Raw genomic sequence first — 72089 nt, forward strand, 5'->3', positions numbered from 1 at the left:
ATGACTGATCTTAGTAGATTTTAGTCTAATCGTGATAGTTTAACTGAATACATTACGATTACCTTTTATAAGAATATTGAACTGATCTTCAACATTTCAAACTCAAAACAGGACCGACTCGCTGCTGCAGAAGTAACACAGGACATAAATTATATGATCAAAACGTTATTGTTCCGACTTTCGATACGAAAGTAACGGAATATTTGTGCTCGGGGTGGTTTTTTTTTCTTCAGACAAATTTCGACTTTTTAACCAGCCATTTTTGACGGAATTTTTTAATATCATTCGAAAAGTATTGTTGTCCTGAGCTCAAATTTGAAAAGATATTTTACCTGTGATCTTTTTTCGTAAAGTTACGGGGTTTAAAGATTGCAATTTTGGCCAATTTGGGACAATTAACGCGCAATATTTCGCGCTATTAACGCGTAAGCGGAGAGTTAATCCGTCTTAGAAATCGTTCCAAATTGGTTAAAAGAAGCTTATTTGCCATAATTGGTTTGTTACAAGGAGCGAAGATTATCCTTTTGTACTTTATATGGCGTATGGGGGATGATTTTCACAAAAAATCTCAAATGTTAGAAAATAAATTCTTTTTATTTCATTACATTTAATTTTTTAAATGTTATTATTGCTCCATAAAAGTTAAAAGGCAGTCGGAAGATTCAGAGCATCACCCTGATACGAGCAGTCTTGTCCTTGACTTCAGACATAAGTTCTATAACGAAGCGCATCAGATGTACAAAATTTTTGGTGCTGAGATGGTCATTCAAACTGCTGTTGTTCTGAAAGAATGGTCCGATTGCTGCAATTTTGAGGACGCAATTGATAAACTACAAGAAGCCAAATAAATAATGGAAGACAGCTACATGACTGATCATAGCTATCATCGTGAAATCTGCACACGTATCAAAGACTGGCTGGAAGTAGAGGAAAAAGAACAAAATTTCTGATTGAAACCGTACATTTTGACCAATTTGGGACAATTAACTCGAGATATTTTTCGCGCTATTAACGCGTAAGCGGAGATTTAATCCATCTTAGAAATCATTCCATATTGGTTGAAAGAAGCTTATTTGTCATAATAGATTTGTTACCAGGAGAGAAAGTTATCCTTTTGCACTGCACTTTGTTTGGCGTGTGCGGGTATGAATTTCACAAACAAATCTCAAATTTTAGATGAAAAAAAAAATTTTTTATTATATTTGTAGTTCTTTTATGTTATTACTGCTCCATAAGCCTTAAAAGGCAGTCGGAACACTCAGAGTTTTGCCCTGAATGTTTATATGGCGTGTGGGTGGATGATTTTATATGGCGTATGGGGGGATGATTTTCGGGGCAATATTTCGCGCTATTAACGCGTAAGCGGAGAGTTAATCCGTCTTAGAAATCGTTCCAAATTGGTTAAAAGAAGCTTATTTGCCATAATTGGTTTGTTACAAGGAGCGAAGATTATCCTTTTGTACTTTATATGGCGTATGGGGGATGATTTTCACAAAAAATCTCAAATGTTAGAAAATAAATTCTTTTTATTTCATTACATTAAATTTTTTAAATGTTATTATTGCTCCATAAAAGTTAAAAGGCAGTCGGAAGATTCAGGGCATCACCCTGATACGAGCAGTCTTGTCCTTGACTTCAGACATGAGTGAAAACAAGTTTTTTTGTAAGGTTGAACTAAGCAATTGTCAAAGGCGCTCAACCATTTTTTCTCGCAAACTTCTTCTAAAAAATCCATTATGGCAAATTGTAACAAATCAATTATGGCGAATAAGCTTCTTTCAACCAATTTGTAACGATTTCTAAGACGGATTAAATCTACGCTTACGTGTTAATCGCGCGAAATATATCGCGGGTTAATTGTCCCAAATCGGCCAAAATGGCTTCCTTTAAACCCCCATAACTTTACGAAAAATGATCACAGGTAAAATAACTTTTAAAATTTAAGCTCAGGACAACAATACCTTTTGAATGATAAAAAAATCCGTCAAAAATGGCTAGTTAAAAAGTCTAAATTTGTCTGAAGAAAAAACCCACCCGAACACAAATTTTCCGTTACTTTCGCTACGAAAGTCGAAACAATAACTATCACGCAAAGTGAACCTTTTCACGGGCTGTATGTAATTCCAAAAAACTTCCACGAGAACCGAGCTTGTATATAAAGCGCATCACTCGTAATTTCATTCCAAAAAGATAGGGCATCTCACTGTCAGACTTTAGAGAAAACAAGACTGCTCGTATATCAGGGTGAAGCTTTAAATGTTCCGACTGCCCCTTAATCCATTTAGTCCCCATCGAATATTTTTTGTGAAAAAAAAATATAGAACTAAAAATTTTGGGCAATATCAAGTGTGAAAATTTGAATAGTACGAAAATAATACGACCGACTATCTTGCCTTTTTTCCTTTTTAAAATGACCGACTATCTTGAACTTGCACATGTTCAAATTTTGCTTTAGCCAATTTGCTTGAAAAATTTTTAAGTTCGGTTCCAATTCACTCGCTGAACAAAACATGGCGAGAATGGATCGAATGGAATTTATAATGATACTTGTCTAACTGATGCGGTGTCGATCGTGCAGTTGAAATGTGTTTATTGATCAGTCGGTCAAGCCTTACGAGTAGAAAAAAACGATTGGACTGCTAGGCAAAAGATCCAAATAATATTAGAACCAAATAAAAATAAGCACCAAAAAAATATTAGGGACCAAATAAGACCAAATATCGAAAGGACAGAATTGCGGAAATATCTAAGTACGACACAAAATCATTATGCCCAATTTGCTCCCGAAACAACTGAAATAAATTAGTCAATGTCTCTAAAAATCTCAAGATATTTTTAGCAACGGTAATGAAACCGTCAAATTATTTAGATTTATTTAAGAGCTTGCACGTGAAAATGCGACACGTGTTTTAAATATTTTCTTAACTAATTAAGTTTCAAAAAATCATTTTGAGCATTTGGTGAAGAAACAACCTGTGTTTGTGAATATAATCGTCTAGAGTTGGAATCAGTCGGTACCTATGATTTTATTTGAAAAGTGGGCATTTTACCAGATTATTATCTGTCTGCGTACTTTGTCGGCGGTGATTTTTGAGGATCACGTTTTTTTTTCGAAGCTGATTGCTAAAATTCCTATCAAAGAAACCAAACTTTAAAGGCTCAGTAATTCTCGCAAATGTTTTGTTGTTCTTGCTCTTCGTCAGAGAACAGGTCTTGAAAACGTGGAGAAATCAAGAGAGATAATAAATGAAGCCCAGCAATTAATTCTCGTGTTCTGGAAAGCACCGAATCTGATCAGCCAAACAAAGATTTGGCCTTGGGCTATTTAGGTTTCTCACCCGCGCGCTGTATTGTTTATATACAGTGTGGAAAACTAAACAATAGAGTGCCGATGCTTTACGAGTGGGAGAAGTCCTGTTCAGCTGGTTTGTTCGAAAAGGCGTTCAAAAAGTACGAAGAAGTTGAATCTTCCTGTGGAAATTGGAAATTACATTTTAGTTCAGTCGTTATGTGAGGAAAGGCTAATCTTAGAATAGATCTATCGCGAAGAAATATAGAATCCCCTGGAGCTGCCAATTCGTCGCATAATTGGAAGAAAATTATTGCCGAAATCTAGAGGAGCCGTGATCGCTGCCTTCAAGAAACGCCAGGAGATCACGAAGAAGTTGCGTTCATAAGTTGCAAAATAGCCGATCTCGCCAAGTTTTGTACAATTAAGACAAAAGAAAATTCAAAGATGAGCTAAATCAGAGGATATTGAGTTTAAGGGTACACCGTCTGTTCGTCACGCTATCTAATTTTCGGCCGGATAGATTCGTGCAGCTTCTTAGTCTAATACCAATCCTAATCTTACTCTTATATTTCCTAGTCTCAATAGATCTAGTATAAACTGGTATTGTTGCGAGGTTCGAGGAGGGGAATAGCAACTGCTTTCTAAGCTAAATTTATTCTATTCTGGCTGAAATTAGAAATAGTTTCAGCCTTGCAAATTATTGTAAGTTTTAGTCATGGATCATGATTGGTTTGTTTTTTGTTCTAAGTATTTTACAATGATAGTTATCAAGAATATAATTGGATATGTAAAATAATTGTTTTTAACTGGTCCCAATATTCAAAACAATTGAGGCTCAGAAGAGAACAAAAACAACAAGCGGAACAGCTGAATCGGATTATGTGAATAGACAGAAGGCCCACCTAGCATGTAGCTATCGTGATAGTTTAACTGAATACATTACGATTACCTTTTATAAGAATACTGAACTGATCTTCAACATTTCAAACTCAAAACAGGGCCGACTGGCAGCTGCAGAAGTAACACAGGACATAAATTATATGATCAAAACGTTATTGTTCCGACTTTCGATACGAAAGTAACGGAATATTTGTGCTCGGGGTGGGTTTTTTTTCTTCAGACAAATTTCGACTTTTTAACTAGCCATTTTTGACGGAATTTTTTAATATCATTCGAAAGGTATTGTTGTCCTGAGCTCAAATTTGAAAAGATATTTTACCTGTGATCTTTTTTCGTAAAGTTACGGGGTTTAAAGATTGCAATTTTGGCCAATTTGGGACAATTAACGCGCAATATTTCGCGCTATTAACGCGTAAGCGGAGAGTTAATCCGTCTTAGAAATCGTTCCAAATTGGTTAAAAGAAGCTTATTTGCCATAATTGGTTTGTTACAAGGAGCGAAGATTATCCTTTTGTACTTTATATGGCGTATGGGGGATGATTTTCACAAAAAATCTCAAATGTTAGAAAATAAATTCTTTTTATTTCATTACATTAAATTTTTTAAATGTTATTATTGCTCCATAAAAGTTAAAAGGCAGTCGGAAGATTCAGGGCATCACCCTGATACGAGCAGTCTTGTCCTTGACTTCAGACATGAGTGAAAACAAGTTTTTTGTAAGGTTGAACTAAGCAATTGTCAATGGCGCTCAACCATTTTTTCTCGCAAACTTCTTCTAAAAAATCCATTATGGCAAATTGTAACAAATCAATTATGGCGAATAAGCTTCTTTCAACCAATTTGTAACGATTTCTAAGATGGATTAAATCTACGCTTACGTGTTAATCGCGCGAAATATATCGCGGGTTAATTGTCCCAAATCGGCCAAAATGGCTTCCTTTAAACCCCCATAACTTTACGAAAAATGATCACAGGTAAAATAACTTTTAAAATTTAAGCTCAGGACAACAATACCTTTTGAATGATAAAAAAATCCGTCAAAAATGGCTAGTTAAAAAGTCTAAATTTGTCTGAAGAAAAAACCCACCCGAACACAAATTTTCCGTTACTTTCGCTACGAAAGTCGAAACAATAACTATCACGCAAAGTGAACCTTTTCACGGGCTGTATGTAATTCCAAAAAACTTCCACGAGAACCGAGCTTGTATATAAAGCGCATCACTCGTAATTTCATTCCAAAAAGATAGGGCATCTCACTGTCAGACTTTAGAGAAAACAAGACTGCTCGTATATCAGGGTGAAGCTTTAAATGTTCCGACTGCCCCTTAATCCATTTAGTCCCCATCGAATATTTTTTGTGAAAAAAAAATATAGAACTAAAAATTTTGGGCAATATCAAAGATCAAGTGTGAAAATTTGAATAGTACGAAAATAATACGACCGACTATCTTGCCTTTTTTCCTTTTTAAAATGACCGACTATCTTGAACTTGCACATGTTCAAATTTTGCTTTAGCCAATTTGCTTGAAAATTTTTTAAGTTCGGTTCCAATTCACTCGCTGAACAAAACATATGGCGGGAATGGATCGAATGGAATTTATAATGATACTTGTCTAACTGATGCGGTGTCGATCGTGCAGTTGAAATGTGTTTATTGATCAGTCGGTCAAGCCTTACGAGTAGAAAAAAACGATTGGACTGCTAGGCAAAAGATCCAAATAATATTAGAACCAAATAAAAATAAGCACCAAAAAATATTAGGGACCAAATAAGACCAAATATCGAAAGGACAGAATTGCGGAAATATCTAAGTACGACACAAAATCATTATGCCCAATTTGCTCCCGAAACAACTGAAATAAATTAGTCAATGTCTCTAAAAATCTCAAGATATTTTTAGCAACGGTAATGAAACCGTCAAATTATTTAGATTTATTTAAGAGCTTGCACGTGAAAATGCGACACGTGTTTTAAATATTTTCTTAACTAATTAAGTTTCAAAAAATCATTTTGAGCAGTTGGTGAAGAAACAACCTGTGTTTGTGAATATAATCGTCTAGAGTTGGAATCAGTCGGTACCTATGATTTTATTTGAAAAGTGGGCATTTTACCAGATTATTATCTGTCTGCGTACTTTGTCGGCATAATTGCCGCAGCGCGGTGATTTTTGAGGATCACGTTTTTTTTTCGAAGCTGATTGCTAAAATTCCTATCAAAGAAACCAAACTTTAAAGGCTCAGTAATTCTCTGCAAATGTTTTGTTGTTCTTGCTCTTCGTTAGAGAACAGGTCTTGAAAACGTGGAGAAATCAAGAGAGATAATAAATGAAGCCCAGCAATTAATTCTCGTGTTCTGGAAAGCACCGAATCTGATCAGCCAAACAAAGATTTGGCCTTGGGCTATTTAGGTTTCTCACCCGCGCGCTGTATTGTTTATATACATTGTGGAAAACTAAACAATAGAGTGCCGATGCTTTACGAGTGGGAGAGTTCCTGTTCAGCTGGTTTGTTCGAAAAGGCGTTCAAAAAGTACGAAGAAGTTGAATCTTCCTGTGGAAATTGGAAATTACAATTTAGTTCAGTCGTTATGTGAGGAAAGGCTAATCTTAGAATAGATCTATCGCGAAGAAATATAGAATCCCCTGGAGCTGCCAATTCGTCGCATAATTGGAAGAAAATTATTGCCGAAATCTAGAGGAGCCGTGATCGCTGCCTTCAAGAAACGCCAGGAGATCACGAAGAAGTTGCGTTCATAAGTTGCAAAATAGCCGATCTCGCCAAGTTTTGTACAATTAAGACAAAAGAAAATTCAAAGATGAGCTAAATCAGAAGATATTGAGTTTAAGGGTACACCGTCTGTTCGTCACGCTATCTAATTTTCGGCCGGATAGATTCGTGCAGCTTCTTAGTCTAATACCAATCCTAATCTTACTCTTATATTTCCTAGTCTCAATAGATCTAGTATAAACTGATATTGTTGTGAGGTTCGAGGAGGGGAATAGCAACTGCTTTCTAAGCTAAATTTATTCTAGTCTGGCTGAAATTAGAAACAGTTTCAGCCTTGCAAATTATTGTAAGTTTTAGTCATGGATCATGATTGGTTTGTTTTTTGTTCTAAGTATTTTACAATGATAGTTATCAAGAACATAATTGGATATGTAAAATAATTGTTTTTAACTGGTCCCAATATTCAAAAAAATTGAGGCTCAGAAGAGAACAAAAACAACAGGCGGAACAGCTGAATCGGATTATGTGAATAGACAGAAGGCCCACCTAGCATGTAACTATCGTGATAGTTTAACTGAATACATTACGATTACCTTTTATAAGAATATTGAACTGATCTTCAACATTTCAAACTCAAAACAGGGCCGACTGGCAGCTGCAGAAGTAACACAGGACATAAATTATATGATCAAAACGTTATTGTTCCGACTTTCGATACGAAAGTAACGGAATATTTGTGCTCGGGGTGGGTTTTTTTTCTTCAGACAAATTTCGACTTTTTAACTAGCCATTTTTGACGGAATTTTTTAGTATCATTCGAAAGGTATTGTTGTCTTGAGCTCAAATTTGAAAACATATTTTACCTGTGATCTTTTTTCGTAAAGTTAAGGGGGTTTAAAGATTGCAATTTTGGCCAATTTGGGACAATTAACGCGCGATATTTCGCGCTATTAATGCGTAAGCGGAGAGTTAATCCGTCTTAGAAATCGTTCCAAATTGGTTAAAAGAAGCTTATTTGCCATAATTGGTTTGTTACAAGGAGCGAAATCTATCCTTTTGTACTTTATATGGCGTGTGGGGGGATGACTTTCATAAAAAATTTCAAATTTTAGAAAAAAAAATTTCATTTTTTTTTATTTCATTGAATTTTTTAATGTTATTACTGCTCCATAAACCTTAAAAGGCAGTCGGAACATTCAGGGCTTCGCCCTTTTACGAGCAGTCTTGTTCTTTCTCAAACTGGTTTGTTACATGTTGAGAGTCAACATTAGGAGTCTTTAAACTTCTCTGAAACTTTCTAATTTAAGAAAAATTAGTTGGTACCTTCAGCCAATGAAATCGATCACGTTATTTGATTGGATTTGATGACGTGAATTGATTGATTTTAATCCCACGTTGGATTTGATAACTAAACTGAAAACTGATTTGGTAAACTGAAATATTTGGTAAACTGATAAAATGTACTTTTAAAGGGAAGTGACTCAAAATTAAAGGGGGCTTTCATATGTAGGCGCTCCAATAAGTGACCGCGTTCAAATCAAACCTCATGCGATGTCATTTTAAATTTTCATTTAAAATTTTTTTTAGTTCCTCAAAGGTCTATTGAGTAGTGTTCACCTCAAGAAAGTTAATGAAATTATCAAAAACAAAAAAATTATAATTTTTCTTGTGATTTTTAGAAAATCATCTCTCACATACTATTTAAAGTATAAAGTGATAAATTTGCTTGAGGCAAAGTATTAAGTAGACCAACTAGCATGATCCAATTCAAATTGAAACGATTTCTCAGAAAACTTAATTTAATTCCGCTTACGCGTTAATAGCACGAAGTGAACCCCAGTTTATTATCCCAAATCAGCCAAATTTGCAATCTTTAACCACCCTTAATTTAAGAAAATTGTAATTGAACAACTTTTTCCTATTTGAGCTCAAATAAATGCTTTTGAATGAAAAAAAAATTCTTAAAAAACTGTTGTTTACAAAGCCGAAATTTGTCTTGAGAAAAAAAACCACTCCGAGCACGAATATTCCGTCACTTTTTGATAATCACAACAATTAGTATATGGTATGACGACTGTGGTATATTTTAGCAAAAAATACTTCCCTCATTTTTTTCGTGATACATGAAATTTGGAAAAAACAAAAAGCGATGTAGCCGGGGAAGCTGTGGAAACCAAAAAAAAAAAAATTGACAGCAGGAGCACCTAAAATATGTTCATAGAGCGTAAAAACAACGCAAAATTCATTTCACAGCGTTTGCTTAGTTTTAAGGCCAAAAAATTTTAAATAGCCAAGATTAATCAGCATCAGTTTGTTGGAAAAAATTGAACTGGTGCAACCAAAGGTGACAAAATTTTTGTTCTTCAAAAACAAAAAAAAAATTAAAGAGCTGAGTTATCACGTCCTTTTTAGCAGGAAAATTTATGTTTCAGTCGAGATACTTCATCTTCTGGTGCAACTTGTTTAGAATTTGATTAGAAAAAAATATATTTGCTGTATTTGTTGATTTTGATACGCATAAACGAAAGATTTAATTAGAATCTACGAATAGAAACTATTCGTCACGTAGACGCCTTCTTATGTGATTACTCAAAATATGAAAAAAAAATTACTAATGTAAAAAAATGGTTATGGCGGCTGCGACGTTTTGGGACCAAAGTTTGTCCTAATTTGTTTTAGATCTGTCGGTAAATTGAATTAAACTCAGTTATCTTCTTTGCGGAAAATTACTTCAATATTTTTGACACTTGCCTTGACATATACTTTAGGAAAAAAAACAAAAAACAATGAAGCAAAAATTTTTGTGTTTATTGCAAAATGATCACAAAAAAAAAATTTTAGTTTCAAAATCTTGAAAATCGCAAAAGCAAACTCATACGTTTGTCTTCGAAAACTTTTTAAAGATCCATTCAAGATCTCATTAATTCTTACTGCTTAGATCTCTTTTATTTTCTGGTGCAATCATCAATTTCGACTGCTCAAATCCTTTTGGTTTTCGAGATATGGTGTTTTATCATTTTTTTTTTCAAAAAAAAAATAGATAAAAAACTAGCCGATCTTAATTTTTGCAACCCTATAGTGAGTTGCTTTCAGAGTACATTAAGGTGTTGGTTGGTCTGTTATCTAAATTGATTTGGTAACACCGGAGGTGCGATTGACACGCTAGCTTTTGTAGAAAAATTTGCCTTTAATTTCAAAATTTTACAAAAAATTTCGAATCCAAATGAATTTTTATATTTGATTTAATTGGCACTTTTAAAATTAAATCAAGTTTTTAAATCAGTTTGGAAATGGAAAACCTTGAATTACAAATAAGCAAAAAGGCAGTTTTCAATATGCCGTCCCTTTAATATAGAAGAACAAGACTGCTCGTATCAGAGTGAAGCCTTGAATGTTACGACTTCTTTTTAAGTTCCATAGGGCAATAATCACACGAAAAAAATTAAATGAAAAAAGAAAATAAAATGATTTTTTAAATCTCAGATTTTTGTAAAAATCATCACCCCACACGTCAATTAAAGTGCAAAAGGATAGATTTTGCTCCTTGCAACAAATCAATTATGGCAAATAAGCTTCTTTCAACTAATTTGGAACGATTTCTAAGACGGATTAACTCTCCGCTTATGCGTTAATAGCGCGAATTATATCGCGCGTTAATTGTCCCAAAATGGCCAAAATGGCAATATTTGAATTAGTATATGGTATGACGACTGTGGTATATTTTAGCAAAAAATACTTCCCTCAATTTTTTCGTGATACATGAAATTTTGAAAAAACAAAAAGCGATGTAGCCGGGGAAGCTGTGGAAACAACAAAAAAATGTGACAGCAGGAGCACCTAAAATATGTTCACAGAGCGTAAAAACAACGCAAAATTCATTTCACAGCATTTTTTTAGTTTTAAAGCCAAAAAATTTTAAATAGCCAAGATTAATCAGCACCAGTATGTTGAACAAAATTGAACTGGTGCAACCAAATGTGACAAAATTTTTGTTCTTCAAAAAACAAAAAAATTTAAAGAGCTGAGTTATCACGTCCTTTTTAGCCGGAAAATTTATGTGTCTGTCGAGATACTTCATCTTCTGGTGCAACTTGTTTAGAATTTGATTAGAAAAAAATATATTTGCTGTATGTTGATTTTGATACGCATAAACGAAAGATTTAATTGGAATCTACGAATAGAAACTATTCGTCACGTAGACGCCTTATTATGTGATTACTCAAAATATGAAAAAAAAATTACTAATGTAAAAAAATGGTTATGGCGGCTGCGACGTTTTGGGACCAAATTTTGTCCTAATTTGTTTGAGATCTGTCGGTAAATTGAATTAAACTCAGTTATCTTCTTTGCGTAAAATTACTTCAATATTTTTGACACTTGCCTTGACATATACCTTAGGAAAAAAAAACAATAAGGCAAAAATTTTTTGTGTTTATTGCAAAATGATCACAAAAAAATTTTAGTTTCAAAGTCTTGAAAATTGCAAAAATAAACTCATACGTTTGTCTTCGAAAATTTTTTAAATATCCAGTCAAGATCTCATTAATTCTTACTGCTTAGATCTCTTCAATTTTCTGGTGCGAACATTTTTTTCTTACTCAAAAATTGGAAATGTTTGTGAGCTGAAAAATCCCGTTTTGTTTTACCTTAATATTAAGTTGATCTCATGTCGATACCCTAATTTAGATTATTTAAAAATACTCAGAGTATGTCTGCTACAAACTACTAAACTGGATGGTGTGTATGGGTGGTGACTTGTATGGTGTTCCTCGACAGATGATTTTGAGACCAATTCTTCTCTTAGTTCCTAGTTGAGATCTATCGCTAAAATGTAAGGAACTCAGACAACTGTTGAAAAAAGTCAGAAGCTTTTTGACGCTTGCCAGTCCTTTTAAGTAGATATGCAAGTTTTTTTGACAACGGAAAATAGCTGGCAACAAATCATTTATCTGATCACAAATTAGAAGCGTTCAGAGCCTTGAAAAATGGCGATTTAGCCAAATATTTACAAAACAATAAACGGCAGGCTTAGTAGTGGTCATCTTAGTCCAATGTTAGTTAGTTCTTCAATTTAGTTAAAGAAATAGTTTTTAAATTGAGAATAACTCAAGGAAGATTTTCCCAAATTTTATGTTGCCGAAAAAGTTTGAAAGTTTTCGAATCCAGGTCACGCATCGGTAATAAGGCGTTACTAATATGAAATATTTTGATGAATTTATTTTTTTCTACCATAAGCTTAGACCAAATTGAAAAAATTACTGTGTTCTCAACAGTATAGCAAAAATGAGAATAACTAGAACAAATTTGCTAACATTGAACAATCTTTTTTAAACAAATCTACTAGACCGTTGAAAGTCGAATGTTTACAAATGCCAGTATCACATTTTAGAAACTGAACAACTCTTTCTGGAGCTCTTGGCGAGGATAGGGATCAAATGATAGGGATAAATTTTTAAGTTTTTCCTTTTATTTGTACATATTTTCAAATTGGCGTATAAAACTTATATTTAAAAAAAAAAATGTGCCGAAAATGGCAAAAATGAGGTAAAAAGTTGCTGGAAATTTTCAACTGCAATAATGCTTCTAACTGCAAGAACTTATGCCCACCATAAGGATAGTTTTCAGTTTTCTTGTAAAATATTGTTTTGAATGAGTCTTTTTCATAATTAAAACTAAGAAGCTTTAAGCAAAGTAGACCCCTAACTAAAAAACTACAATATGACTTTTAAATTGAAACTTGATACCAAAGTTTGAAATCAAAATTTACGGAAATTTGATTGGAAATTTGAATGGAAATTTGGCTAATTATGTGATAAATGACCGAGGTTTATTAGTGTACACAACAGGGGCGTATTTGGGATTTTCAAAAAAATGTCGAAAATTTTGTCGACCTTTTTTTTAGATTGATCAAATTGATTTTCCGAGCTCTGCCAAAGCACTAAAGAGACCCTGTTTTGGGCAAATTTTTTGCGCTGCAGGCAAAATTTTGAAAAAACTGGTCAAAAAAGCCGTTTTTGGGCACTTTTTGGAAAAATTTGACAAAAAAACGCGTTTTTTTTGGCGCGCGCTCCCCCTCAAAATTAGTATATATTGGCGCCAAAGGCGCCTTTAGAAAAATCTTAGGGTCGGTCGGCCAACAATGGATTTCTGAAAAAGTATCAAAGGGGGGACCCTTTGGGTCGGCAGGGGGTCGAATCCCTGAGGAGGGGGGGGGGGTTTCTTTGATAGAAGTTTTAGCAATCAGCTTCGGAAAAAAAAACGGGATTCTCAAAAATCACCGCGCTGCGGCAAGTATGCCCGCAAAATACGCAGACAGATAATAATCTGATAAAATGAACACTTTTCAAATAAAATCATAGGTACCGACTGATTCCGACTATGACCTTCAGAATCTTTCCGGCCGAAAATAAGATGTGCGACGAGCAGTGTTCTCACTTTCAGAATTAGTATATATTGGCGCCCAAGGCGCCCTTTGAAAAATTTTTAGGGTCCGTCAGCCAAAAATGGATATCTCAAAATAGTACAAAGGGGGAACCTTTGGGTCGACAGGTTGTCGAACACATGAGGAGGGAACGTCAACCCCCGCCCCCCCTAAATTCGCCCCTGGTACACAAACACCAGCTATTGAAGATTCTCTTATTCAATTTTTTTAGTTTTCGTTCTGATACGATTTGTAAAGTAATTCCTCTATGTACAATTCTTTCAAAAGAAATATTCCAAGATTCCAAGATAGCAATTTTTTTCGCACGAAAAACAATGAAATTTGAACAAAAATTTTAAAGCGGGGCATAAAAACATTTTTTTCAGTTAAGACAAAAAACACAAATAGATATCAGAAACTAGTAAAGAATTAAATGGGGTATTGAGAAACTCACTAAAAGTAGACGTTTGCCGCTGTCGCAACATTTGCTGATTGTTCTTTTTTGTTAAAAATGAAGACTACATTAACTTAATTGATTTTGCGTCTTTTGCTGTTCAGCAAGTAATTTTTTGACAAAAAGTACCTAAATGTTTATAATCAGTTACTGCAATGAAGGCTTGTGCGTGAATTTTTCCAAATAATTTTAATGTTAATTATTTGAAAAAAGAAACAAGAAGTTTGAAATTATATTAAAACTCATTCGAATTCAGTTTTTTTTATTTTAGGGAATATAACTAACTGCTTAAGATCAACGTCTTAAGCGTTTTATTTATTCGAAAACGTTGGTACTAAAGTTTTCAATTTGACCAACAATTTAACTAGGGCCATTTCATTTTGCTGATTATAATAATCAATTCTTTATAGTGATTCAATAAGTAGATAACAATCATTTCTATTTGGCTACGTTCAAATTTAGAAAAAATTTTGAAATGGACCCGAGCAGTAGCGGAATTAGGGGTTGGCCGCCAAAAAAAACACAGCCATAAATGATCTTTGGATTGAAAAAAAAAAACGTTTCAGAGATTTAAGCGGGATTGGACACAATTGAGTTGTATTCTTAGGTCTAACTCATAGAGTAATTTCAATTAGGGTACACCGTCTGCTCGTCACTGCTCGTCGCACATCTTATTTTCGGCCGGAAAGATTCGTCAACTTCTTAGTCTAATACCGATCTTAATCTTACTCTTATATCTGCTAGTCTCAATTAGTCTCAATAGATCTAGAGTATACTGGTTAATTGCGAGTAGGTCGTAGGTCTCTAGGAGAGGCAACTAAGTTCTAAGTTAAATTCAAAGCTCTCTGTTGCTGAATTTACAAGTAATTTCAGCACTTACAAATAAGTGGGTTGTTAGTTCGATGGAGTATGGTTGGTTAGTATTAAATATTTTATAGTGATAAAAAATCTAATTTATAACCAATAATAAAATCATAGTTTAGATCTGGTTCCACAATGGACAGTTTTTGGGACTCTGCAGCACGTCTCTATACAAAACTAGTGGTATCCATTTGTAGAGTTTTTGCAAAGCGAATGACCTTTTGTACCATCCAAATCAGTAAAGGGTCGCGAGAGGACCGACTGGCACATCTGCTTAAATTCGAAAGCTGCGTCCTTTTTCATTTCAGTTTATCAATTAATTTATAAATTTATAATTACGGAAATCATAAATTGTTTACAAAAGAGCCTAAGACACCATAATGAACTTAACACTGAAAAAAGAAGAAGAACTGGAGTCGCCAGAAAACGCAATTTTCATTCTAAAACTTTTTAAAAGCACACAAAAACGCTTTTTTTGTCAAATCGTCCAAAAACGCTGAAAATTTGAATGTCACCCTTGCCCAAAAAGTTGGCAGAGGGCAGATTTTTTTTGTTCAATACGTGGCATTATAGGGCCTCAATAAACTTCAAACGCTAGAAGTGCTAAGAATACGAAAAAAAACTCGATAATGCTGCGCATAACAAATGCAGTGCATTGCAACGCATATGCCTCTTATGCAAACGGAAACAAAATATATTATGCGTCTATAGTCTAAATGATAAAAAAAAACATTTGCTTCAATCTTTTTTCTGCGTTCACACAATAGCTGTCTGCTTATACCATAGCTTTTGGTGCGGTGTATGAGACGGTAACGTAACTGAATTAATAAAACGTGCTTTTTTCTCAGCTTAATGTGCAAAAAAAATAATATCTTCATTTACAATAGTAGTCACAGAATAAGTCCAATAGGATTTGATGAAACCATCTACAAAACGAATCTGAAAAATTGTGTGCTTACTTTATTTTGTACGGTTTTAAAAACTGGAGGAGGTGATTCATTGTGCATCTGACGAAAATAGATTCCCGTTATAACCAAACACGCAATGGAGCTGAAAGATGGCGACGAGCGTATGATGCGACTTCTGTATCTTACGTGTCGAGCATGCAACGACTTTGCAGTTTCCTTGACTAACCATGTATTACAAAGCAAACATAATACCGATTGGGAAAAATGGACCAACGATTCTTGTCGAAAGAACGGTTTAATTCAAGAGTTTTTCAATAAGTTTGAAAAATCAGTTACAGACAAATTGATCCCCGATATAGAAGAATGCGATACAACATTGCTCACAAATTTACTGTCTAGGCGTCTGGCAAAGGTTAAGCGGCTAAACACCTAAATCAGAAGTTGATGGTTGCCTCGAAAGAACTCTGAACAAACTGACAACAGTTAGTACTTTTTCATTGACACGGGTCGCGGGATGTTTCCGAACTTTGAGCGTCATTTCACTGATTCGTTACAATCTTGTAGCACTGGTTTCTAATAGTTTTTTACCTGGTCACGAAAAGTTTTTAGCTAATGAATTTCTGACAGACTATCAATTATAAATTGATAATGTCAAATATTAAGTGTTAAAATTTGAGTCGTGCACGGAATCGATAAGTTCAATTCGCTTGCCTTAAGTGTCGATACGAAATTATTGGAATATTTGTGCTCGGCGTGGGTTTTTTTTCTTCAGACAAACTTCGACCTTTTAACTAGCCATTTTTGGCGGCATTTAAAATATCATTCAAAACGTATTTGTGTCTTGAGCTCAAATTTGAAAAGATATTTTACTGATCATTTTTCGTTAAGTTACGGGGGTTTAAAGATTGCCATTTTGGCCAATTTGGGACAATTAATGCGCGATATATTTCGCGCTATTAACGCGTAAGCGGGGAGTTAATCCGTCTTAGAAATTGTTCCAAATTGGTTGAAAGAAGCTTGTTTGCCATAATTGATTTGTTACAAGGAGAGAAATCTATTCTTTTGTACTTTATTAGGCGTGTGGAGGGAGTAGTAGATGTTGGAAGTTAAGTGGGGGGAGGTCCCTGCTGACCCCCATGTATTAGGATAAAGAATAGAACATCTGGTCTGCAAGCTATATATTAAGGTAATAAATAGAACCTACAATGTATTCAGATAGGGAGTAGAATTGGTAAGGTTTCATGGTTTGTGTGATGGTAAGAGAATGGTAAGAAAAACTACTTTTTTTGGAATTTGTGTTGAATTGTCTAGTTTTTTTGCGAAAGTTTTGGCGCGTGATATCTAATTCGTAAATATCAATGATTGATTACATGTGGAGTGTAGAATGAAGGTCATGTATTTAGTTTGTTAGTTCATGTTAAATCAGTGGTAAAAGTTTCTGGGCAAAATTTAGATTTTTTATCAGAAAAATTGAAAGTTTTCAAAAAAACTTTCAAAATTGATAAGATTTGTTATAATTCGACCTACTAACTAGTTTTTAGATATTTTTACTTTTTGAAACAGTGCTCCATATACCCGAAACTATGCTGAAACCTACTGAAACTTCGTATATTAAATTTACTACCATAATTTCCACTTACAAATATAAAACTACATATTTACACAAAATTACATTTAAAATTCAAAACATGCAAAATCTGAATAAAATTCAACTTTGTCTGGTAGAACTTAACAAGAAGAAATGCTCAATAATTTGCGTAAAATCTACACATATTATCAGTTTCTTGTAGTTTTCGGGGAACCATTTGCCAATACTTTATTGTTAGAAAAAATTTTACTTTTTCTACCCAAAGAATTGGCAAAGTAGTAAGTTTTCTCCAGTCGAGCAATCATGATCCAGTGTTCTCCTTTATCTTTGCTCGGAGCTGAATCGATTATTGCAAAATGTATTTCTTTAGCTGAGTTACTTTGTAAGTGGATTAAGATCGCAGATACTTGAACCTGATTTCAAGAACTTTTCCATAATTTGCAGAAGGAAAAAATTGTCCATCTTTGCAATTGTTAGCTAATTTACATCTAAAATAAAGCAAAAGATAGTTGGATAGTGTAATTTAGGATAAAAAAAACAAAGATTTATGACTTACACGCATTTAGGTATGAATCAGGTAGTGTACTGAACAAAGACTGTTGAATACTGCTTTACAGTGTATGTTGTGGTAGTTTCTCGGGTTTTCAATTGAACATCTTTCATTCTCCGTTTTTCTGGAGTTTTAGCTCCGAAGATAAACAAAATAGACATTACAGAGACAATAACGATTGAAAGTCCCAAAAAAATTACAATAATTTTAAAGGAACCTGAAAACTCAAAAAAGTTGAACATTTTTAGCGACTGTTCCGAATATGCCAAATTGAACGTTTGATAGTCTTTCTCCCAAGACTATAACTTCAGTTATAACTTCAGAATAACTGAAAAAAAAAACTTTTCTAATCTCAAGCTTTCTCCATCAATATCTGGATAATGTAATTGTGCAGCTGCATCCTGCAGTGAAGTTGAATCAAAAGCAAGAATTTGGTGATTTTGAAAATCTTCCATAGGAACAGCTGGGAACAGCTGGGAAACCTCCGTTAAACTGCATTGCTTTCTTTAGTGTGTAACATAAGGGTGACAAGGAGAAATTGTATCTAAAATAAAAAACAATTGCTCTTCAACGCCAAAAAACTCAAAGCTCTCTCAAATGAAATTATTGATGGTTGAAAGGGTTTCCATGAAAAGATCCCACAACAGCAGAATTAGTATTCATTGCAACAGCTATTCTACTTTCTGGAGCATTATTGAAAACTTTTGTTTGTATGATTTGGCTTTGACGAGATGCAATGATAAAAGTTCTTGCTATAGTTTCCATGTAATTGTATTGAGCAGACTTAATTTCCAGATTGCATTTCTTGTTTTGATTATCAGTTTCAGCAAACAAAAATCTGTTTTTAAACAGCGAACAATCAACAGTTTTCAGAGTGATATTCGAATTATAAGACAGCAAGTAAAAATTAAGTGTAGCTCGAATAGTTTAGCTCAAATTTTGGTATTTGGTAGTAACAGCTTTTCGCAACTAAACAAATCTTTGGCTAGCCTCCCATAGAGCAAAACATTTATCCCTGTTCTTAAGGAATTTGCTCTAGCAGTGAATGTATGCATATCAAAGGCATCAGGAAATTCTTCAAAACTGTATTCAAGGCAAGCAAGTTTTTCTTTATTACTCACTGCCGATGAGTTGATTTCGTTCGGTATTTGTGCCTTATGAGGATATAATCAATCAGTATTGTAACCATTACGTTTGAAAAAAAAGTAACAATTGGAGAATAGTGAACCTAGAAGATTGTTTCCAAAAGCTAAGTAAAGTTTTCGTTCCTCATCTGAATCCTCCTCGTATATTGCTTTATGTTCTGCTCTTTCTCTCTTGAAAGCATCAAACAACCTTCCCTTGAATACTTGAAGCTTTACACTAAGATGGTTATCAAGCATATCAAAGTAAAGATTACGATCCGTTTCAATTTCAAACTCAATACTGCTTTCAACTGTAGAAGTATTGGGGATTACTTTTTGAGTGTAACATGACATAATTGTTTCAAAACTGAGACTTTATCAAAAACTGCCAACGAAGATTTTGCAAAACCTCCGTACTGAAAATGACCACTTGTTTTATACTCATTTTATTTCGACAAAAATGTCGTTACAAAAGCTACTGTATTTCGATCTACGTTTTTGAGAAATGTATCTGGTTCCACCAGTTCTACGCTTGAATTTTTTTTCCAACTCCCAATTGTTTCTGAACTATTTTTGTTCTCACCTCTTTGCAAAAATTTTAAATTTTTTGCACCCACTAACAACTCCCCAATCTCTGGAGCAGTGATTTCAAATATATCTACTCCAATTGTTTTTGCAGCAGGGACTTTATATTTTTTAAAAAGGGGATTGCAGTTCTCGCAAGAGTTTGCGCAAGAGTTCCTCTTCCACGTTGTTTTGCATGTCCTCGAAAAATGGGGAAATCAATTGAATTTTGAGCAACCATCTCGTATGATGACTAAATCAAAAGTGATTATTCGAAATCTTGCGATACAGGAAAACGACTCTTGTAGTTCCTACGGACACAAAAGGAACTTTTACACATGTAATATTTCTTAGATCTTGATACTCTGGAAAGAGTTTTCTAACATTTTTTTAACTATAAATTTGTAAAGGACTGATAGTTATTGTACTGTCTTTTAGAAATTTCATCTCCAACTTTTTACTTAGGAGATGAATAGACTACAACGCAATAAAGGAGTTTTTGTATCACCGACTATATTATATTCTATAATAACGGTATATATCATCAATAAGGTATTCTTATAATTTCGTAAAAACTCTGAGGATAATGCGGTCTTTTTCCACTCATTATCGCCGTTGTTTGACTTTGTTCTAAGTCAAGACCAAAAACGTTACTCAAATAAGAATTTTTGATAATAAACACTGACTGATTCTCAGGTTAATGATCGGCTATATTTTGTGCAGTTTTATCCACTGATACATATATTCCGTTATATTCAAATGCTTGAACACCCAAACGTTCTCGAATTTTGTGGTTCATGGCTACAACAAATTATACAAATCTTGGATACAAAACTGGTTTGATATGCATCGGTTCAATCTGTCTTTTCTCCGCAGCTTTTTCTCCACCATCTACGAATGTAAACTTTCCCTCATTTTGGTTCGGAGACGGATATGATGTTTCTTAAATAGCAACCTTCCATTCTTCTTTCAAATGTTTTTCTTCGGGTAGAAAATTTGTTAAAAAAAATTAGACTATGATTCGGATAACAATTAAAACAAGCGTTAGAAACTAGCTCAATAAAAAAGAATTCATGACAACTGATCGATTGAAAATTAGTTTAGAAAATGATTTATCATTAATCTGAACATTTTGCCATCCCTTTTTTATAAATTTTTCTAGATTTTCTTCTTTGTCGAGATCTTTGATGATGTATGTAGGAGGTTTTTTTGTAGATATAACCTTCTCTGACATTCGCACTCTATCTCCAACTTTATGGTTTGGTTTCCTATACTTTGTTAGAGGTTTAATGTACAAAATTGAGAGTAAGTTAGAAATCGTGACATCTCTAGGTGATTTCCCAAAAGATCTACTGACGCAACAATTCCTTGTAGACACAAACTGAGGTAACCTGTGAATGAGTTCTTCCCCATGATCTTCTATGTAACGGTAAATGATTTAATTTAATGATTGAATGGCTCTCTCTGCAAGAGTTTTTTCGAGAAATCAATTTTGTGAAAGATTGTAAAGTGTCTTTGGCATATTTTGTTTTTAATGTTTGAACTCTGACAAATCGCAAAAAAAAACATCAACGGCAACCAATAAATATTTATCTCCATTGTTTTGACTCGCTAGTTTGTCCACAAAATCAAGTTCAAACACAAAAATTCTTTGATATATGTTGAAATAATTTAAAGTCTTCGGAAACGTCTGATTTGAGGACCAAATTTTGTATACGATGTCTTGATTTGTAAATTTTGTTCAAACTCTTGTTTTGACAAAACGCTTGCTTTACTCAAGTGTCGAACAGAACCGTACGCAGCTCTACTACTAGAATATAAACATGTTCAGACCTACCTCTTGACGTTTTTAAGGGGATCCATGTTCCTCTATCTTTTGCCTTGGCATTGTTGTTTATAGCAAGTTTCGGTAGAATTTGAGTTGCTTCGAAAATGGTTAACTTAATCGGTAAAGTCGGCATGTTTTTGCTTTAATCCACACACAAAGCCTACAATAGATCCTTTGTGACTCAATTATCTAACATGATATTTCCTGACTGACTTAGTTTACTTCAAAACAGGAGAAGTCAAAACTAAATCAATAAGATGCTTATTGTTACTCGTTTCAAACCTCGCATTTACAGAACTGTAAATAGAATCAAATTTTATTCGTACAATCTCCTCTTTTTCTTGCTTTTGTTCCACGTTTTTTGGAAGCGTACTTCGTAATTGATAAATTGAGTAATGAATAAGAACAAACTGATCCACGCTATGTCAATCGCTTAAGGACAAGAGGAGTGATAAGAGATATCAGTTGTGAGCCTTTCGTCGAGCTTAAAATAATTATCCTTTTTGAAGTGAAGTTTTTCTTCGTGTGAAAACTGATATTTTTTTCGATGTTTTTTTACCTCTACTTTTCGCAGATCCTGTATCGCGCCTCGTAGCAAGTTTACTCAATATTCTCTGAGGAACTGAATGAACCTTTTTGGACAATGGAGGATGAATTGTTCTTGAAGTCTTTGGGAAAATGTTTGAAATATTGTAAGTATAGAGACGTATTGTACGCTCATCGTCCAAAACTTTGTTTCTGTTCCGGTAAAAAAATGTAATGGAACTGAATCGCTTTTTGTGCAATATTTTTATCGAATCAACTGTTTTTGGAGTAAATTCAATGAGTGAATGACTATAAGGAATAGATGTTGCATCTTGATACCACTCTTTCAATTGTGATCCTAGACCTATTTGTTGACTTAATGTTTTGATTTGTAAAACAACTCTCGGTGACTTGAGCAAGACATTATGTGTTTTTTGCAGCTCAAAATCTTTTCCCAAATTGCTTTGCTGAATCAAGTTATGCTCAATATTTATTGTATTCAGTCCCCTGTGTCTTCCAGCAGTAGCAATTGGTACGAACTGCTTAGAATTTTAAATTTCCTCCTCAAAGTCATCAAATAATAAAATGTATTTTAATCCATTTTTGTGAAGGTTTTCAGTCAGTTCTCCCACGTAAGTTTAAGGTTTTTTCTTTGCATTTGTCCATAAAGAGGTTGATATTATTGATTGAAATAAAATTTTTTTCAAAATTGGGTCAAAATGCACCAATTTTTAACCAATCAAAATTAACATGCGGTTTTTCAGATCTAATCGGTCTACCTAGGGAAATAAGTTGAAACGTTGTTCATTAGTTGAATTTTTTTATTTCTTGCTTTGGAGAAGGTACAATATAACCGACTGTACTTGATAAAACTGCTACCTAAACTGTTGTTTCTTCACATGAATTGGATAACATTATTCGAACAATTGCGCATGCTAGTATTGAGATTATGACAAAAAACTGGCTCAGAAAAACTATAAGAGATCTATTACACGTACGTCGAAACGATTTCCTTATATTTCGTTCCTTATTCTCCTCCACAAAAACAAAACTTCCTAAATTTAGTTCTTCTCACATTCATTACCCATCTCAACTTTGGAGTGAAAAAATGGATAATGATTATTTTTAAATTTTTAAAAACATAAGGTTGACAAAATGATTTATATGATTTAAAATTTAATAAAAAACATCCAGTCCATGTTCTATATGCAGATGCTTTTCTGTCTGCACAGTGAAGAGTTTTTGCATGACGAAATGAGAAGTTGCCTGACCTCCAAACATAATCTTCATCATTGAAAATCAAACTCTGAATGTTTGGGCATGCGTTATTGTTCAAGGTTTTCACCTTTGTTTTGAAAATTTTTGAGAGAATTTCACATTTTTAAAATTTTTTTTGCAAAACACTTCTTTTCTGGGGCTTTAAATTTTTTCAAAATTTTTTCAAGCTCAGTTTATTTTCATAGCTAATGCTCTAATTGACTTCCTGAAGATGCTTCGTACAACAAGCAGATTGAGATGCTGCTTTAAACATTTTAGGAGGAACAAAGGAAAATCACGTAGTTTGTCCGTTTTTATAACTTCCTTACTCTTTCACTATTTTGTTTTCAATACACTCAATGTCCAAAACAACCAGACTCATGATGATAACTGCTTTCGATAAATTTTATACTTAAAATGACCAGCAATGGAACAACGCAGATGATGTTGAACGAAAAATTCAATATATAATCAGAAAAACAGTCCAGTCATGTGACCAAGAAAAGAAGAACTAAGAAACCTAGGTAACTTATAACAAAAACCAGGTCATTTATGCATACTAGACTTCACAGGTCCAGCTGCGTCATGTAGATATGCATGAAGTCTGAAAAGTTATGAACTTGCAAAAAAAAATCCATACAAGAATTTCCGTATCGAATTAGACCCCAATAGAAAATTTTCGGTTCGTTTCTTTCAATTTATGTTTGGACCCAAAAAAAATACAGGTACACAGTAAAAAAACTTTTACTTTTTGTTTTTGATGGAAAGTCATGTTCAATCAAATCAAAATCTGTGAGAATTTTATTCAATTTCTGAATGTTCATTTTCTACAGTGTACTCGTCAATAATTACACAATTTGTTTTGACTGTTTCAAGATAAGACAAAACCGAGGGGATAAAATCACCAAACTTATCACACTCCTCTTTTTCTAGCGGAAGAATTTGATTGTTTTTCTTACTGTTTTTTTTTTCTACAATAATCTATAAGATCTAGTTTTTTTATTATCTGAGCGATAATTTAGAAAAATTTCACAAATTCCATAATGCGAGGTCCACTCAAACTGAAAAAATATGTAACTCTATTTGATTATTTTTAAGACTCCAAAACTATTAGCTAAATTTTCTGGGACGTCTTTTTCACTTTTTCAGACGTTATGTGAAATTCTATTTGAAGCTTTGCAACAAGATTTCTGGTAAAACCAATGTTCAACTCATACTGCTCAAACAAACAACTTTTTAAAATGATTCAAGAAGATGAATATTTGATTGAATTATTTGATTATAATATCATCACACAACAAAAATATTGAACATTGCAGGTCTCAACAAACGAAAAGTCTTCCAAGTTTTGGGCGAGTTCTTTGAATTCGTTCAAACTATAATTGACACAGGCAACTTGATTCAAGACTTCGTTCTTTTTGGCAGTGAAGTGCCATCTGAATATAGGGCGACGTTTTCACACTGTTAATCATGATTGTGACACACACCTTTCTCTTCTTGTATGTTGCTATGTCATACACCGCATGAAAAATTGCATGTTCCTGCTCCAGGGTTGAGTCTTTATCAGAATAGGGTTCCAATAGAGGATTGAGTCCAAGGTTTTCAGCATCATGATTAACAGTATTGCATATTGCTGATATCCTTTCCTCTTTTTTTCGCCAGTATAGACTTGCTGAGATTTTTCGATTTGTCCCAATTCATTTGTTTTAGCAAGTGGAAGCAAGGCCCAAAAAAAGTTTCCATTGTACGGTTTTTAGGACCAAAAAAATCTCCCTACTTATTTTTGATTTTTGGCAAATTCAATACAAATGGGAAGGATACTTTTTCTTGAATACTTTTTAACTTGAGATTCAGAACCAACTGATCAGTAGTAGATGGATGAAAATACTCTTTTTTGCAAAATAACTTTTGGAGTTTTTGCAAAACACTCCTTTACAGGAGCTTTAAAAGTTTTCAATACTTTTTCAAGCTCAGTTTATTTTTATAGCTAATGCTCTAATTGACTCCATGAACATGCTTCGTACACCAAGCAGGTTGAGATGCTGCTTTGAATTTTTTGAGAGGAAGAAAGGAAAATCCCACAGTTTGTCCGTTTTTATAAACTCCTAACTCTTTCACTATTTTCTTTTCAATACCCAGTAAAACAACCAGAATCATCATGATAACTGTTTTCGTGGACCCAATGTAGGGGCTACAACTACTATATAAGCAATGCATTGTAGATAAAAATCCTTTTCAATAAAAAATCGATGATGGCAGCTGCTATGTGTCAGGCATAACTCACTTTTTTCGCATTCTCTTTTCATATTTTTTTACAAAAACCGATTTTTTTCAAACAATATTTCATGAAAACTCAGGTTTTCATTCAATTGAATCGTGCAGTCGAACACAAGTTGAAATGTAGAACATCGAAAAATTGCCCAGTGTTGCAAAGAAACGCATGTTGCAAAAAAAATTTAAAAGACATCATCTCAGTTCTGCTCAGAAGCTTGCGTGTACCCAGACTCTTGGATCAGCTTTTTTAAAAAAAGTATTCAAAAATTTAAAACTCAAAGTATGAGTCTGATTTGTTAAAAATTGTTGATTGTTTTACTGATGAGTATGGTTCTGTAAATAGTGAGCGTTTCAATTTTTCTATTAATGACTGAATATTTGTTTCAAAAAATCTTGTCAAAACTAATTTTATTTCAAATTAAAAACTTGTAATTTTCAACACGTGTGCAAAAATAAAATCAAAATATTTTCGCAAGATGCAAAATTTGATTTGATTTTTATGAAGTTTTTGTGTAAATGGCTAAATTTTTTTGTGGTTATTAGAAAACAAATGCAAAAGCCTAACTTGTTTTTTCTTATGCATATGCAAAAAAAGAAAAAATTTGTTGTAAAATTTTTTTAAAATAAATGCTGATAATTTTTCATTATTGATAACTTTGAGTGCTTTTTTCTATTTTAAATCATTGTTTTTCTGATTTTTTGAACAAAAATTTCATAATTTTGTAATTTCAAAAGTGCAAAAAAAAATGTTACAATTTTCTTTAAATTGCAAAAAAATTCAATGAAATTTTTCTTAAAATGCGGAGATTTTTGTTTTTTGGTTTTTTTGAACATATGCGCTAAAAAATGGGTAAAATTTTCGCAGGAAGCGAAAATTATGGCAAAGTTTTTAACATGTGTGCAAAATTTCTAATGGTTTTTTGTCTTGTGCGCAAAAATTTTGTGAAATTTTTTTACAAATTGTTAAAAATGTTTTATTTTTTTTAAAATCATTTTTGCGGTAAAGTTTTGTAAAAAAAAAATTCCAAATGCAAAGTGTCTGATTTTAAATCCGTGTGCGAAGTTTTTTAACAACTTTTCTTTGACTTCTTACCTTATCTCTATGTTCTTATCTCTCAAAAGAAAATTATTAGATACAAATACAAAGAAAATAAATCACAAAACACAATACAACAACCAAACTATTTACAAATCAAAGAGCTGTCGAGCAGCTGAGTTCTCAAAACTTTGCAAGTTCTCAATGGAGCGCAAATCTGGTCTTCTCTCCGTCGCCGGTGGTTGTCTTGGTGGTTCGCTGACTGGAATTCTTGGCTCAGAGAACCCCTCATCCGCTTCGATGGTAACTGGGTTCTCCACAGACCCCTGTTCCCAAGGTAAGAGGAAGTCGTCGACTAATTGAGCCACATATCTACATCTAGAATCAGGAGTGTCATAATAAATCACTCACACATGCTCAGTCACTTCCTCCATCATTTCAAGTTCTCCAAGTTTGTCTCTGTCATGGTACTTGAGTCATATGATGTTCGTTAAAATCCCTTCGCTTCACCTCTACCATGTGCCAGACTTGAACTTGGAAGTCCGTTTGAGTCAGAAAAACTACAGACACTGTTTCTCGCACTTTGATTTGTACTAGATTTGTAGGCGAAAACTCTACAGAGTACATGAGGTTGCTGTTTTGCACTTAGAAAATTTGTTTGAACAATAAATAATTAAAAATATAGAGAGTAAAAAGAACGGTTGTTTTACAGTTGAGAAGGAGATAGAACCGCCTGGAAAAGATATAAAAGCAAGAAAAAATGGAAAATTGGGCTGCAACTACAGAGCAATCCAATTTCACTCAAACATTAAAAAAGACAAAGCAGTTCTGCAAATATATTTATATTTCTCACTAAATTTCTTAATTTTTTTTTGGTTTCGTAACCGAACACAAATGACATAAACCTTGGTTACTCAAGAAAGTTTTTCTTTTTTATATATTACGATACACCGAATTTTTTGCCAAAACAAGAGAAAAATTTTTCGAATATTCGACGACACCATTTTAGCAAAATGTATGAAATTTGTATGATTAGTATTTTTTCATGGACTTAGTTTATGGAATTGTATGATTAGCATTTTTGGTCTATGGAGGTCTACCCGGGTAATCAGTTTTAAATAAATTTTATCAATTCGTTTAGAATTTTATAACGACTAATCATGAAAAACCGATACCAGCAATATTTTCTGTGAAAAGCCAGAGCAAGATCGCTATATATTTGTGAAATCACTTTGTGATTTTTACTATTATGATGATAGAGTGAAACTTATTTGCTGTGTAATTGAAAACCAAATATCTTTTCTTTGTCTGTTTTATGTATTTTGTTTTGCAGGAGCTTTTGGTAGGCTACTGTGAATATACTGTTTAACAAAATCTAACAAGACTGCCCATATCAGGCTTACGCCTTGAATGTTTTGATTGCTTTTTTCCGTCTTTTGAGAAATGTTCAAAAAATATGATGAAAGCTTCAAAAAAAGAAAATAGATTTTTTCATTGGTTAAATCGACCACTACTCTGTAAAAAATGAGGCGTGTCAAAATATCCAGGGTGTCTACCTGATTCCAGCCATCTTGTTGACTTTTAATAAACTTTATATGCTTTACAAATCAGGGAACCCCTTGAAAACAATATACAAGCAAGACTAAGAAAAAAAAGGGCTGGAACTATAGAACAATCCAATTTCACTCAAACAGAAAAAAAAACACAACGCGATTCTGCTAATAAATAGAAATCCAGCGCTAAAAATTCACTGAAACAATTGATTTTCTGGGTTTTCATGTTAAGTTACTATATAATCATATAATTCTAAAAATGGGCAAAAATGGATAATAATGAGCTAAGAACGGATTATAATCTTATTTTTTTTTGTCAGATCATCAAAAATCATTTCATTGACTTGAAGAAATTTAATGATATATTAACTAAAATCCAATTTTTCAGAAAAAAAAATGAAAGTTTCACAAACGGTATGGCCTAGTCACAACCAGACAGCTGCTTTGCGCTTAACACCCGTTGGGATAGATGAAGTGAGATTTATTTTGAATTTGGAATTTTTTTCTTGTTTTCAATTTTTCATCTCTGCTTTTTTATACGTTTTTTAGTTCTTCAGGTTTGCTGATCTCTACTTACGTTACCTAATCCTAATTGCATCCCTTTTGCCCCTCCGCATATGTCACCCCTCGATTGTTCTCAGATTTTACTTCTCCACATTTACCCACACCCCCGTAATTTGCACCGTATTTTGTAAACAAGTATAACAGCAGGGAGAGAGGTGTAGGTTAACGGGGAGATAATTTAGGGCAAGTAGAGCGTTATATGAGAAGTTTCAGATTTCGAGAAGGAATGATTTGAAAAAAAAAAACCGTTTATAATGCATTTTAACGAGTTACCAATTAAAGTGATTGTTAAATGAATTGTGTTTTTACGGAGATAATAAAAAATAATGATTACTGAATCAATTTCATGATAAAATTGCAGCAACACTGGATTTTAGTCGATTTTTGTATAATTGATTTTTTTCCCATTAATATCCGTTAAAGATTGACTTAAAGCTAATGAAACGCTCAGTTTCAAAAAAATCTACCCATCTCAACAAGGGTTGAGTTTGCATTTAAAATCTTAATTAAAATTTTAAATTTATTCTCCTTGTCTAATAAATAAAGCAACAAAAAAATTTCAAAAGTAAACAAAATCAAAAAATTAACTTTAAATCAGAAAGTAAGTGCTAACAACACTGCTCAAATCCGCCTGCAGTTTAATTGGTCTACAATAGTTTAGCAGGCGATAAGCAAATTAGAGGGAGGCGCTAAAACGAAAATTAGACAATTCTGCAAAACTACAATTGTGAGAAAATAGACGAAAGTGAGATTTAAATTGTTAGCAGACAAATTGCGTGAGAAAAATTAAACTATGTGCAGACAGCAGTTGAAATTCAACGGCCCAAAGTTTCACATGTCAATTATGCATAACTCAATCAATTCAAAACTCTTCTGTAATATTCGGGTTTGACATTTTAAGCCTTGAGTTTTTCGACTGCCTTTTAAGGTCTTTTAAGGTCAATATAAGTCAAAGTGATATGTTTTGCTTCTATTAACAAATCAATTATGGCATATAAGCTTCCTTGAACCAACTTGGAACAATTTCGTAGACGAATTATTACTCGCTTTCGCGTTAATAGCGCGAAATATATCGCGCGTTAATTGTCCCAAATTGGCCAAAATGGCAATATTTAAGCCCCCATAACCTTACAAAAAATAATCACTGGTAATTTTTGTTCCAAATTTAAGCTCAGAACAAGAATAGCTTTCGAATGTTATTAAAGAAGTTCTGTCAAAAGTGGCTAGTTAAAAAGTCGAAATTTGTCTGAAGAAAAAAACTCCACCAAGAGCACAAATGTTCCTTTACTTTCGTTACGAAAGTTGGAACAATTAGGAGTTGCAACAAACTGTGCTGAAATCAATTATTGTCACAAAGTTTCCTTTCGTATACAATAAAATTGGTATTTTCCTTGTAAATTCAAGTGCAATGATATAAATTTTTTTCAAAATCTGCAAAAGCTCATACAAAAAAGAAAGCTGAATCATCTTTTTACATATGTTTCCATGGCGTCATATTTCCGCGGTGCCTTTATTTTTTCTTTTTTGAATTGGAAGAGCGATAGATTAGATAAATGATAACGTCCTCATAGTTTTTTCATACTTTTTGGTCGACACTTAAGCGGAATTTTTTATTGTGCAAATTGCTACCGCAGTTCATGAACGCTACGCCGAAATAAATATATGGGCAAGGTTTCAATAGTGACTATTTGTGAAACGTCAACCGACCAAACTGCCTAAGTGACAAAACAGAACTTAAAAGAAATTGATTGATCACAACTATGTTGCTTAGTTCCAAAAAATATTTCAATGTCAGTAATTTTTCAATACTAGCAAGCGAGAAAATCACAGTTCATGCGGACGCAAAACAGCACAGTCGACAGGTACCAAATTTGACAATAATTGATTAAGAAAAATTCATAAACTATAACTAATATACACTCAACAAAATCACCTTTATTGTAACAAGCATTAATATCAATTACATAGAGGTACAGAGCGTCAGGTAAAACTTCTCACTGCTAAAAATGTTGCGAAGAAAACAGAGGTCCAGTCGAATTCTTTAAAATTGGCAGCGTCTACTTTACATGTAAATAGCTCAATGGCCAATTCGATCAATCTACCTCCTCTCTGGTTTATTACCGGTGCATAGTTTTAGAAAAAAAAAGCCCCATTGCATCTTTCTCATTGTCGACCGACCATCCACACTGGTTGGCTTGACCAGAGGATCTCAAATGACGATTCTAGCCACTACCTATACATTTGGAATGTTCTATAGAGTTCATTCTCTATGCAATTTCTTTCTTTCCTCTTCAATTTCTTCCTTTCTCGAACAGGTTATAGGTTCATCTATAGGTCATAGATTTTTTTGAAACTGATAGTTGCAGCATAAATCATTTCATCTGATTAAGAGAATCCTTTTGAGCATTTTGATCATTGCTTTGTTGTCAGTTTTAACCACATCATTTTAAAACTTGTTCTGTAATAAACAATTTCTATGGTCCATAATTCTTCATTTTTACAGAAACAGATATAAATTAGTTTTTTTGTTCCGACTTCTAAAGTAAAGATGATAGATTTGAGATGGATGTGTTCTCTTCCGATCTATTCCGATTTTTTAACTAGCCACTTTACGAGCCAAACTGTGCACTGGATACTACTACTACTACTACTAAAAGAATTTATTCCCTTTAAAATATAAAGGCATCAAACAAAAGAAATGGTATGATTATGTACACAAGACATCACGAACGGCAATTTATGCAATGGCAACAAAGTAGCATTGAACAAGAGTTGTTTAAGTTGAACATATCAATTCTATTTTTCAGATAGATTTTCAATTTTGCTTTGAAAATTTCAGGCGATGAGAAAATGTCGGCTATGTTGTTTGCTGAAATCATGTTGGCATACCGACAGACGCGATAGAAGAAAAATTGCTCTGTAAAGAAGAGTCGACAATTCTGGGTTGTTGAAAGCTTAGGGCGTGAGCTATTGCGAAGGTCTTTGGCTGCAAAGGTAAAATTTATGTATCTGTAAAGGTTGAAATCAAATTGATCAGTCAGGACTCGATTAAGAAAACACATATCATGTAAAGCTATAGTGAAGGAAATTGGCAAGGAATTCGTTTTTCTAAGTTGTTCTGTATAGTCGTTGTGTCTGTATGTTCCTGGATTCCAGAGGCAAGTCTTCAAACATGTGAAAATCTGTCGGAACGAATAAAGGAAAGTAAAGAACAAAAGAAAAAGAAAGGGAGCTTTCTTGTTGCGGAATCCGCTAACAATGCACAAAATGCACAGTTTGGCCTCGTAATGCATACTTGAACGAAAAGTTTTGTATAATCTATTTTATCTCTGATCATTTTTCTTATGAATGCTTGAAAATTGCCAGGTTGCTAATTTGGAGACCATTAACGTGCTTTAAGAAAGTTGTGTAGTAAACATCGATGCTGGATCCTACACGATGTGATTATTAAATTGCTTTATGCACGTAAGCTGCTCGTTTAATAAGTCGTATAAGTTATCAATGATGCAGAGAACGTAACAGGATATACTATCCCGCATACAAAATTGCTCCAAGTTGAAATTAGGCAAATAAACTGTTATTGATGTTTCTTTACACAACTAATATTAATTTATTATTTATAATTGACTTGCAAAACCAGTTGTTACTCAAAAATTTTGTATAGAAAAACGGGGCCTAGGGAATTGAACGATAAGCAAATTAGACGGATGCTGCAAAAACGAAATTAGACAATTTTTTTTACAGATCTGGCATTTTAGACAAAAAACTTATGAAAAGGAAAAAGCCAGTAAAAATTTTTCTTACGAGTCAAGTTTCACTTATACAAAAAGAACATGAAATGACAATTCCTATCAAAACAATTATTTTAAATGAACATGAAATGTCAAGCCCGAATTTTACAGAAGAGTTTTGAATTGAATGAGTTATGCATTGTTGACATGTAAAACTTTTGGCCACTGAAATTTAACTGTTGTCTGCGAACAATTTTTTTCTCACGCAATTTGTCTGCTAACAAATTAAATCTCACTTTCGTCTTTTTTCTCACAACTGTAGTTTTGCAGAATTGTCTAATTTCCTTTTAAGCGCCTCCCTCTAATTTGCTTATCGACTGCTAAACTATTGGAGACCAATTAAACTGCAGGCAGATTTGAGCAGTCTTGTTAGCACTTACTTTCTGATTTAAAGTTAATTTTTTTATTTTGTTTACTTATGAAATTTTTTTGTTGCTTTATTTACTAGACAAAGAGAATAAATTTAAAATTTTAATTCAGATTTAAAATGCAAACTCAACCCTTGTTGAGGTGGGTAGATTTTTTGAAACTGAGCGTTTTTTGAAACCGATCTTTAACGGATATTAATGGGAAAAAAATCAATTATAAAGAAAATCGACTAAAATCCAGTGTTGCTGCAATTTTATCATGAAATTAATTCGGTAAACTTTATTTTTTTATTATATCCGTAAAAACACAATTCATTTAACAATCATTTTATTTGGTAACTCGTTAAAATGCATTATAAATAGCTTTTTTTCAAAAATTTTCCTTCTCGAAATCTGAAACTATTAGGATTAGGTAATGTAAATAAAATTCAACAAACCTGAAGAACTAAAAACTGTGTAAAAAAGTGGAGATGAAAAAAAAATTGAAAACAAGTGTCGGCCAAAAAGCATGAAAAAACTATGAGGACGTTATCATTTATCTAATCTATCGCTCTTCCAATTCAAAAAAAAAAAATAAAGGCACCGCGGAAATATGACGCCATGGAAACCTATGTAAAAAGATGATTCAGCTTTTTTTTTGCATGAGCTCTTGCAGATTTTAGATTTTGAAAAAAAATTTATATCATTGCACTTGAATTTACAAGGAAAATACCAAATATATTGTATACGAAAGGAAACTTTGTGACAATAATTGATTTCAGCGCAGTTTGTTGCAACTCCTTATTGTTCCAACTTTCGTAACGAAAGTAAAGGAACATTTGTGCTCTTGGTGGATTTTTTTTCTTCAGACAAATTTCGACTTTTTAACTAGCCACTTTTGACAGATTTTCTTTAATATTATTCGAAAGCTACTCTTGTTCTGAGCTTAATTTTGGAACAAAAATTACCAGTAATTTTTTTTGTAAGGTTATGGGGGCTCAAATATTGCCATTTTGACCAATTTGGGTCAATTAACGCGCGATATATTTCGCGCTATTAACGCAAAAGCGAGTATTAATTCGTCTACGAAATTGTTCCAAATTGGTTCAAGGAAGCTTATATGCCATAATTGATTTGTTAATAGAAGCAAAACATAACACTTTGACTTATATTGACGTGTGGGGAATGTTTTCACAAAAAATCTATTTTAAAAAAATATATTTTTCATTTTTCTCTTTAAATTTAATTTTTTGATGTTATTAGTTCTCCAGAGATCTTAAAAGGCAGTCGAAAAACTCAAGGCTTAAAGTGTCAAACCCGAATGTTACAGAAGAGTTTTGAATTGATTGAGTTATGCATAATTGACATGTGAAACTTTGGGCCGTTGAATTTTAACTGTTGTCTGCACACAGTTTATTTTTTCTCACGCAATTTGTCTGCAAACAATTTAAATCTCACTTTCGTCTTTTTTCTCACAACTGTAATTTTGCAGAATCGTCTAATTTTTTTTCAAGCGCCTCCCTCTAATTTGCTTATCGACTGCTAAACTATTGGAGACCAATTAAACTGCAGGCGGATTTGAGCAGTCTTGTTAGCACTTACTTTCTGATTTAAAGTTAATTTTTTTATTTTGTTTACTTTTGAAATTTTTTTGTTGCTTTATTTACTAGAAAAGAGAATAAATTTAAAATTTTAATTCAGATTTAGAATGCATACTCAACCCTTGTTGAGGTGGGTAGATTTTTTTGAAACTGAGCGTTTCATTAGCTTTAAGTCAATCTTTAACGGATGATAATGGGAAAAAAATCAATTATAAAGAAAATCGACTAAAATTCAGTGTTGCTGCAATTTTATCATGAAATTAATTCGATAAACTTTATTTTTTTATTATATCCGTAAAAACACAATTCATTTAACAATCATTTTAATTGGTAACTCGTTAAAATGCATTATAAATAGCTTTTTTTTTCAAAAATATTCCTTCTCGAAATCGGAAACTATTAGGATTAGGTAATGTAAATAAAGTTCAACAAACCTGAAGAACTAAAAATTGTGTAAAAAAGTGGAGATGAAAAATAAATTGAAAACAAGTGTCGACCAAAAAGCATGAAAAAACTATGAGGACGTTATCATTTATCTAATCTATCGCTCTTCCAATTCAAAAAAAAATAAATAAAGGCACCGCGGAAATATGACGCCATGGAAACCTATGTAAAAAGATGATTCAGCTTTTTTTTTGCATGAGCTTTTGCAGATTTTGAAAAAAAATTTATATCATTGCACTTGAATTTACAAGGAAAATACCATTTATATTGTATACGAAAGGAAACTTTGTGACAATAATTGATTTCAGCGCAGTTTGTTGCAACTCCTAATTGTTCCAACTTTCGTAACGAAAGTAAAGGAACATTTGTGCTCTTGGTGGAATTTTTTTCTTCAGACAAATTTCGACTTTTTAACTAGCCAATTTTGACAGATTTTCTTTAATATTATTCGAAAGCTATTCTTGTTCTGAGCTTAATTTTGGAACAAAAATTACCAGTGATTTTTTTTGTAAGGTCATGGGGGCTTAAATATTGCCATTTTGGCCAATTTGGGACAATTAACGCGCGATATATTTCGCGCTATTAACGCAAAAGCGAGTATTAATTCGTCTACGAAATTGTTCCAAATTGGTTCAAGGAAGCTTATATGCCATAATTGATTTGTTAATAGAAGCAAAACATAACACTTTGACTTATATTGACGTGTGGGGAATGTTTTCACAAAAAATCTATTTTAAAAAAATATATTTTTTATTTTTCTCTTTAAATTTAATTTTTTGATGTTATTAGTTCTCCAGAGATCTTAAAAGGCAGTCGAAAAACTCAAGGCTTAAAGTGTCAAACCCGAATGTTACAGAAGAGTTTTGAATTGATTGAGTTATGCATAATTGACATGTGAAACTTTGGGCCGTTGAATTTTAACTGTTGTCTGCACACAGTTTATTTTTTCTCACGCAATTTGTCTGCAAACAATTTAAATCTCACTTTCGTCTTTTTTCTCACAACTGTAGTTTTGCAGAATCGTCTAATTTTCTTTCAAGCGCCTCCCTCTAATTTGCTTATCGACTGCTAAACTATTGGAGACCAATTAAACTGCAGGCGGATTTGAGCAGTCTTGTTAGCACTTACTTTCTGATTTAAAGTTAATTTTTTTATTTTGTTTAATTTTGAAATTTTTTTGTTGCTTTATTTACTAGACAAAGAGAATAAATTTAAAATTTTAATTCAGATTTAAAATGCAAACTCAACCCTTGTTGAGGTGGGTAGATTTTTTTGAAACTGAGCGTTTCATTAGCTTTAAGTCCAGCTTTAACGGATATTAATGGGAAAAAAATCAATTATAAAGAAAATCGACTAAAATCCAGTGTTGCTGCAATTTTATCATGAAATTAATTCGGTAAACTTTATTTTTTTATTATATCCGTAAAAACACAATTCATTTAACAATCATTTTATTTGGTAACTCGTTAAAATGCATTATAAATAGCTTTTTTTTCAAAAATTTTCCTTCTCGAAATCTGAAATTATTGGGATTAGGTAATGTAAATAAAATTCAACAAACCTGAAGAACTAAAAATTGTGTAAAAAAGTGGAGATGAAAAAAAAATTGAAAACAAGTGTCGGCCAAAAAGCATGAAAAAACTATGAGGACGTTATCATTTATCTAATCTATCGCTCTTCCAATTCAAAAAAAAAAAAATAAAGGCACCGCGGAAATATGACGCCATGGAAACCTATGTAAAAAGATGATTCAGCTTTTTTTTTGCATGAGCTTTTGCAGATTTTGAAAAAAAATTTATATCATTGCACTTGAATTTACAAGGAAAATACCATTTATATTGTATACGAAAGGAAACTTTGTGACAATAATTGATTTCAGCGCAGTTTGTTGCAACTCCTAATTGTTCCAACTTTCGTAACGAAAGTAAAGGAACATTTGTGCTCTTGGTGGAATTTTTTTCTTCAGACAAATTTCGACTTTTTAACTAGCCAATTTTGACAGATTTTCTTTAATATTATTCGAAAGCTATTCTTGTTCTGAGCTTAATTTTGGAACAAAAATTACCAGTGATTTTTTTTGTAAGGTCATGGGGGCTTAAATATTGCCATTTTGGCCAATTTGGGACAATTAACGCGCGATATATTTCGCGCTATTAACGCAAAAGCGAGTATTAATTCGTCTACGAAATTGTTCCAAATTGGTTCAAGGAAGCTTATATGCCATAATTGATTTGTTAATAGAAGCAAAACATAACACTTTGACTTATATTGACGTGTGGGGAATGTTTTCACAAAAAATCTATTTTAAAAAAATATATTTTTTATTTTTCTCTTTAAATTTAATTTTTTGATGTTATTAGTTCTCCAGAGATCTTAAAAGGCAGTCGAAAAACTCAAGGCTTAAAGTGTCAAACCCGAATGTTACAGAAGAGTTTTGAATTGATTGAGTTATGCATAATTGACATGTGAAACTTTGGGCCGTTGAATTTTAACTGTTGTCTGCACACAGTTTATTTTTTCTCACGCAATTTGTCTGCAAACAATTTAAATCTCACTTTCGTCTTTTTTCTCACAACTGTAGTTTTGCAGAATCGTCTAATTTTCTTTCAAGCGCCTCCCTCTAATTTGCTTATCGACTGCTAAACTATTGGAGACCAATTAAACTGCAGGCGGATTTGAGCAGTCTTGTTAGCACTTACTTTCTGATTTAAAGTTAATTTTTTTATTTTGTTTAACTTTGAAATTTTTTTGTTGCTTTATTTACTAGACAAAGAGAATAAATTTAAAATTTTAATTCAGATTTAAAATGCAAACTCAACCCTTGTTGAGGTGGGTAGATTTTTTTGAAACTGAGCGTTTCATTAGCTTTAAGTCCAGCTTTAACGGATATTAATGGGAAAAAAATCAATTATAAAGAAAATCGACTAAAATCCAGTGTTGCTCCAATTTTATCATGAAATTAATTCGGTAAACTTTATTTTTTTATTATATCCGTAAAAACACAATTCATTTAACAATCATTTTAATTGGTAACTCGTTAAAATGCATTATAAATAGCTTTTTTTTTCAAAAATATTCCTTCTCGAAATCTGAAACTATTAGGATTAGGTTATGTAAATAAAGTTCAACAAACCTGAAGAACTAAAAATTGTGTAAAAAAGTGGAGATGAAAAATAAATTGAAAACAAGTGTCGACCAAAAAGCATGAAAAAACTATGAGGACGTTATCATTTATCTAATCTATCGCTCTTCCAATTCAAAAAAAAAATAATAAAGGCACCGCGGAAATATGACGCCATGGAAACCTATGTAAAAAGATGATTCAGCTTTTTTTTTGCATGAGCTTTTGCAGATTTTGAAAAAAAAATTATATCATTGCACTTGAATTTACAAGGAAAATACCATTTATATTGTATACGAAAGGAAATTTTGTGACAATAATTGATTTCAGCGCAGTTTGTTGCAACTCCTAATTGTTCCAACTTTCGTAACGAAAGTAAAGGAACATTTGTGCTCTTGGTGGAATTTTTTTCTTCAGACAAATTTCGACTTTTTAACTAGCCAATTTTGACAGATTTTCTTTAATATTATTCGAGAGCTATTCTTGTTCTGAGCTTAATTTTGGAACAAAAATTACCAGTGATTTTTTTTGTTAGGTCATGGGGGCTTAAATATTGCCATTTTGGCCAATTTGGGACAATTAACGCGCGATATATTTCGCGCTATTAACGCAAAAGCGAGTATTAATTCGTCTACGAAATTGTTCCAAATTGGTTCAAGGAAGCTTATTTGCCATAATTGATTTGTTAATAGAAGCAAAACATAACACTTTGACTTATATTGACGTGTGGGGAATGTTTTCACAAAAAATCTATTTTAAAAAAATATATTTTTTATTTTTCTCTTTAAATTTAATTTTTTGATGTTATTAGTTCTTCAGAGATCTTAAAAGGCAGTCGAAAAACTCAAGGCTTAAAGTGTCAAACCCGAATGTTACAGAAGAGTTTTGAATTGATTGAGTTATGCATAATTGACATGTGAAACTTTGGGCCGTTGAATTTTAACTGTTGTCTGCACACAGTTTATTTTTTCTCACGCAATTTGTCTGCAAACATTTTAAATCTCACTTTTGTCTTTTTTCTCACAACTGTAGTTTTGCAGAATCGTCTAATTTTCTTTCAAGCGCCTCCCTCTAATTTGCTTATCGACTGCTAAACTATTGGAGACCAATTAAACTGCAGGCGGATTTGAGCAGTCTTGTTAGCACTTACTTTCTGATTTGAAGTTAATTTTTTTATTTTGTTTAATTTTGAAATTTTTTTGTTGCTTTATTTACTAGACAAAGAGAATAAATTTAAAATTTTAATTCAGATTTAAAATGCAAACTCAACCCTTGTTGAGGTGGGTAGATTTTTTTGAAACTGAGCGTTTCATTAGCTTTAAGTCCAGCTTTAACGGATATTAATGGGAAAAAAATCAATTATAAAGAAAATTGACTAAAATCCAGTGTTGCTGCAATTTTATCATGAAATTAATTCGGTAAACTTTATTTTTTTATTATATCCGTAAAAACACAATTCATTTAACAATCATTTTAATTGGTAACTCGTTAAAATGCATTATAAATAGCTTTTTTTTTCAAAAATATTCCTTCTCGAAATCTGAAACTATTAGGATTAGGTAATGTAAATAAAGTTCAACAAACCTGAAGAACTAAAAATTGTGTAAAAAAGTGGAGATGAAAAATAAATTGAAAACAAGTGTCGACCAAAAAGCATGAAAAAACTATGAGGACGTTATCATTTATCTAATCTATCGCTCTTCCAATTCAAAAAAAAAATAATAAAGGCACCGCGGAAATATGACGCCATGGAAACCTATGTAAAAAGATGATTCAGCTTTTTTTTTGCATGAGCTTTTGCAGATTTTGAAAAAAAAATTATATCATTGCACTTGAATTTACAAGGAAAATACCATTTATATTGTATACGAAAGGAAACTTTGTGACAATAATTGATTTCAGCGCAGTTTGTTGCAACTCCTAATTGTTCCAACTTTCGTAACGAAAGTAAAGGAACATTTGTGCTCTTGGTGGAATTTTTTTCTTCAGACAAATTTCGACTTTTTAACTAGCCAATTTTGACAGATTTTCTTTAATATTATTCGAAAGCTATTCTTGTTCTGAGCTTAATTTTGGAACAAAAATTACCAGTGATTTTTTTTGTAAGGTCATGGGGGCTTAAATATTGCCATTTTGGCCAATTTGGGACAATTAACGCGCGATATATTTCGCGCTATTAACGCAAAAGCGAGTATTAATTCGTCTACGAAATTGTTCCAAATTGGTTCAAGGAAGCTTATATGCCATAATTGATTTGTTAATAGAAGCAAAACATAACACTTTGACTTATATTGACGTGTGGGGAATGTTTTCACAAAAAATCTATTTTAAGAAAATATATTTTTTATTTTTCTCTTTAAATTTAATTTTTTGATGTTATTAGTTCTCCAGAGATCTTAAAAGGCAGTCGAAAAACTCAAGGCTTAAAGTGTCAAACCCGAATGTTACAGAAGAGTTTTGAATTGATTGAGTTATGCATAATTGACATGTGAAACTTTGGGCCGTTGAATTTTAACTGTTGTCTGCACACAGTTTATTTTTTCTCACGCAATTTGTCTGCAAACAATTTAAATCTCACTTTCGTCTTTTTTCTCACAACTGTAGTTTTGCAGAATCGTCTAATTTTCTATCAAGCGCCTCCCTCTAATTTGCTTATCGACTGCTAAACTATTGGAGACCAATTAAACTGCAGGCGGATTTGAGCAGTCTTGTTAGCACTTACTTTCTGATTTAAAGTTAATTTTTTTATTTTGTTTAATTTTGAAATTTTTTTGTTGCTTTATTTACTAGACAAAGAGAATAAATTTAAAATTTTAATTCAGATTTAAAATGCAAACTCAACCCTTGTTGAGGTGGGTAGATTTTTTTGAAACTGAGCGTTTCATTAGCTTTAAGTCCAGCTTTAACGGATATTAATGGGAAAAAAATCAATTATAAAGAAAATCGACTAAAATCCAGTGTTGCTGCAATTTTATCATGAAATTAATTCGGTAAACTTTATTTTTTTATTATATCCGTAAAAACACAATTCATTTAACAATCATTTTATTTGGTAACTCGTTAAAATGCATTATAAATAGCTTTTTTTTCAAAAATTTTCCTTCTCGAAATCTGAAACTATTAGGATTAGGTAATGTAAATAAAATTCAACAAACCTGAAGAACTAAAAATTGTGTAAAAAAGTGGAGATGAAAAAAAAATTGAAAACAAGTGTCGGCCAAAAAGCATGAAAAAACTATGAGGACGTTATCATTTATCTAATCTATCGCTCTTCCAATTCAAAAAAAAAAATAAAGGCACCGCGGAAAAATGACGCCATGGAAACCTATGTAAAAAGATGATTCAGCTTTCTTTTTTGCATGAGCTTTTGCAGATTTTGAAAAAAAAATTATATCATTGCACTTGAATTTACAAGGAAAATACCAATTATATTGTATACGAAAGGAAACTTTGTGACAATAATTGATTTCAGCGCAGTTTGTTGCAACTCCTTATTGTTCCAACTTTCGTAACGAAAGTAAAGGAACATTTGTGCTCTTGGTGGATTTTTTTTCTTCAGACAAATTTCGACTTTTTAACTAGCCACTTTTGACAGAACTTCGTTAATATCATTCGAAAGCCATTCTTGTTCTGAGCTTAAATTTGGAACAAAAATTACCAGTGATTATTTTTTGTAACGTTATGGGGGCTTAAATATTGCTATTTTGGCCAATTTGGGACAATTAACGCGCGATATATTTCGCGCTATTAACGCGAAAGCGAGTATTAATTCGTCTACGAAATTGTTCCGAATTGGTTCAAGGAAGCTTATATGCCATAATTGATTTGTTAATAGAAGCAAAACATATCACTTTGACTTATATTGACGTGTGGGGAATGTTTTCACAAAAAATCTATTTTAAAAAAATCTTTTTTTCATTTTTCTCTTTAAATTTAATTTTTTGATGTTATTAGTTCTCCAGAGATCTTAAAAGGCAGTCGAAAAACACAAGGCTTAAAGTGTCAAACCCGAATATTACAGAAGAGTTTTGAATTGATTGAGTTATGCATAATTGACATGTGAAACTTTGGGCAGTTGAATTTCAACTGTTGTCTGCACACAGTTTAATTTTTCTCACGCAATGTAAATAAAGTTCAGCAAACCTGAAGAACTAAAAAATGTATAAAAAAGTGGAGATGAAAAAAAAATTGAAAACAAGAATAACTTTTCAAGTTTTAAGGAAATCTCACTTCATCTAATCAAACGAATGTTGAGCAAAAAGCAGCTGCCTGGATGTCAATAGGCAGCACCGCTCGTGAAACGTTCATTTTTTTTCGAAAAAAATTGATTGTAGTTAATATATTATATTATTATATTTCTTCAAGTCAATGAAATGGTTTTTGCTGATCTGACAAAAAAAAAGATTATAATCCGTTTTTAACCCATTGTTATCCATTTTTACCCATTTTTAGAATTAAATGATTATATAGTAACTTATCATGAAAACCCAGAAAATCAATTGTTTCAGTGAATTTTTAGCGCTGGATTGCTATTTATTAGCAGAACCGCGTTGTGTTTTTTTTTCTGTTTGAGTGAAATTGGATTGTTCTATAGTTACAGGCCATTTTTTTCTTTGTCTTGCTTGTATATTTTTTTCAAGGGGTTCCCTGATTTGTAAAGCATATAAAGTTTATTAAAAGTCAACAAGATGGCTGGAATCAGGTAGACACCCTGGATATTTTGACACGCCTCATTTTTTACAGAGTAGTGGTCGATTTAACCAATGAAAAAATCTATTTTCTTTTTTTGAAGCTTTCATCATATTTTTTGAACATTTCTCAAAAGACGGAAAAAAGCAATCAAAACATTCAAGGCGTAAGCCTGATATGGGCAGTCTTGTTAGATTTTGTTAAACAGTATATTCACAGTAGCCTACCAAAAGCTCCTGCAAAACAAAATACAAAAAACAGACAAAGAAAAGATATTTGGTTTTCAATTACACAGCAAATAAGTTTCACTCTATCATCATAATAGTAAAAATCACAAAGTGATTTCACAAATATATAGCGATCTTGCTCTGGCTTTTCACAGAAAATATTGCTGGTATCGGTTTTTCATGATTAGTCGTTATAAAATTCTAAACGAATTGATAAAATTTATTTAAAACTGATTACCCGGGTAGACCTCCATAGACCAAAAATGCTAATCATACAATTCCATAAACTAAGTCCATGAAAAAATACTAATCATACAAATTTCATACATTTTGCTAAAATGGTGTCGTCGAATATTCGAAAAATTTTTCTCTTGTTTTGGCAAAAAATTCGGTGTATCGTACTAAATTAAAAAAGAAAAACTTTCTTGAGTAACCAAGGTTTATGTCATTTGTGTTCGGTTACGAACACAACCAAAAAATTTTTAAGAAATTAAAATGAAAAATATAAATATATTTGGTTTATGGAAAAATGCTACTCATACAATTTCCATATACGAGAAAATACTAATCATAGACCTTTCATGCAATTTTCTGTACTTATGGAATTGCCTGAAAAGTGTATGATTAACATTTTTCCATATATGAAAATTGTATGACTAGCATTTTTTGTCAACCCGGGTATAGTCATATTTTTTGTTGAATCATTAAAATCCATTTAATATCGTTTCAATAATGTGAGTTTCTACCGCCCTCATTTTTTGTCACTACTTAAAATATAGGGCAGGCAATAGTTCTTAAATTTTTCTTAACCAACCCAATATGACTGATTCTGCGTGTTTTGACACATTGCAAGACCTTTTGAGTTCTGGTAATGCGGCCGCTTAACCATTGTCGGCCACTTAAAGCAAGACAAAACCATTGACGCTTGCAACCAAATACTACGAGGCCTGCGGAACAATATGGCACACGGGCAAACACGTTTTTTGTCAGCAGCCGAATATGACGGAAAAGTTACTCATTTAGTTGAACAAATCAAAGAATGTGGCAAAACTTCAAGTTTAACACAAGTGTGCGATGATATTATCAAGTTTGTGGAAAATAATAAAACACTGAAGTTCACATCGTTTCTAGCAAATCATCCGAATGAGTTTCACAGATTCCTAATGTCTTTAGAAAGAGAGTTGGAAGTAATCAAAGCAGGTACTGTCGCTCATATAAGGATCGCAAAATAGTTTACTGCGTATCCATCGATTCGGTCTAAGCACCTTATGTTTTTTTTTCAAACTTTTATATTTTTCTGAAACGCCATTTGCTTTAGAATATGATACCACAAACATGCGACATTTTGTATCAATCGACAACTTGCAACATTATATTGAACGGCGAACACTGATCAATCGCACAATTCCTCTCGTGCCGAATGTAAGCGCAGCGGAGCAAGAGTCACTACTTGAAAATGCCCTGTTACAATTTTATGTTTGTTACCTTTTGTCGCCTGATAAAAATGTCGCCGTACCCAAAAAATATATTGCTTGATGAACTGAAAATGAGCGTTTATTGATTTTTTTAAATTTAAAAGTAGTTTTGAGTTGAAAACATTCTAGGCTTATAGCTTCATCTAGAACAATATTGCGACCCTTATTTTCAATTTAAGATTTACACGACAACTCGAATAATCTACAGGACGTGGTTTCACAAATTAGCATTTTTGAAAAACAGTTCACAAACGTCTCTACGAAAGATGATACTAATGAAATTACGAGAAAAATGCACGAGCTACAAGCGGGAACTTCCAGCGAAATTTATCATTCGGCGGCTAGACTACAGTCGATGATGGAAAAAGGAGCAACAAAGGACGATACAAATGAAATCACTAGAAAAATGCAGGAAATGCAGGCAAGTACTTCCAGTGCAATAAATCAAAGCACGGCGAGACTTGAATCCATAATAAGAAAAGAAGAAGCACAACAGAACAATGAACGACTTGTATCGAATAGTCGAGAAAAAGAATCAAACTTACCAAGCAGCAACATACCTGAAACTCGACCAATAGCGGGTCGTCAAGACTACCTGGATGTATTGAGAGAAAAATTGGAGTCCAAGGTTGTTGTAATTTCAGGAGCGCCCGGAATGGGAAAAAGTACACTTGCTTGGACGTTCGCAAAACAGGAAATGGATACAAATGCATCACAAATCTGCTTGAATGCCTCGTTCAAGGAATTATCGTCTGATCTTGATGAAACACTTGTCAAGCCCAACGCTGTTAGACTACTGTGCCAACTGTTTCCAGCTATTACTCAAGCAGTTAATGACTCCCCTGATCCTCTGCAAATTTTGTTCGCGCACATCAAAAATATTGTTCAATCAAAAAATCTATTAATTGTTCTTGACAACATAGATACACTTCTAGGGAAATTCAGACAATATGGTATAGTGAACGAAATAATCAACAAAATTTTTGTTACTGGTGTTAGAGTTATCTGTACATCAAGAGATAAATCCTACGATTTGGAATTGAATCAATCCTTGTTCGAAACACAAGATTTGAAACCCCTTGAAGCTGAAGATTGCAAAAAATGGCTACAGAAGCTGCATAGTGAACTTGAGGATGAATTGATCCAAGAAATTGTTAGATCGTCAGGGGGCGTTCCTTTAGTTCTAAAGATATTGGCAGCTCTTGTCCAGAGAATTGACGACATCACTGTCACTGAGCTGCGTCAGCTCAAATCCAGTCAGGGCTTCATTACCTTGGAAGGCAGTCTTTTATTATCTTTTGAAAAACTGACCAAAGAACAGTCACTTTTAATGAATTGTGCAAGCATATTTCCAGATAGTTTCGACAAAAAAACTATAAGCTGCATTTTTCGAGATTATTCTCAATCGAAATTAGATGGAATTATTTTGCTGATTGACTGTCAAGGTTTGAGTCTTGTGGAGTATGACAAATGTTCCAAGCTATTCTATTTACATCCTTTTATTAAAGATTACGTTCGGCTGAAAATCAGCGACTTTGCTAAATTGGAGCTTGTTTATATCAGAAATTATTTCGACAAGCTGCTTCATTGGTCCCTTGCTCAGGTTGAAAAAAACAACTTCGGCCCAACCTTAGATTCTGTGCGACGTGACTGGCACAACTTAAATCAGTTCATTGCCTCGTTTCGCAATCTGGATCTAGCTGCTACTGATCTAAATGATGTTTTCCCTGTCAGCTGGAGCGGCCAATTATGCTTTGCTATATTGGCATGTTTCTCTTTTTTGCGGATACTCAGCAGCTTCAGAACCCTATTGCTTCCATTTGCTGAAAAACTAGAAGCAATAATGGCGGAACTAAAAGAGCCTAATGCTCTAATTGTTTGCAAATGCATAATATCTTCTGAACTGCGCCGAAAAAAGGTTGTGGGAAACATCAACAAATCAAGAAACATTCTAAATAAAAGCCGGGAAATAGTTGCTGATGATAACTCATTGAACACAAGCTTAGCGCGGGGCTTCTTGTATTATACAATCGCTCGCTCTATTCGGTATAACAGCTACGGGAAAGATACGAAACCCACATATTCATTTGATTGGGAAGAGTGGCTGATTGCTGATTGTTATGAAAAATCTGTTGAGATGTATGAGAAAATTTTAACTAGCTCGGATGCTTGGGTCGTGGAGTATTGGCCTATAATATTGTGCGAAAAAACTCGTACGCTAACAGAGTTACGCCGTGCCCAACTGGACGCGATTACAGATAAAAATGACAAACCGGATAAGCTCAAGTCAATAATTTCAAAGCATCTTGCTTTCAAAGATGATCTGACCGAAACACTTGGAAATCATGAGTCAGTTGCTTACACGACTAGAAAATTAGCCGATCGCGTAAAATTCAACATTAAAGACCAGAAAGAAGCTTCCTTGTTATATGAAAAATCGCATCAGATCTACACAAGTTTTGGCTCTGAGATGAGTATCCAAACTGCAATTGTCTTGAAGGAATGGTCAGGTTGCTGCAGCAATGATGAAGCTATTGCGAAGCTACGCGAAGCAAAAAAAATAATGGAAGATAATTACATGACATACCACAGCGATTATTTTGCTATCCGCAAACGTTTAGAAGAAAAGCTGGCTGAAGTAGTAACGAGTAAAGCAAACGGTGGTATATAAATCAGTTGAAACAAAGAGGAGCTCTAACATACACCAGCCAAAAATACTGGGCGATATCTACTGCATTAAATTAAATGTAAATTTTTGAATAAATTTGACGAAATTTATTTAAAAGTTTGAATAAATTTGTATTCTATTAGTAATCTTACATTGTTCTAACATTCTTAAATTGAAGGAAAATTTGTTCTCGGGGTTGTTTTTTAGTCAGGCCGATTTCACAAAGATAATTGACAGCCTGGGTATTGATTTTTGAATTTTAAGGTTACTAAGCCAGTTCCAAGAAATTGTACCCGAATCGAATTTATCCTATGCCATTCTACCTTATAAAAATCTATCCTATGTTCCAATCTACCTCATGCTAAATTAATCTATGCCAATTTACAATAATATATAAATAATTCAAATGGTCAGAGATTTCTGAGCTGACTATCTCGAGGCAATAACCGGCTCTAATTTTCGTTGGCGCGACTGCGGCGATCCCTATCATTCCGACTTAATTTAGGTGTAGGGTAAATTGGCGTAGGGTAGATTGACATGATGTAAATTGGTATAAAGGTTAGAATGGCAGAGAGTATAATGGAATAGGGTAAATTGGAATAGGGTAGGTTGGCTTGTATGACATTCTACCCGATTCCAAGTTATCCTGTGCCATTCTACCTCATACTATTCTACCCTATATTCCAATCTACCCCATATTTGGCATATGGTAAAATGGAATAGGGTAAATTGGAATGAGGTAGGTTGTCCGGCTACCATCAAACCGATATGCTGGCATTAGCCTAAATGCGGTTGAAGACTGATCGTTAAATACTTAATACTTCTAGGTGGCAAAGGCGGTATATTTATGTGTGGCAAATCCCGCAATCGAAAAACTATCCAAAATTTTCATTTGATTTTCCAAAACTTTGAAATAGTTATTATGAAAAAAAAATATTGGGATCGGATTGTTTAATTACTTGTTTATTTTTTTCAAAACGTTTCTGGAAAATTTTTTCTCTTTTAAAAAAAGTTTATTAGTTTTTCTCACCTCAAAAATTACTCAACCGATTTTTAAAAAACTGGAACCAATGGGATGTCCGACCACTCCTCTGTGTGCCTACATAAATTTTTAGATTCTCTTTACTTTTTCCCATTTACAGCCAGTGAAAAAATGTGTGGGGTAGTTTTTTTACCCATTTCAATTTTTTCTACATTGTCTCGAAAACTACTATTCCAAATCTGAGAGTTTGGGTTTTATGGACAGAACAAGTTGTGGAAAGCACCCCTGCATTAACGGCTACGCCCAAATAGTTTTACACAAAAATTTAAGACCCCGGAATTGTAAAAGATACACCAATTCTTTTTCAAGCAAAGTTGTGGCCCGCAGGCCCTTCAATTTTTTCGTCTTTTTAAATTTTTAATCGTTTTTTTTTTTACTTTTTGACTTTTGATTTTCCCTTGTATAAGCGGCTGCACTCAATCTCTTTTTACACAAAAAATTACCTAAAATTTTGGGATTTAATCAACAAAAGGGTCGAGCAAAGCTCCCCCGTGTACGCGCTAAAATCCAAATTTTCTAACAAAAAAGTTATGGCCTTCAGAAAAGTTAATGTTTTGATTTCTTGTCCGTTTTTTAAGGTTTTTGACTCTTCTCCAAAACAACTCATTCTAATATCAAGGGTTTTAATTGAGGCAACAAGTTGCGCAGTGTGCGTAAACCTATTTTTGTGAAAAATCTAAAACCGCAAAAAATTTTTCACTCATGTTTTCAGAGAGCAACGACTAAGGTTTTTGGTGAAGCCCAATTTTTAAATTTTTGAAGTTCTCTATTTCATCACGCATCAGTTCAACAAAATCAAAAGTTTTCAAACAGGTTCCTCCAGTTTTATTTGGGCCTCTAGTGAAGTGAATTGAGGCAAAGTAAATTCCAGTTCGATTAAAACACGTATTATAAAACAATATGGAATCGGGTTTTTTCTTAGTTATTTCGAGACGCTTTGGAAAAAATTTTCACTTTTTCAAAAACTTAAAACTTTCAAAAACTATTCTGCCGATTTAAAAAAAAATGGTAACAATGAGATCTATGTACCTGTTTAATCCCCTAGTCTTTATTTACCTTAACCCACTTTCTATAGACTTCGAAAAAATGTGACCGTTTTTTCAAACTTGATTTTTCTTGAAAACTACCCTCCCAAATCTGAGATTTTGATTTCTCTGTGTAAAAAGGGTTGTGGCAAGATCCTCTGCATAAACGGTTAAACCCAAATTTTCTTGAACAAAAAGTTATGATCTTTGTATAAGTCGCCTTTTTGAATTTTTGACCATTTTTTGAAACTTTTTGACATTTCTCAAAAACTACACAGTAAAATCTGAGATATTATTGTCAATCAAAAGAACGGGTTGTAAAGAAATCCCCTAATTAAGCCGTTTACGCCCGAATATTTTCACACAAATAGTTATGACCCTCGGATTGTTGGAAATTTATTGACCGTTTTTTGGAAGTTTTTTTTGTCGTTTTTTGATACTTATTCTGCCGATTCGGATATCAAGTGTTCAACCGAAATAGCGCGCTGCTGAAAACCTACCTTTATAATTGGCTTATCCCAATTTCAAAAACAAAAATATAAGCTTCAAAAGTCAAATTTTTGCAATTTTGACAGTTTTTTCGGAACTCTTTTTGATTGTTCTTGAAAACTACACTGCGATTTCTCAGGTTAAATCCTAATTCGAGAAACCCCGTTTAATTATCTTTTTGCTTCAGCGGCCTCCAACAAGTTTTTTCAGAAAAACTTATTAAGCTCAGAAAGTCAAATTTTTGATATTTTGATTGTTTTTCAAACTCTTTTGACTGTTCCTTGGGAAAACTCGAAACGGAAAAATTTTCGCTCTTCTAATATATTTTAGAAGAGAAACAACTAAAGTTTTAGCCAAAGTCCTTTTTTGAAATTACCCAGTTCATTTTGCATTAGTATAACCAATCCAGAAAGTATCAAACATGTACCTCCAGCATTAGCTGGCTCCTAGTTATATTTTATCGAGCGTTACGAAAACTTTGGTAATCTTTTTTAAAACATTTTAAGTTTTTTTTTCTCATTTTTTTATGCTTGTGTAGTATCACAAGTAAAGCAAAGCTTTGCTTTGCCTCTACGTCTAATAAATAATTCCAGTTTCATTGCTTAAAGATATATATATTCAAAGCAAGAAATTTTGAAGTTGAATTAATTTTTTCGTACCCGATTCCAAGTGCTCACGTAGTTTCGTATTCTTCAATATTGGTTCTCTCATGCTTTCATCCACCAGAGTCAGAGTTTTTAGGAATAATGGATCAAACAGGTTGTGAGAAACTCTCTGCATTAATGGCTACGCCCAAATAATTTCCAAAAAACTTTTTGTTTCCCGGAATTGTCAAATTTTCATTTTTTGACCGTCTTTCGAAATTTTATGATTTTTCTCGGAAACTACCCTCCCCTATCTGAGATTTTTGTTTCAATGAGTGGAACGGCTTGTGGAAGCTCTCCGGCAGGAGCAGCTACGCCCAAATTTTTAAGTAACAAAATTACGCTTTTGATAGAGTCAAACTATGTCTTTTGATGGTTTTGCAACTTTTTTTTACTGGTGTCGTAAAATTTGAAATTACCTATTCCATCCCGCATCAGTACAAAAAAGTAATAAGCATCAAACAAGTATTTTAAGCTTTGGCTGGGCTCTTGTGGTCTTTTTTTTGCCCAGCGCAAACTTCAATTTTTGATATAGTTTGCACTTCAAAATTTTTCGTGCTATTGGCTGTCGTTAAGGTATGAAAAGCAAACAAAGCTCAAAAATTATGTTTAACGAAATTTTTTATACTGGACAAATTTTTCCAGATCATTTAAAAGGTTATGGGAACAATCAATGTTTTGACCTGACACCAACAAAAAAGCAACAACCTTGTTTTTTTTAAATTTTTTTACACTTCGAGAGCAAGTGTTGTGTTATCTGGAACTAGACTTTTGCCCGTAAACAGCTAGAATTGAACTGGTTTTTTCATTGAACCTTAAAAATTTCCAGGTTCCTTCCCTTTCGGCCTAAAAGTAGCGGGGTTTCGTTGCCACCCTAAAATCTGGGGTTTCAGCACCGGCAGGACCTTGTTTTTTCGATATGTATAAAAGTGAAAAAAAAAATACTGTAGAAATTAAAGTGTCCCGGTCTTTCGTTTCTTTGCTCAAATTTTGTCTATATGGGTGCCATATCGCAGAATTTTCCTTCGCTGTAAACAAGCATCTTGGTAGTTGCAAATGTTGTTCATTGTATTTTTAGGGTAATTTCCAACTTTTTTAAATCAAATTTTTTTCGGCATAACTGCTGTCTGCTTTTTCGGCTCACCTTTGTCGGCTTTGTTTCCGCTCAGTAAATTTTAATTTTTGCTACTTTAAAACTACTACCTTCCCAAATTTGAGATTTTTGGCTCGATTGAAATAACAGGTTGCTCGAATGTCTTCTGCTTAAGTGGCTACGCCCAAGTTTTTAACGCAAAAAACCGTGAACTTGGAAAAAGTGTGTTGGGGGGATTTTTGACCCAATTTTTGAATTATCTATATTCTCCCGAAAACTACCCTCCCAAATCTGAGATTTTGGGTCCAATGGATAGAACAAGAGGTCGAATACTCCCCTGCATTTGCGGCTACGCCCACTTTTTTACACAAAAATTTATGGCCCTCAAAAAAGTCAGTTTTTCGGCTTTTTGACCATTTTTTGAAACTTTTTGATTTTTCTTGGAAAGTACCTCCCATATCTGAGTTTTTAGTTTTAATCGAATGGAAGGTAAGAGGAGAACTCCCCTGATCAAGCGGCTACGCCCCAATTTTTTCACACAAGAAGTTAAGACCCTCAGCAAACTCGAATATTCGGTTTTTTTACCGTGTTTTGAAACTTTTTGACTTATCTCGCACACTACATACCCATATATGAGAATTTGGGTTCAATAGAAAAAAAGGATAAGGATAATTTCCCGTTTTTAGAGGTTAGCCCATTTTTTACGAGACAAATAATTACCCTCTGAAAATCTGCTCGTGAATTTTTCATCGTTTTTTCAACCTTTTTGACTTTTCTCGCTAACTACCCACCCATATCTGAAACTTTGTTTTCAGTGAGTAAAGCAGATGGAGGGAAACAGGTTCTCCGGCATTAGGAAAAGTCAAATTATGTTTTTTTAAACCCTTTTTGCAATTTTTTTTACTTGTCTCGAAGATTTCGAAACTACCTATTTCATCTCGCATCAGTACAAAAATTTGAATAATTATCAAACTTTGTAGTTTCACAATTGTAGTATCACAATTGATGCAAAGCTCCGCTTCGCCTCTGTGTCTAATAATCAATTCCAATGTCTATTTTCAAAGCTATATACATTCTGAGCTCGAAATTTCGAACTTCAGTTAACTTTTTCGTTTCCGATTCCAAGGTGCTAATGTTGTTCCGCATTCTTCAATATCGGTTCTCTCACGCTTTTATCCACCAGAATCAGAGATAAGTAAAGTTGCGCCCAGTGAAAGGCGAGCTAGTTGAGGATAAAATCCAATCTTTAGGATTTGTTTCTCAAATTGAGTTGACAAAAAAAAACTAATTTTTACAGTTTGAAAAATATTAGTATGTATTTGTAAATTTTTAACGAAAAAATCAGGGAGAGTTTTGAGGCTACTGCGAGAGAATTCTGGACGAAAATGATCGAAAGAAAATTTGCCATAACTTTTAAGAAAATTTATCACCGAAAAATCTTTAAATTATTATAGGCGTTTATTTTAAACTTACAAATTTGTGAAAATACTTTTTATGATTAATTTCAGATAGAAAATTGTAATGAGAGACCGTTTGATATTTTTGTTAACCCACTTGATTTGAACTTGATTAATTTGAGTTGTTGAATAAAAAAACCGCAATTTTGTGATTCATTGTTTTTTCACTTCTTTTTTCACTATTTTCTCCACAACTGACGAAAACTAACTTGAAATAGTCAAAAATTCAAAACGAAGGACAAACGAAACAATGAAAGATGATAGAATTTAACCACCTTGCCTAAAAGCACATGCTCGCTGAACGTTCAAAGCAAATAATAGTGCTTTTTGAGCTGGCACTAGCTGGCAATATGTGCTGAGAATTTGTGCTTTTTATGAGCTGGCAATATGTGCTGGTATGTAGTTGATTACTAATCGCTTAACCCGTAAAACTTCTAAAAGCTAATTATTCATACGTGGTGAATCCATCATCTTAAGTTGTTTCTTGATGTTTTTTAAACTTTTTTGCAATTTTTTTTTCTATCTCGAAAATTTTGAAACCACCTATTTCATCTCGCATCAGTACAAAAATTTGAATAATTATCAAAGTTTATAGTTTCACAATTGTAGTATCACAATTGATGCAAATCTCCACTTCACCTCTGTGTCTAATAATCAATTCCAATTTCTATTTTCAAAGCTATATACGTTCTGAGCTCGAAGTTTCGAACTTCAATTAACTTTTTCGTTTCAGATTCCAAGGTGCTAATGTTGTTCCGCATTCTTCAATATCCAATCTCTCACGCTTTCATCCACCAAAATTAGAGATAAGTAAACTTGCGACCAGTGAAAGGCGAGCTAGTTGAGAATGAAATCCAATCTTTAGGATTTGTTTCTCAAATTGAATAGACAAAAAAAAACTATTTTTTACTGTTTAAAAAATATTAGTATGTATTTGTAAATTTTTAACAAAACAATCAGGGAGATTGATGAAGCTACTGCGAGGAATTTCTGGACGAAATTGATCGAAAGAAAACTTGCCATAACTTTTAGGAAAATTTATCACCGAAAAATCTTCAAATTATTATAGGCGTTTATTGTAAACTTACAAATTTGTAAAAAATACTTTAAATGATTAATTTCAGTTCGAAAATCGTAAGGAGAGACCGTTTGATATCTTTGTTAACACACTTGATTGTAACTTGATTAATTTAACTTGTTGATTCAAAAAATCGCAATTTTGTGATTCATTGTTTTTTCAATTGTTTTTTCACTATTTTCTCCACAACTGACAAAAACTAACCTGAAATAGTCAAAAACTCAATCCGAAGGACTAAAAAAAAACAATGAAAATTGATAGAATTTAACCACCTTGCCTAAAAGCACCTGTTCGCTGAACGTTCAAAGCGAATTATAGTGCTTTTTGAGCTGGCACTAGCTGGCAATATGTGCTAAGAATTTGTGCTTTTTATGAGCTGGCAATATGTGCTGGTATGTGGTTGAATACTAATCGTTTAACCCGCAAAACTTCAAAAGTCTTATTATTCATAGGTGGCGAATCGCTCATTTAAAGTTGTTTCTTAATGAATAGATGCAAAAAAAATGTCAAATTTTTGTATATAACACAAATTTTAGTAATTTGATATTTTGCCACTCCAAAATTTCGTCTTCGCAATTGGCTGTCATTGGAGAATGAAAAACAAACACAGTTCACAAATTATAGTTTATCGAAGTTTCTATGATGGATAAAATTTTTCAGTCCAAAACAGTTGGAAAGTGGTCGGAAATTTTTAAATCAGTTGGAAAATTTTACACTTCGAGAGCAAGTGTGCTGTTATCGGGATTTAGTTTTTTTCCGTAAATTTATTTTCTATCAAACAACAGAAATACTTTATTAAAGAACCTTAAAAACTTCCAGGTTCCTTCCTTTTGGCCTAGAGGTAGAGAGGTTGCTTTTGCAACCTAAAGTATCGGATTAGAGCACCAGCAGGACTTTGTTTTTTTGGTAGGTATGAAATTGAAAAAAAAACAATGTCAGACTGAAATGTCCTTGAGTTTCGTTTGTCTGATCAAAATTTGTCGCCTCAGGTGCCACATCACGGATTCTTTTGAGTTGTAGAGTCTAAGTTGAAACTGTTGTTCATTGTTAGTTTCGGAAGAGGTTTCAATTTTCAGGGGACAAATTGCCTGTGATCCTTTTTTGCAAAGTTACGAGGGTTTGATAAATGCTTGTGCTTTTAACGCGTGAGCAACTATTCAAATTGGCTCAGAAGTTGCTCCATATTGAATTGAGGCATGCCTTTTAGCTTGATTTTCTAGCCTAGATAATTTTTCAAAATGAGACAGTTTTAAGTCTCAATTTTTGATTTGAAGCTTTTATTAGTTTTTCCGGGTCGGAAAATGCCAGTTTCACCATTTGTAGAAGGTTTTTTATGGGAGTGAATTTTTTTCGAAGAAGCGGAGTGCAAAAAATTTTTCATTTGATGTGAAACCTTAAAGAAAAAAAAGTGCATTGTTCAATGTGAAAACTTTGCTCAAATCTGTTGTTTAGTTTAAATTCGTTCTGTTATGTCATGCTATTACAAATAGTAAAAATTGGCATTTTCAAGCCCGTAAAAGACATTCAATATAAAATTGGAGACTTCAGAGAGTGTGGTTTAGATCATTTGTTGTCGGTCAATGTAAAGTTTGGCAAAGTTTTCAATAAATGTTTTGCAAAATAGTCCTTGAACGTAAATTTGCGTCTATTCTTGTCCACTAGTGTAAGTTGACCAAAGACTGGTCTATTTTTGTATATAAACTTTGATTTCATTTTTTGCTTGTATTGCTCAACTAGTGGTTTGTTCACACTTAAACTAATTAATTCAAAGTCAAACAAATGTTTTAGCAAGATATGCCCAAAATGACCAAAATATTCTCTAGCTCACCATTTATGAGCTTCTCTTTCTGAAAAAAAGATTGGGAAACTCAAAAATTATTGAATTTGAACTATCAGCAAAAATGGCATTATTTAGAGAAACGGAACAAATTAACTGAAATAGTGAAACATTTTTATCGGTCAAGTGTTGTTTTCGTTTGCTAAAACTTAAACTGAAAAACACACGAGCTTTTAAATCCAAAAAGTTGTTTTAATTTTCTGAGTTCATCTAATTGAAACCAGATCCAAACTAGATTTTATTATTGGTTAATATTTAGATATTTTTCCCTATAAAATATTGAATACTAACCAATCATACTCCATCAAACTAACAACCCACTTATTTGTAAGTGCTGAAATTACTTGTAGTGTCAGCACCAAAGAGATTTGAATTTAACTTAGAACTTATTTGCCTCTCCAAGAGACCGACTCCTAACAAAACCAGTATAGTCTAGATCTATTGAGACTAAGAGATATAAGAGTAAGATTAGGATCGGTATTAGACTAAGAAGTTTCACGAATCTATCCGGCCGAAAATAAGATAGCGTGACGAGCAGAAGGTGTACCCTATCTGAAAATACTCTATGAGTTATGACGACCACCCTTACTTCTTCTGGTGAGCCCAAATTCTCGAACAGTACCTTAAAAAACAACTTAGGTTAGAATTAACCAAAACATTAGATTAGAATTAGACAAAAACATTTCATAAATGTTATATGACAAAAATTTAATTGAAATGCCTCTACGACTCAATAGATCAGAGCCAATAATCCGAACAATACGAGAACAACCCGGTATTGGAAAAAGACCTCGGACAAGAGACGACATACGACTACAAAGAAACTTACCAATAAGTTTCATGGTCGTACGGCAAAAGCCAACTCAAACTTTTATATTTAGAGTTTTATTAGCAGTAAGTTTAGATTTCCATTTACTGACATAATATTTTTGAAGAAAAGTCTTCAACGATCATTAAAGGCGCTAAACATAATAATTGTACAATAACGACTGATAAAAATATACCTAGTCGTTCTCCCCCAACAAATCTGCAGTAAGATTAAAATTATCTTACAAAAAAATCTTTATTGAATATAAAAATATAAAAATTAGTCAGTATAAGAAATAAAATCTCTTCATCCCAGCTTCATCATCTAAAACATAACAGCAAATCATAAACCAACTAACATCACCAAAAAAAACGAAACTAAAAATTTTTATCGCTTAAGCCTGAAATTAAATTATCAAGGCCTATCCTTATTTTTCTGTAAAATAAATTTATTTAAAGTAGCAGATCATCAAGGCTTCGCTTGGATCTTTAATTCAATTTCATCAAAATTAATTTAAATTTCAATTAATTTTGTATTCCGATCATCAAGGCTTATCCTTGAATCAAAAAGAACAATTTTAGTCTCCCCCTCACACATTATAAAGTGTCTAACGGCCTCAAACGTCGATTCACTATCTAACCCTTCCTCAAGACCCAGGACTAACAGAATTTTTAAAAAGAAAATTAACCATTTTAATAAGGATAAACAGTGAAGAACTTCAGTTAGTCATCATTCACTTGATCCCCCTTCTTAGCTCTTCTAGGATAATACTTAAACTTAGTAAGTTTAAAATAGTATCTAACGAACTACTTGCGTTCTAATTATACCTGAACCTTGTGGATTGATTTACTATTCTCCAACCCTTGATCAAAAATCCTTACCCCCAGGTAAGATTAAGTAAGTTAACACCTTAACTTAGATTAGCCACGAGAAAGTAAAAACCATTCTCACGAATCGATATTTATTTTTTTCTCCAACCCTACAAAACATGATCCAAAGTAAGCTAACCACAAAAAATTGTCAGAATTAACAGTTTAAGACATTAAAAACTACTAATCCCAATCTTGCATCCATCATCCTAAACTTTATGTCAAGAGACAATTTAGGAAACAAACAAACAATTATACTACACAATGGTATAATAAACGACGAAAGATACAATCTTGTAATCACTCCACACAAACAAACAACAGGATATATAAGAACAAAACGACAAACATTTAGGAAGAAAACTATAAGCAAACAAGACAAATTATTCGAAAATCGTTTTCAAAGCGAAGAAACGCAGTGCCCGAATCAGAAATCTGTGAAAAACAAAAATTTTGTAAGCTGAAAGACTCGATAAACAAAAATCACCAAATTTAACGAACAATTATGTTTTATACTCAGAAACTACATCACAGTCATCAATAAAAAGAAAGCGTACATTAAAAAAGGAATAGAAAAATAAACCAGTACGCCTATACAATTGGAATCAACCAGTAAAACATATTGAAAATTACACACTAACAGTCAAAAAACACAAAAATGAATCAAAGTGAAGAAGACCAAGAAGAAAAATCTATTCTCCCATTTTTTGTAAGCCCACTAGCTGCAGATAGAGGATAAACACACTTTTGTCAAAATCTAATAGCAAATTTATTTGAAAAAGGAGATAGCCCATGAACAAGAGAATTCCCTGAAGTAAAAATCAAAAGACAACTCATTGATCACTATCTAAAAGGAATATGTAACATCACACAACAGTACGGAGTATATACCATATTAATCAGTTCACCAAAAACATTTCATGGTAGATATCTACTTCGAACAGACGACGTAGATATGGAATTTTCAAAAGTATTCACATACATAAAAAATAAAAAATATCAAAACTCACAAAGAGCAAATTCAATAATCACAAACGACGTATTTTCAATTAATTATAATTATCTATCTAAACTAGAACAAACTGAATCTCGAGGAAATTCACCAGTTCAAACATCTAGACATAAAACTGTAAGAAACGAAATTGCAGCATTCTCCGTATATTTAAACACAATCCGTGAAAATTTAACAAGCATCGAAATCTCGCAACAGGTTAAACACGATTTACAAAAAATCTTGCCATGGTTTATAATTGATTATTTTACACATAAAATTGATTTAGTTTCACAAACAAGAAAAAAACTTAGACCTCAAAATACAACTGATGAAACTGTCTTAGCAGAACAGTCAGATTATGTTTGGGACCCTGAAAAGTCACATGTATTTTTTGTGAATATACCAACAGATATATCAAGTCAAGCAATTAGCACAATTTCTATTCACAAAGATTATGTTAAAGTATACCCACTCACATTTGACGCAACACCTTTAAACTATAATTCATTTCTACCCGATAGAATAGGAAACAATAGTTTGAACTCAACCCTCATACAACAAAAAAACCTAAACGGAACTAGAAATCTTACACAACAAGATACTCAAACTCTATCAAATTTCAAAAGTGAAGAAATAGTTGAAACAATAACAACAACAGCACAACAAAATATCTCACCTATACACCCAAATGTTACAACTCCAAGACCAAAAAACCCAACATTAACGCAGGTAACATTAAAATCTCCGGTTAAACCCTCCTTATTTCCAAAACATACACAAATGAATTATGAAACATTTGAACCAATGACAAAACCAACACAAAACAGAAAAAATTCCATAGAAATATTTTTTCAGAACATAACTATAACTACGTAAATAGACTACAAACAACTAAATACTCTCTTACAAACCCTCAAAACCCTTAATTCTCACGAAGTCAAAGTTTACATCAACCATCATCAAACGCAGTGAATTTTGATGACTACCCATAAACTTCACAAGATCAAAGTGAAAATAACCCATTTTTTAAACAAAAAAAAATGCACAAAATAATCAAATTAGACGTCAAAAACTTTATTATACAGCTAACTATTACCCATCAGACGATGAAAAATTTTATAATCAGAATCATCAACGATTTTATCAAAACCAAAGACCTCTTTTTTACACTATAGATCAACCAGATACTTTTAAACCATGTACACGAGAAGAAAATATACGACAACCTAGACCAATTCTAACATCTCAGAATATTAATTTTCAATCACAAAACCCAAATAGTACCCAATCTTGTCAACCAACGCAAATGAAAAATGAAATCTTACTACCATACTATTTAAAACAACTGGAAATAACAAAAAGCCAACTAACGAATTTTTCACAAATGCCAAATGCCGCAGAATCACTTCAAATGACTATGAATCCATACCTAATGGGTGGATGGTCAAAATCATCAAATAAACCGCTAGTGGTATTCACCGGCACAGACCCTGAAGACTCTGAAGGAGATTACTTAAACGCAGTCACAGCAATATTAATTTTAAATATAGGACCTGAACCAGTAAATACGCCACTTCATCAAAACCGGATACATAGACGCACAGCGTTAATCCAGACCACACTTGATGGCGCAGCCCAAAAAATGGTTTTCAGTTTTACCTATAGATATAAAATCAGATTGAAAAAGATTCACGCAAGAATTTTCAAAAATGTTTGACCCTGAAAGAAACAAACAACATCAAAGAGTTTTATGCAATGAAATTTATAGACTACCAAATGAAACGATTAAACAACTAGCAGTAAGATTCAAAACACTAGTCCGAAAAACATTTTCACTCAGCACTCATGGTGTTAAAAATACAAAAATGACCGAAATCCTACTGATGACCTTAACACCTCAATTACGAAAAATAGCAATCAAGAAGTGAGCATCACATCCTTCCTCAATTTGAGAACCAGATTTAGACTTTAGAAAACTAGTTGATAAATTAGAACAAGCAGAAATCACTATGAAACTAGAAGAAACAGAAAATCTCAAGCTACAATATGCAAAAATTTCCAAACTACTAATACACAAATAAAAATATACAAGACTCAGATACAGATTTATCCAAAAAAATTACTAAAATTTTAAATATATACGAGAAAAATCCAAAATCTGAAAGTAAACCATCGTTCAAAAAATGGTGTAACTATTGTCGAAGATACGGACATATCTGAATGCAGAAAAAAAACAGCAAGACAACCAAAATAAACCACAAAAGTACAGAGAACCAAACAAATCATTTCACCAGTACATGAACAAAGATCAAAATTTACCTAATAAAAACATCCACAGTAATAACAGTTCTGGAAAACCATTTCTAAAAAATTCAAATCATTCAAGAAATCAATCACCTAATAACCCTAACTACAGAGGAAGATCACCAAACCAAAGAAATTCACCTAAGTTCTCACAAAACAGATATAGTTGATCAAACAGTCGAAATAATCAGTATAGAAATAACTATTCACGATCAGATTCAAACCGGCCAGAATATCCAATTCAGTTCCCATTCAGACTCTAGGAATAAACACTATTCCAATGATAGATCAAGAAATTCCTCGAACAATTGAAATAGGAATTATTCCAACAAAAGGAATAGAAGCTACTCAAATAATCGAAATCAACGATACCAAAACAATAGAACACGAGATTATTCTAACAATAGACCAAATTATCAAAGATCTAATTACAACAAGTATCAAATTAAATCACGCGATAATTCACGAAATAGAAATTCGAACTATAACAATAGACAAAAAAACTACTCTCAATCACCACATTATCACGTTATCACGAAAAAACACACGTTATCCAGATTCTCAAAACAAATATAGAAGCAATACGCCAAAACATCAAAGACAAATAAATCAAATACAAACATTTGAAGAAGTCAGTTCAGACACCCCTGGTGTTGATAACACAGTAACTACCGAATTGCAACTAAATCACATCAATTGCGAATCCACAGACAGTGAAAGCGATACAGAAAATGCAATATCAGTTAACATGATAAGAGTTGAAAATAACTACAAACCTTCTATCTATGAACAACAATTTCATTCCCATATCTATGAAAATCATACAAACTTTTTAAAAAGTTTTTACACAACACCTAGAAAAAATAACAAATCAATAGATTAAATAGAAGAAGTTGTAACGACATTAACAAACCTATAAAAGAACTTTTACCATGATCCAGTACAAATCACATCTACCAAAACGTACCAAAAGAATCACCAAAAGAAAAAATATGGACAATTCTCATTCCTCTTGGAAAGTCCGAGAAGTAAAGTGTTTCAACCACCAGATCTTGAAATTATTTTTTTTAGATTCCGGAGCAGAATCAAATATCATCAACTTTCCTACCTGGATTGAAATCAAAAATTTACATCCAAAACAGATACCTTTAAAGATAGCAAGTAGACTAGCAACAATACAAGGATCAACCTTAACAAACAACGGAAAAATCCAACTTTTTCTTGCTCCCACTAAAACAGTGGAACAAAACAAACTCCTAAACAAACCATTTAAACAAACCTTCCATATTACAGATATAAAACACAATATCATCGGAATTCCAATTATCACTAAATATATACCAGCTACTAATATATTAAACAGCAAAATTAATATAAAAGATAAGTATACAAGAATGCATAGCACCGCTCTAACATTCTTGCAAATAATGAACAAACAACCACCATTTTTCTCAAAATTTTACCCTATTTACAATAAAGAACTAAAATATCTAAAATCAGTCTCAGGTTACATTTATGAGTTCCCGATCAAACAAGTTCACCAATATGACAAAAGTCAAAACGGACAACATCTCTATATGTCTCACCTTGAATTAAGACCAATTCATAAGTTTTTTTCAAGTGCCAATTTCATCTATTAGTTTAATGAAAATTTCGAATTCAGACATCATTTTCTTTTATGTCTACGATATTTCACCACACAAAATAACCCTACCTCTAGGACGTTTAGGATATGGTGAATCCAACGCAACAACTTCTCCCACAAAAGAAGTAGCGTATAGAGTAAATCATATATTACAACTATTAGATATATAACAATCAATGATTCTTGACGAAGAAATGTCAATAAATAATATAATAAGTAATGAAAAAAGAAATACAATTTTTTCACAAAAACGCCTTTTTTTAAACCAACAGTAAATTATCAAAATATACAAAAGAACAACAAAAATTCTTTACAATGTGCAATTTTCAACATTCTAAGATAAAACAAAGTAAATTTGAACAATTAGCCGATTTACTATTGAAATAGCCCAAAGTTTATGCCACATCTAAATTTGACCTTGGAAAAGTAAATTCACTACTACACTTACCTTTGAAATCTGATGCAGTTTTCAAAAAACAAAGAGCAAGCAAAGTACCAATCCATTTACATGACAAAGTTAATAGATTACTTGACATACTAGAACAATATGAAATCATTTCTCCAGTAAACAAAGAAAAACAGCCAAAAGGAAACACTTTTATTAATCCCATTATTATTCTAGCCAAAGCAGAATCATTAAAAATAGTTCTAGATGGTCGATATCTCAATTCAATTATTGATGAATCTAAATGTAATTGGCCCATTGAACCAATTCAAGTAATTCTAACAAAAATAAACGGTAAATACTTCACAACAGCAGACATGAATAGTGCTTATATTCAAATGCCGTTAGATGAACAATCACGTCGATTAACACAATTTGTTATCGAAAAATAACAATATGAATTCAATGGAAAATTCTATGGCATATCCATAGGACCAGGAGCTTTCTCAGCATTTATGACTCATTTACCACTCATACTCAAGAGAATTATATTTACTTACTTAGACGATGTTTTTAATCAATCACAAATCAAAGAAGAAATGTTCGCAGTTTTAGAAAAATATCATCAAATTTTGCAAATTGAAAACATGAAAGCAGCCCCAGATAAATCACATTTTTCTTAACACGCGTAAAATTTCTTGGACACTTTATAGAAAGAAACACTTTAACCCCATTAAAATCACGCATAGATGCAATCTAAAAACTTCAACCACCATCTAACAAAATGAAATTTCAAGAATTTCTGGGAATGTTAAACTCATTAAGTAAATATGTATATAAGATGCAATTATACTTAAAACCATTCTAAAACAAGTTTAGACACCAAAAAATTTTTCAATGGACAACAGAACACCAAACAAGATTTGAAGAAATCAAAAAACTTCTCACAGAACAAATTTCAAACATAACTTCATATCCTGATCAACCATTTTATGCAATGTGCGATGCTTCAAACTTTGGCATCGGTGCAGAACTACTACAATCTCACAATGGAACAAATAAAATGAATCTCATCTCAGCAAGTTCTCGTTTCTTTACACAAGCTGATTTAAGACTCTCTACTATCATAAGAGAATGCACAGCCATAACATATACTCTTATAGAGTATGAATTTTTAATACTTGGATCAAAACAACAGATCATAAACCCATATTGTTTCTATTCACACAGAAACCGAACCCAAACCATACAAAATACAGATTTCAATTATTTTAGTGAAATTTCCCAATCTGCACATAGTATGGACAGCAGGAAAAAATCTTGCACTGCCCGATACATTCAGTAGAATTACACCACCTTAATTATTGACCAGAAAAACAACAACTGAAATCACACAAATTATTAAATTCCATCTTGCAAAAGATGAAATTTCACCACGATTAGTATGTAAATATGCAGTAAAAACTGACGTAGATCAATCCCAAATATTCAATCTACAACACTTTACACTATATTTAGATTGTCAAAACAACCACTACGAAGTTGATTTACTAAGTATATCTACATTTAATCCAATTCCATATTCAATTTGGATGAAAAAAAATACTCAGCAAAAAAAATTAGACAACGACCACAAAAAAAGACCCATTCCCTTTAATCGAAAAAGAAAATCTAACTGATAACATAAACTTATCAGGCCCACTAAATAACGATTCAAAATACACGATAAATCAAGTTTTTAATCTTCATGACCCACTTGACACAGTACCCCTATCAAAGATAGAAATTGAAAATATATTTCTATCAACTACAGAAAAAATCACACTAGAATTACTACAAAGAACATCAAAATTTTGACCCAGTCATTAGACAACTAAAATTTTGGCACAAATGTAAAACTAAACCAACCAAAGCAGATACCACAATTCTAGGAAAAAAAACACTTCTTAGATGTTTTAGAAAAATTAATAATACCTCTATAAACAAAAGTACAGATATTTTAGAATACCAAACACCTGATCTTAAAGTACCTGGCCTACCTTTAAAAATGATGTTAATGGCATTCAATACTTCACATACCCTACACACTAAGAGATTTTCAGGCTCAGAAAAAACATGCTCCAAATTTATTCTAAATGTTTAATTTCCAATTGCCCCAATTTGATTAAAGTATTATGCAACGATTGTATAATATGTCAATTAAATAAACCCTACCCAAATCAGAAACAAATTGCAGAAAAACAAGATTTTACAGGACAAAACTTATATTTTAATCATAGAATCTCATTTGATACCAAAGGACCAACTTCACCATCCTCAGAAGGAAACTCATATATAATGGTCACTGTTGACGCATTTACACACTACGTAGCCTTCAACCCAGTACCCCATTGTAATGCTTATTATGCATATACAACACTCTACGAATACTGGATAGCAAAATTCAGATTACCCGAAATCCTAGTCACAGAAAATGACACTGAATTTATTTATAACGAAATTATCCTGCCATGGCACTTATACAAAATTATACATAAACCACGTACATCTCATGCACCTCGGACAAATGGATTAGTCAAAGGTATGAACCGTTCATTACAAAAAAATATCAGATGTATCATTAATGGAAACAACACACGGTACACTGAATGGTCAACAGATGTAAAATTATTCCCATTATCCTATAGTTCACAGATTACAAGAACATTAGGAATGTCACCATACGAAATGGTATTTAACCAAAAAACCACGAAAACCGATAATGTTTACAGCAAACGCCTCTAAAAACACACAAGGCTATTGCCAACCAAATAAAGATTCAATATGTTATAATTTACCACTTCATACCCACGATGAAGACCACTTTCATCACCCGCAAATTTCAAAATTAGCTTCCGTTTTATCAAAAAAGTTTATCAAAAAAAGTTCCGCTTTCAAAATATCAAAAAAGTTGTTACAAAGACAAAATATAAATACACAAATCAACTCACGATTCACACCAGCCACAAACTTAAAAATAGAAACATTTGTTTTATTTCTAAATTTTACAACACAAAAAGGAATCTTCAAAAATTTACAACCACTCTGAAAAAGATCCTATCAAATAACTGATAAACCCACTGATAAAACGTACAAACTTATAGATTCGAACAAAAAAGAAATTGTTCAACACCGAAATAATCTATTACCCTATTACCCAAAAGAGTACGATTACACTCAATTATAGTCTTCCACAGGATTAAAAATTATTCAGAACAATTCAGACGTTAAGCAAAATCAAAACGCTAACCCATATCTGAAACCAAAATCACCACATAGAAAACAATTATTTTATCAATCACCTCCTAAATAAGAAACTAAAACACCTCAAAAAGAAAAAAAAATAGAAAAACAATAGAAAAAATTCTACCACAGGATCAAAAAGAAAAATCTTCGACTTCGAAATCAGCCACGAAAAATTTATAAAACTTTCATTCCACAATCTAAAATATTAAAGAAAGATGAATTTCAAAAACCACTTCAATTTTAATTATTATTTTCACCTCTTGAAAATCTTTTCATAACCCAAATTTTTTCTCAAAGTTCATGCTGAAAAGCACTCAAACAAACTAGCACAAATTCAGTCAATCAGAACTTTTTTCGAATCATCACCTCATTTTTGACACGACTTTTTTAGCCGACAACAAATCAGCTTCAAGCGAATCTCTAAATATAACTAAAGGACCTACAGGTCAAAAATAAACAAACCGCTAAACATTGACAATTGAAATAAACAAAATCTCAATATTACAACCCTCGCATATCAATTAGTACAAAGATGAAAAATATTTTCCCAACTCAGACCTCGAAAAACCCCCAAGCAAAAATATTAAATTTGCCTAAAAAACAAAATGCACAAGATCATTTAGCCTGAAATACAAATATCTCTTAGATACCCCCAATTATCCAGTAAATAAAAACAAAACTAGGAAGACCTTTCCGACACCATAAAATTTCCCTTCAACAATAACTGACAAAACCCAAGACACTTGTCAAAAAATCAATAAAAAATCCGCCCACACTCGAACTTAGCCACAAAAAAAATAAAAAATAATTCGACAAAACAAATCATTTCTTAAATGCTTCGATCTGCGAAGGTCAACAAATTAAAACAGCTCACTTAAATCCTTTTTATAAATTTTTCTTTCATTTTAAATTTTTTTATAATAATTTTTAGCCGATATCTTAGAAACTCTCATGATCCTCATATTATTTTTTGCAACCTTTTCTAATCTTTTATTCCCTATTCCCGATCTTTATAACGCTTTCCAAAAACCTTGATCACCTCCACAGGTACGATACTTCAATAACTATTTAACTGTTTCAAAACCTATTTAGTAGAACCGATGTTTTTCTACTTTTCATAATTTTTCTCACATTTTTGACATCACTCATAATGACAATGTGCAAATGTTTAAAAAAAGCAATAATCACAACCGCATTAGCAACAATACTATTTTTTTAATGAAAAATATTACCTCAAACATAGAATTTCTTCATAAAAAATATACTTAGAAAATTTTCCAAAGTTGCTAATCAACAACCCCAACAACGCCAACAAATACTCAAAATTCCCAATCATCGACACGCATTTCTTTTCAAGAAAATCCATATACTTTTGCAGAATAACACGCACGATTATCCGAACCACCAGAACCAGTCGTTCGCCATGCATTTGAGCGAACCACAATACGAACCAACATATAACATATACCCCCCTCTCCAACAAGATCTTAATAGAGAAAGACACAGAAGTCAAAACCAAAATACACTTGAAATAAATAGATAAATTATAGACCCGAGACGAAACAGAATCTTTCAAACTCCCAGAGTTCATTTTAATATACCTCAGTCACCAACACCAAATTCTTTAGACGTTTCTGGTAGCACACTTCCAGAAACTCCACCAATTGCTTCACAACAAAGCACGTCAAATATACCTAGACTACTTAGGTTCATCTCCCACATCAGAACAAATCCAAAAAAAAAACCTTTTAATCCCCCAGCAACTACAAAACGTCTCCCCTATTGGACCACACACACCTACACTCAAGGTAAACCACATTTAGTAAACGACCCAATTGACGTATCATCTGATACAACACTATCAAACTTACCAGAAACACTTTCCCTTTACTCAACACATTCTTTAAGTCAAATATCACCAACATTTTTTCCTAAAATTTCCTACAAATCTCGACTCTAGATACCAAGAAAAATCATATATTAATACACCCCTACGATTAGATTGGAATACATTCGTAGGACCTCCTCCATTATTTGGTCAACATAAAGAAATTAGCAGACTACACAACTGGGCACTAAACAGATTACAATAAAGACACGAATTCACAAAGATATACAAGAACATAACATACTAATACTCCAACAAAATAGTCTAACACTCAAATTCGAAATTACAATAAAACTAAAAAATATCGTTCAATATCCATTTCCAGTAGCCCCTCCAAATATAGCAGCTCAATCTTTACCTCCCCCTTTATAACAACACAAATAATCTACAAATACGATAGATACACTAACAAGACAATCGGATACATAACTTTTTATAAACCGTATTCAGGATTATCATACACATGTATATTCTAAAGATATTCACTTTTTAACACTTTCTTTTTCTTATTTTTCCGAATCAAATAACAATTCTTCTCCTCGCATAGGACCTCAGGATTTACTAGTCACACACTATGATTGTGAAGAAAAAGAACAAAAAACACTACACAAATATGCAATCAATCAAGTAACACAATGTGAATCCGAATCACAAGCTATAGGAACTACAAAAATCATAGCTACATTATACCCAAATGCACGAGCTACAACACTTACAGCATATAAATTCACAGCAGCATGTTACGAAAAGAAAGTACCTTGTTCACAGGTCTCTAAAGGAAATAAAAATAAATTGGATCAGGAATCATTCTTTCGAAGTAATATCGAAAAACTTTTACATCTCAAACCTGAAAACTGTAAAAACGAACTTGTCAGATTAAAGTTTTCACAGATTCAGAGCACCAAGCAGAACTTGAAAGATACCAGGGCTATATTAAACTAGATGTTAAATACCCACATCAAGGCGCACACGGAAAATTAACTTATGATAATCGCGATAAAAATTGGATAATATACATTGGAATAAACAACCCCTCAGATTGCAAAGCAAACACAGAAAGAATGGATATGAAGAAATAATGTTTTCGATTGGAAAATACAACTTGGAAAAGTACAACTATCACGAGATCTAAACGATGACACTACAATTTACCAAAAAAAAAAGACTCCCTTGCGAAAATAACCAAGGATACTGTGATCCTACTACTCAGACACAAGCAACAATTGTCTGGTTTCCTGAAGACATTTGTACCACATTTCAAGTAGCAAAAATACCCGCCAGAAAGATAAAGTTCTATAAAAACATTTTGTTGAATCCATCCATTATGAAAACGTAAGCCCTGGATAGATCACACATAGCAATTATTTTTTTAGAAACATTCACAATATAGAAAAGAAATTAACACGCTTCCAAAATTATCCAGAAACAGAACTAGCATTTAAATACAACAAACCACTCTATAATTTGCAGTATTCCGAAATTCTTGTTGCATATGAACAACGTTTCGACATGAATACAGGAAAAATCATGAAAAAACCCACATGCAACACATCATACCCCAAATGAAGGAAACTCATACATCCCAGTAAACCTCCTTAAAAACACAGGAAACATTGGTGGAAAAAAACACAACAAGATAAAGATAGTACACGCTTCCAAGAATGATCACAAATGAACAACACTTATTTTGGCGCAATTCATTATGACATACATCTAGATATGAAATTAGACTACACAATAAGTAGAATTTTTCAAGAAATGTCATTATCAGAATTAGAAACACTATATCAATTATGTGAACTTGAAAGAACACAAATTCTACAATCACTCGCATTAGCAGTTCTAAAAATACCATATGCAGGATATTTATTATCCGGAAACAGATCAAACTTCCTTGACTATGAAGGAAATATTTTATGGTATTACACTTGTACCAAAAAAGTATCACCTTTATATGTTTTTGAAGACAAACGATGTTATAAACGAATACCAATATTCTACAAAAATAAAGTACATTTTGTTGATACACTTTCACAAAGAATTTTTTTTTGGGATACATCATCCCATGTGGATCAGAAAGTAGCCACAATGTCATACAACAAAATCCCGACGAAGATAAATATTATCTACTCACACCATAACCGACATTACTGCAACCATTAAAAAGTTTTCACCTGGAAGTATTAGAGCCATTGCCATCAACTCAAATATCGATTTACAATCGATCGGCATATAGTCTAAATCAGATATACACCACCACATTCGTACACAACAATTTCAGGAACTACTTACAAAAATGGACACACTACAAAGACAATCAATAGATCAAAACCTACGCAAACTTGCAGAATCAATAGGCTTTTCAGACATAAACGCTTAAGATTACAGCAGATATTTTTATGAAATAAAAGATTACATTTACTTAAATGGCGAAAAATACAGATAACAAGACATCTCACCAATTAATATTTTTAGTTTCATAAATTTGAAAAGAAATAAATTTTTAGCCTTTCTTGGATGGCCCTATTACATCTTAGAAAGGTTGACTATATTATACGCAGAGATTAATTTCATTGGATTTCTTTTCTCTTTGTTAAAAGGAATCTATAACACATGTGCTATACATACACAAAAAAAAACAGATCAGCAAGCGTAGCACGTATCCTTTTTGCAGGATTTTTTTGAATCTTCTCTACATCAATAAATAAAATACTTCTAGACGCACAAGTAAAAAAGAATACAATACAAAAGTATCCACTACACCAAATACATATGACGAATAACAAAACAACACAAATGCAACACCCACAGCACCACAATTACCCAACTTACATCATAACCACCCACTATTACTAGTGTCAGGAAATTTTCAAAATTTAGCACTCAAAGATATCATATCTTCAAAACTAAATATACGCAAAGCCCAATTCACCATATAGTAAAACAACAACGATACATATGAACAAAGAATCGAACAACCCCACACCATGAATTTTCGTTCTCAGAACAGCCATTTTTTTTAGCTCACGATGAGCCGCCAAGTTGGATCCCTTCACCGCTCAATTTCCTACCCAGCCAATCTCACAAATACTATCCCCATCATCCCCTTTTTTGCTTTCCCACCACCTGAATCATCCCATGTTAACACTTCATCCGGCATGGATTCTGATGCTAATTCAAATATCAGAGTTTACTACACAATTTTCCAATTCAAAAATTCAGACCTAGAAACCCCAGATGAATTCGATAACTCAGAACCCAGCCCATCTACATTTTCCTAACCTCCCTTTCAACCCATCCACTCCCAAGACAGAAATTAATCTCCCTCACCTCCCTCAACTCCCTAAACCCCCTCTCAAAATTCCCACGTAACACCCACATAATCTTCCTTCAACAATGAACATTCCAACAACATTTCCCCAGATGAGACACAAATATCGTATGAACTAAACAATCTAATAACACTTCAACAACAATTGCAACACCCTCAAACGCTAACCATTCATCAACTATCATCAACCATAACATCATCAAACCCACCAACTCCCACACCCTCTTCAGATTATACACCTTCTCTAGCCCAATATTTTATATCCAACCAATCATCATCCAGTACTAACCGCGCTTACAGAACATTTGAAAGGAAATTCCCAAATCACCCATTTCCTCTAAGCCCGGTACAGCACGAGAATACATAAATCACCCTAATCACACAAATACTAACGAGTTCCTTCAAATAAATTTACCCTCCTTCCCTCAATATACATATGCCTATTCCGGCCCTAACCACAAACAACCAAACTAAGTCGACGAATACGTACTAATCCCCACACTACATTGGACATCATTTCATCATTTCTCAAACCCACTTTGTTTATCATTAAGTAACAATCCACAGGAAATAGCAAAAAGTAAATAACGACCTATACGGACAATTACAGCACAAACTCCTCGACAATTCACATACGTAGGATACAAAAAGCTATTAAAAATGTTCACGGCACCTCAAGCTTACGATTATTCTATCCAACATTAAGATCATAACATCATCCGACCTAACCAAGATCAATTCCTTGACGATGATAAAATTGCTAACCCACAACTAACAGATAAATTTTTCGTCCAAACACCTTACATATTTACCCTCAGTTCTCTAGATAAAAAACATGATCATATCATCTCAGAAGCACTTTGTGATATCCAAGCAAATGAATCTTATTACGATAAATTTGACACTTTTTCACTAACCTTTCATTTCCTCACACCCAAAGAACGTGATTTGCCTTGTTCACACGACATCATGTTACGTACTAAACAAACACATACCTAAACTTACTACAGATTTATACGAAATCGTTATAACTTGCATACACCATCGCGACAACTTCACCATAGATATCAGTTTATTAACTCCAAATACACTTCAAGGTTTTTTCTTAACTTCACATATTGCATTAA

At 32.7% G+C, this 72089-nt stretch overlaps 1 long non-coding RNA gene across 1 annotated transcript; it reads left to right on the forward strand.

Annotated features, from left to right (window-relative positions):
• Positions 1-15462: 15462 nt before the first annotated feature.
• LOC134846514 (uncharacterized) lies at positions 15463-46849 on the forward strand. Its single transcript, XR_010162808.1, has 3 exons — positions 15463-15974; positions 43551-43845; positions 44300-46849. It is a non-coding gene; the product is annotated as an uncharacterized LOC134846514 (long non-coding RNA).
• Positions 46850-72089: the final 25240 nt, after the last annotated feature.

Source organism: Symsagittifera roscoffensis, chromosome 5 (assembly GCF_963678635.1).
Source record: "Symsagittifera roscoffensis chromosome 5, txSymRosc1.1, whole genome shotgun sequence".
Lineage (NCBI taxonomy): Eukaryota > Metazoa > Xenacoelomorpha > Acoela > Convolutidae > Symsagittifera > Symsagittifera roscoffensis.